The sequence below is a fragment of the Chiloscyllium punctatum genome, chromosome 42 (assembly GCF_047496795.1).
Source record: "Chiloscyllium punctatum isolate Juve2018m chromosome 42, sChiPun1.3, whole genome shotgun sequence".
Classification (NCBI taxonomy): domain Eukaryota; kingdom Metazoa; phylum Chordata; class Chondrichthyes; order Orectolobiformes; family Hemiscylliidae; genus Chiloscyllium; species Chiloscyllium punctatum.
In genome coordinates this window covers 54,246,084-54,318,172 of record NC_092780.1, presented here as the reverse complement: position 1 = coordinate 54,318,172, position 72,089 = coordinate 54,246,084, and the positions used below count along the sequence as shown (strand labels likewise).

At 46.3% G+C, this 72,089-nt stretch overlaps 1 protein-coding gene across 1 annotated transcript; it reads left to right on the top strand.

Annotated features, from left to right (window-relative positions):
- The first annotated feature begins 23,333 nt into the window (after nucleotides 1-23,333).
- Nucleotides 23,334-65,109, top strand: LOC140465571 (probable G-protein coupled receptor 139). The gene is made up of 3 exons (XM_072561114.1): nucleotides 23,334-23,400; nucleotides 24,715-25,556; nucleotides 64,813-65,109. Exons 1-3 carry the CDS (start codon nucleotides 23,334-23,336, stop codon nucleotides 65,107-65,109), a joined length of 1,206 nt encoding a protein of 401 aa, XP_072417215.1.
- Nucleotides 65,110-72,089: the final 6,980 nt, after the last annotated feature.

Sequence of the window (72,089 nt, the reverse complement as noted above, 5' to 3'; positions counted from 1 at the left end):
ATGCTGCCTAACGTAAGTATCATTCCTATTGTCCAATAACTGACAGCGAGGTAAAAATAATGACTGCAGATGGTGGAAACCAGATTCTGGATTAGTGGTGCTGGAAGAGCACAGCAGTTCAGGCAGCATCCAAGGAGCTTTGAAATCGACGTTTTGGGCAAAAGCCTTTTATTCCTGATGAAGGGCTTTTGCCCGAAATGTCGATTTTGAAGCTACTTGGATGCTGCCTGAACAGCTGTGCTCTTCCAGCACCACTAATCCAATAACTGATAGCCCCTGCCATTTTCTTCTGACAGACTGTCCCTTTCAACAGTACCCAAAACTGAATATTTATTCAGGATTAGTGGTGCTGGAAGAGCACTGCAGTTCAGGCAGCATCCGAGGAGCAGTAAAATCGACGTTTCGGGTAAAAGCCCTTCATCAGGAATACAGGCAGTGAGCCTGAAGCGTGGAGAGATAAGCTAGAGGAGGGTGGGGATAGGGAGAAAGTAGCATAGAGTACAATAGGTGAGTGGGGGAAGGGATGAAGGTAATAGGTCGGTGGGGGGTGGGGGAGTGGAGGGTGGAGTGGATAGGTGGAAAAGAAGATAGGCAGGTAGGACAAGTCATGGGGACAGTGGGGAGGGAAATATATCTCTGGTGGTGGGGTCTTTTTGGAAGTGGTGGAAATGTCGGCGGATGACTTGGTTTATGCGAAGGTTAGTAGGGTGGAAGGTCAGCACCAGGGGCGTTCTGTCCTTGTTACGGTTGGAGGGGTGAGGTCTGAGGGCGGAGGTGCGGGATGTGGACGAGATGCGTTGGAGGGCATCTTTAACCATGTGTGAAGGGAAATTGCGGTCTCTAAAGAAGGAGGCCATCTGGTGTGTTCTGAGCTGGAAGTTTGGAACTGCAGTGAGGTGGGGGAAGGGGAAATGAGGAAACAGTTGAAGTCCACATTGATGTCCTGGGGTTGAAGTGCTCCGAGGCAGAAGATGAGGCATTCTTCCTCCCTGGTGTCTGGTGGTGAGGGAGCAGCGGTGAAGGAGGCCCAGGACCTCCATGTCCTCGGCAGAGTGGGAGGGGGAGTTGAAATGTTGGGCCACAGGGCGGTGTGGTTGATTGGTGTGGGTGTCCCGAAGATGTTCCCTAAAGCGCTCTGCTAGGAGGCGTCCAGTCTCCCCAATGTAGAGGAGACCGCATCGGGAGCAATGGATACAAAAAAGATATTGGTGGATGTGCAGGTAAAACTTTGATGGATGTGGAAGGTTCCTTTAGGGCCTTGGATAGAGGTGAGGGAGGAGGTGTGGGCGCAGGTTTTACAGTTCCTGCGGTGGCAGGGGAAGGTGACAGGATGGGAGGGTGGGTCGTAGGGGGGTGTGGACCTGACCAGGTAGTCACGGAGGGAACGGTCTTTGCGGAAGGCAGAAAGGGGTGGGGAGGGAAATATATCTCTGGTGGTGGGGTCTGTTTGGAGGTGGCGGAAATGTCGGCGGATGATTTGGTTTATGCGAAGGTTGGTAGGGTGGAAGGTGAGCACCAGGGGCGTTCTGTCCTTGTTACGGTTGGAGGGGTGGGGTCTGAGGGCGGAGGTGCGGGATGTGGACGAGATGCGTTGGAGGGCATCTTTAACCATGTGGGAAGGGAAATTGCGGTTCTAAAGAAGGAGGCCATCTGGTGTGTTCTGTGGTGGAACTGGTCCTCCTGGGAGCAGATACGGTGGAGGCGGAGGAATTGGGAATACGAGATGGCATTTTTGCAAGAGGTAGGGTGGGAATAGGTGTAATCCAGGTAGCTGTGGGAGTCGGTGGGTTTATAAAAAATGTCAGTGTCTAGTCAGTCATCGTTAATGGAGATGGAGAGGTCCAGGAAGGGGAGGGAGGTGTCAGAGATGGTCCAGGTAAATTTAAGGTCAGGGTGGAATGTGTTGGTGAAGTTGATGAATTGCTCAACCTCCTCGCGGGAGCACGAGGTGGCGCCAATGCCTTCATCAATGTAGCGGAGGAAGAGGTGGGGAGTGATGCCGGTGTAATTATGGAAGATGGACTGTTCTTTATAGCCAACAAAGAGATTAGCATAGCTGGGCCCCATACGTGTGCCCATGGCTACCCCTTTGGTCTGGAGGAAGTGGGAGGATTCGAAGGAGAAATTGTTAAGTGTGAGGACCAGTCCAGCCAAACAAATGAGTGTTGATGGAAGGGTACTGTTGGGGACGTCAGGAGATGAAGAAACGGAGAGTTTGGAGGCCCTGGTCATGGCGGATGGAGGTGTAGAGGGATTAGATATCCATGGTGAAGATGAGGCGTTAGTGGCCGGGGAAACGGAAGTCTTGGAGGAGGTGGAGGGTGTGGGTGGTGTCTCGAATGTATGTGGGGAGTTCCTGGACTAGGGGGGAAAGGACAGTGTCGAGGTAGGTAGAGATGAGTTCAATGGGGCAGGAGCATGCTGAGGCAATGAGTCAGCCAGGGTGGTCAGGCTTGTGGATTTTGGGAAGGAGGTAGAACCGGGCAGTGCGGGGTTCCCGGACTATGAGGTTGGAAGCTGTGGATGGGAGATCTCCTGAGGTGATGAGGTTCTGTGTGGTCTGGGAGATGATGGTTTGGTGATGGGGGGTGGGATCATGGTCGAGAGGGCGGTAGGAAGAGGTGTCCTCGAGTTGGCGTCTGGCTTCAGCGGTGTAGAGATCAGTGCGCCAGACTACCACTGCGCCCCCTTTATCCGCTGGCTTGATGGTGAGGTCAGGATTGGAGCAGAGGGATTGGAGGGCTGCGCGTTGTGAGGGTGAGAGGTTGGAGTGGGGGAGGGGGGTCAGCAGGTTGAGGCGGTTAATGTCCCGGTGGCAGTTGGAAATGAAGAGGTCGAGGGTGGGTACTAGGCCAGCGCGGGGTGTCCAGGTGGATGCAGTGTGTTGGAGGTGGGCGAAGGGGTCCTCGGAAGGTGGGCGAGAATATTTATTCAGTCGAGGAATAGCCACCAATAACTTTTGAACTAACTGCATACTTTCCTGACAGTCACCCATCTGACTGACCCTACTGGGTAATTATTTTTGAAATCTATTAGCTATCTCACTCTGTGTCTCTTTCTGCTCACAGTAACGTTAAGCCTAAAAAAGCAACTTTCAAAATACCTTGTACATATAACAAACTCACTTTCGATACCTACAGAAAGTAATGTTAAAAGTGCAAAACAATTTAAAAAGAAAGCCGATCATTTCAATCTTTCATCAACCACTTTATATCATTAACTGAATTAAAATGACTCCTCTTCAATAAGTTTTTGAAACAAAATTCTTCTCCAGAGTTGAACACATGTCGGACCCTCCAAAATGAAAACACAATTCCATCTAAAAAAACGTACTCAGTTAATCAAAAAAAAACCTATTATAATGTGGAGAAAGAGCTGCAAATTTTTCTATAAATTCTGTGTTACGATCGAGCCCTCCACTATCACCTGATGAAGGAGCGTCGCTCCGAAAGCTAGTGTGCTTCCAATTAAACCTGTTGGACTATAACCTGGTGTTGTGTGATTTTTAACTTTGGAGAAAGAACCTCTTCTTAAAATGTGTATAGTCGTTTTTTTTGGACATTTCTCGGTGAAGCAACCAATGGTCAGCCAGTCACTGTAAGCCTTTGAAGAGCTGGGAAAGAGAAAGTCTGTTTGAAAACAAATCATAATTTTTTTTGATGTTTACATTTTAAAGAAACAAAATGAATAAAAATCTTATATTGTTGAAATATGACTATAATAAAACTATCATCAATCTGTAAGTAAGCCTGCAATCTCAGGAGCAACTGCAAGATCCATACTGTGCATCCAGCCATGTACAGCTCCAATATCATCTCCCTGCTCTTATAATCTATACCGTGACTGATAAAGGCAAGTGTCCTTTATGCCTTCTTAATAATCCTCTTCACCTGTCCTGGTCCTTTCTTGGGTCTGTGTACACACCCCCCAAGATCCCTCTGTTCCTCTGAGCTTCCTAGCATCCTGCTATTCATTGAGTATTCTCTTGTCTTGTTCCTTTTTCCAAAGTGCATCATTTTACATTTGCCAGAATGAAATTAGGCTAGCATGGTGGCTCAGTGGTTAGCACTGCTGCCACACAGCACCAGGGACCCCAGTTCAATTCCAGCCTTAGGTGACAGTCTGTGTGGAGTTTGCACATTCTCCCCATGGCCGCGTGGGTTTCCTCCAGCTGCCTCCCACAAGTGAAACATGAGCAGGTCGGGTGAATTAGCCAGAAGTTGCCCAAAGTGTTTGGTGCATAAATGTAGGGTAAGAGGGTAGGAGTATAGGTCTGGGTGGGTTACGCTTCGGAGGATCGGTCTGGTCTTGTTGGGCCAAACGGCCTGTTTCCACACTGTAGGGAATCTAATCTGAAGTGACACTGACCTCCCCATCTGACCAACTCCTCTGTATGTTCCTCTCTCCTCCCCACTGTCAACGACCCAGAGTCGAAGAGGGTGGTGCTGGAAAAGCACAGCCAGTCAGACAGCATCTGAGGGGCAGGAGGATTGAGGTTTCGGGCAGAAGTCCTTCATCAAGTACCCAGCCAAGCTCTGTGTCATTCACAAAGTGATTTGTTATTGTCACTCTCCTCCAATAGCGTACAGTCTCCTCTACATCATTAATGGGCATCACAAAATATACAAAAGGGTGACAAAATATTCAGCTTGTTGAATGACCTACACCCAGTGTTCTTACTCTGACTTCATCTAATATCTTCCTTCAGAGAGTTTCCCTTCTCTAAGGCCTGATTCAATATCACACAATGTTCCACTAAAGGCAATATCTTTGTAATGTGTGGAGTTTTTGAGTTATAAGCAGAGGTTTCTTATCAATTGAAGGTATAAAGAATGAAGAAAGTATTTATTCCGGATATCTGATCAACCAAATGATATCACTGAGACAGTGTTTCTGTAACAGTGACCAATAGAGTCGAATGGAACATGAACAGTTCAAGAATAAAACCCGGTAGCATCTTACACACAGGTTTGTGTAATATCAATAGTTACCATGACTTACCAGTGACACCCGTAATGGCAAGTATCACCTAGAATACTTTGTCAATAATCCCAAATGTTTCAAGCATTTTCGAAAGTATTTTACCCTTTGTGCTGCAGGCAATTCTCTCTTTAAACTCTGCGCTGTTGAATTCTCAAGGCCTTTAACTTATAGCCTTTGGGAGGGAGTCCCAACATGGGGATAGTAAGATTGCAACATCACTCAACTTCTGTAAAAAAAACAATATTGTGACACAATGTTCCATCCATATTGTGATAAATATATTTAACGCTGTGACTCATGTACCATCTCTATTCACAAGAATTCAGTTGTCGAAATGTGAAGATTTATTTGGCCAATAATTACGATATCCATTCGATCTACCCCGTCCCATCTGCAAACCTCACATTGTTTCACTGGACTGGACCCATTCAGTGATTATACCCCAAATGTGAGATGCCAAATTCCAAGGTGATGCAATTGCCCTCCAGGATGTGGTTAAACTGCGGATTGATGAGGAGAATTTATGATACTATTTCATGTGGAATGCAGCCAATAAAGAATTTGAAATGAATTCAAGTAACACCAATATATACACAGTCAAAATCAAATCTAGTATCTCAAGTCAATACACAAGGTTACAACGACACACACAGCAATAATAACACTGCCTCCAACTGATAGAGAAGCTGACACAGAGTCTGTAACAATTACTGGTCTTGTATCTGATGCAGAAATGGCAACCCATGTAGATTGACCACCCATTACAAACCTGTAAATGATAAACCAGTCACCACCCCTCCAACTGATACAGCCCAGTGACCTGCAGAACGAGAGGGAGAACAATAGTGGGAGGAAAGTTAATAGTGAGGGGTAGAGACTGACATTTCCTCAGTTGCAGATGGTGTTCTGGCTCTCTCTGAGGTCAGAGCCAAGGACATCACAACTGCAGGACGCTCTGTTGGCAGTGTCTGTAGTGTGTCGCAGGGTGATGGTCCTGGATGTAGGTTTGCTCGCTAAGCTGGAAGGTTCATTTCCAGACGTTTCATCACCCTACTAGGTAACACCTTCAGTGGGCCTTCGGGTGAAGCACTGTTGATGATTCCTGCTTTCTATTTGTATGTTTGGGTTTCTTTGGGTTGGTAGCCAATTGAGCCTGCTGGACCATTCAATATGATCACTCCTGATGATCCAAATCAATAGCCTGTTCCTGCTTGTTCCTACGTGGCTTTGATGGATTCACCCCCAAGTGTCATATCCAACTTCTTCCTGAAATCAAACAACATCTTGGCTTTGACACAGAGGGCAGACCGTGTATGGAATGAACTTTCTGTTGAAGGGGTGAGTGGGAGCACAGTTACAAGATTTAAAAGACACTTGGATAAGTACATGAACAGGAAGGGGTTTGGAGGGCTATGGGCCAGGAGCAGGCCGGTGGGACTAGTTTAATTTGGGATTATGGCCAACATGGACAAAATAGGAGGAAGGGTCTATTTCCATGTTCTAAGACTCTATGACTGCTTTCTGACATAGCAAATCTGAGTTAGTACATCTCCCAGGTATCTGTATGTGTGCATCTGTGTATACGTGTAGCTTGGCGTATGTGTTTTTGTGTGTGCATGTGTCTCTTTGGGTGAGGGTCTATGTGCTTATGTGTCTTTCGCTTTGGATGTGAATCTGTGTGCCTGTGTGTGTGTGCCTCTTTGGATGTGAATCTGTGTGCCTGTGCGTGTGTGTCTCTTTGGGTGTGAGTCTGTGTGCCTGTGTGTTTTTCTTTGGGTGTGAGTCAGTGTGCCTGTGTGTGTCTCTTTGGGTGTGTGCCTGTGTGCCTGTCTGTGTGCCTGTGTGTGTGTCTCTTTGGATGTGAGTCTGTGTTGCCTGTGAGTGTGTGTCTTTCGGTGTGGGTCTGTGTGCCTGTGTGTGTTTCTCTTTGGGTATGGGTCTTTTTGTCTGTGTGTTTCTTTTTGTGTGTGTGTCTGTGTGTCTGTGTGCCTGTGTGTGAGTCTGTATGACTGTGTGTGTGTGTGTGTGTGTGTGTGTGTGTGTGTGGTGTGCCTGTTTCTGTGCCTCTTAGATTGTGTGTCTGAGCATCTGTGTCAGTTTCTCTTTGAATGTGAATCTGTGTCCCTGTGTGTCTCTTTAGGTATGAGCCTAGGTGCCTATGTGTGTACCTCTTTGGGTGTGAATCTGCGTGCCTCTGTGTGTTTGTCTTTGTTTGTGAGTCTGTGTGCCTGTGTCTGTGTCTCTTTGGGTGTGTGTCAATGTGCCTGTATGTGTGTCTCTCAGGATGTGGGTCCGTGTGCCTGTGTGTGTGTCTCTTTGGGTATGAGTCCGTGTGCCTGTGTGTGTGTCTCTTTGGGTGTGGGTCTGCGTGCCTATGTGCGTGTCTCTTTGGGTGTGGGTCTCTGTGCCTGTGTGTGTATCTCTTTGGGTGTGGGTCTGTGTGCTTGTGTGTGTCTCTTTGGGTTTGAGCCTGTGTGTGTTTCTCTTTGGGTGTGAGTCTGTGTGCCTGTGTGTGTGTCTCTTTGGGTGTGGGTCTCTGTGCCTGTGTGTGTATCTCTTTGGGTGTGTGTCAGTGTGCCTGTGTGTGTGTCTCTTTGGGTGTGGGTCTCTGTGCCTGTGTGTGTATCTCTTTGGGTGTGTGTCAGTGTGCCTGTGTGTGTGTCTCTTTGAGTGTGGGTCTGTGTGCCTGTGTGTGTGTCTCTTTGGGTGTGGGTCTCTGTGCCTGTGTGTGTATCTCTTTGGGTGTGTGTCAGTGTGCCTGTGTGTGTGTCTCTTTGAGTGTGGGTCTGTGTGCCTGCGTGTGTGTCTCTTTGGGAGTGGGTCTGTGTGCCTGTGTATGTTTCTCTGTGGATGTGTGTCTGTGTGCCTGTGTGTGTTTCTCTTTGGGTGTGGGTCTGTGTGCCTGTGTGTGTTTCTCTTTGGGTGTGGGTCTGTGTGCCTGTGTGTGTTTCTCTTTGGGTGTGAGTCTGTGTGCCTGTGTGTGTGTCTCTTTGGGTGTGGGTCTCTGTGCCTGTGTGTGTATCTCTTTGGGTGTGTGTCAGTGTGCCTGTGTGTGTGTCTCTTTGAGTGTGGGTCTGTGTGCCTGCGTGTGTGTCTCTTTGGGAGTGGGTCTGTGTGCCTGTGTATGTTTCTCTGTGGATGTGTGTCTGTGTGCCTGTGTGTGTTTCTCTTTGGGTGTGGGTCTGTGCGCCTGTGTGTGTTTCTCTTTGGGTGTGGGTCTGTGTGCCTGTGTGTGTTTCTCTTTGGGTGTGGGTCTGTGTGTCTGTGTATGTGTCTCTTTGGGTGTGGGTCTGTGTGCCTGTGTGTGTTTCTCTTTGGGTGTGGGTCTGTGTGTCTGTGTATGTGTCTCTTTGGGTGTGGGTCTGTGTGCTTGTGTGTGTCTCTTTGGGTGTGGGTCTGTGTGTCTGTGTATGTGTCTCTTTGGGTGTGGGTCTGTGTGCTTGTGTGTGTCTCTTTGGGTGTGGGTCTGTGTGCCTGTGTGTGTCTCTTTGGGTGTGAGTCTGTGTGTCTGTGTGTGTTTCTCTTTGGGGTTACATAGAACATAACAAAGTCCAGCACAGAACAGGTCATTTGGCTCATGATGTTGTGCTGAGGATTCATCCCAATGCAAAATAAAATAACTTAAACTACGCATACCTCAATCACTGCTATCCATGTGCATGTTCAGCAGTCGCTTAAATATCCCTAATGACTCTGCTTCCACGACCACCACTGGTATCGCATTCAATGCATTCACAACTCTCTGCGTAAAGAAACTACCTATATCTTCCTCCTAACATCTTAAAACTATGACCCCTTGTACCAGTCAATCCTGCCCTGGGGAAAAATCTCTGGCTTTTGACTCTATCCACGCCTCTCATTACCTTGTATACCTCGATCAGGTCACCTCTCTTCCTCCTTCTCTACAGAGGGAAAAGTCTGAGCTTAGTCAAACTTTCAAGTTTGTGAGAAGATTTGTAGCTCAGGTACTCGTTGTTGGGGTTCTGTTCGCCGAGCTGGGAATTTGTGTTGCAGACGTTTCATCCCCTGTCTAGGGGACATCCTCAGTGCTTGGGAGCCTCCTGTGAAGCGCTTCTGTGATCTTTCCTCCGGCGTTTATAGTGGTTTGAATCTGCTGCTTCCCATTGTCAGTTCCAGCTGTCCGCTGCAGTGGCCGGTATATTGGGTCCAGGTCGATGTGTTTGTTGATTGAATCTGTGGATGAGTGCCATCCCTTTAGGAATTCCCTGACTGTTCTCTGTTTGGCTTGTCCTATAATAGTAGTGTTGTCCCAGTCGAACTCATGTTGCTTGTCATCTGTGTGTGTGGCTACTAAGGATAGCTGGTCATGTCGTTTCGTGGCTAGTTGATGTTCATGGATACAGATTGTGAGCTGTCTTCCTGTTTGTCCTATGTAGTGTTTTGTGCAGTCCTTGCATGGGATTTTGTATACTATGTTGGTTTTGCTCATTCTGGTTATTGGGTCCTTTGTCCTGGGGAGTTGTTGTCTGAGAGTGGTTGTGGGTTTGTGTGCTGTTATGAGTCCTAGTGGTCGCAGTAGTCTAGCTGTCAGTTCAGAAATGTTTTTGATGTATGGTAGTGTGGCTAGTCCTTTGGGTTGTGGCATGTCCTCGTTCTGTTGTCTTTCCCTTAGGCATCTGTTGATGAAATTACGGGTTTACCCGTTTTTGCGAATACATTGTATAGATGTTCTTCTTCCTCTTTTTGCAGTTCTGGTGTACTGCAGTGTGTTGTGGCACTTTTGAATAGTGTCTTGATGCAACTTCTTTTGTGTGTGTTGGGGTGGTTGCTTTCGTAGTTCAGGACTTGGTCTGTGTGTGTGGCTTTCCTGTAAACCTTTGTGGTGAATTCTCCATTCGGTGTTCTCTGTACCGTCATGTCTAGGAATGGGAGTTGGTTGTCCTTTTCTTTCTCTCCAGTGAATCGGATTCCTGTGAGTGTGGTGTTGATGATCTGGTGTGTGTTCTCTATTTCTGTGTTTTTAATGATTACAAAGGTGTCATCCACATATCTGACCCAGAGTTTGGGTTTAATTTGCAGTAAGACTATTTGTTCTATCCTTTGCATGACAGCTTCTGCTATGAGTCCAGAGATGGGTGAGCCCATGGGTGTGCTGTTGATGTGTTCATATATTTGGTTGTTGAATGTGAAGTGTGTTGTGAGGCACAGGTCCAGGAGTTTGAGTATGTCGTCTTTGTTGATAGGTTCCCCGTCTTGTTGTCTGTTCTATATGTCCAGCAGGTTGGCTATTGTTTCTCTGGCTAGGGTTTTGTCAATAGAGGTGAACAGTGCCGTTACATCAAATGAGACCATAGTTTCTTCCTTGTCTATGTGTATATTTCTGATGATGTCCAAGAATTCCTGTGTCGATTGTATAGATTGTCTGGATCCGCTGATCAGGTGTTTCAGTTTCTGCTGTAGTTCTTTAGCCAGTTTGTGTGATGGTGTCCCTGGTAGTGATACGATGGGTCTGAGTGGGATGTCTGATTTGTGCACTTTCGGTAATCCATAGAATCTGAGGGTGTTGTTGCTTTCAGGTTTCATTCTCTGTAGATCAAACCTGGTTATCTGCCTGTTTTTTTGTAGGTTCCTCAGTGTGTTGTTTATTCTATTGGTGAGCTGTGGGGTGGGGTCAAATTTTCTCTTTTGGTAGGTGTTGGAATCTGCAGATAGTTGTTGTGCTTTTTGGATGTACTCTGCTTTGTCCAGGATGACCGTCATTCTGCCTTTGTCTGCTGGTAGTATGATTATGTTCTCATCGTTTCTTAGTGATTTTAGTGCTTCCCTCTCCTTGGTGTTGAGGTTATGTGTTTGTCTTTTCCTTGTTATCAGCGGTACGATACTTTGTCTCACTGTTTGTTGTGTCTCTTCTGTCAGTCCATTGTTCCTGAGTGTGCATTCTAGTGCTGCTAGGAAGTCTGCTGTCTTGGCGTCCCTGTGGTTGTAGTTGAGTCCCTTGGCCAGTATGGTTCTTTCCGTGTCTGTGAGCTGTCTGTGGGAGAGGTTTCTTACCCAGGTGTGTGTTGTGGTGTCCTCTCTGTTGTGTGTTAGTTTGGCCATTTTTTCTTTGAGTGCCGTTTTTTTGTGGTGTGTGGTCCTGTTCTGTCCTATGGTGATGGCCTGTTCTATGGTCCGGGTCCATTCCTGATTGGTGGTTTTTGAAATTAACGATCTTTGGCGTGCAATTTCTTGTCTGTATTTGTGAAGTCTGTTGTGAGCGTCTGTAATCATTACCTGGATCATCCTGAATCAGTTCTGTCTGGCTGTGTCCCTGGCTTGTGGATTGTTGACTGGTGGTCTGTATCTGACACATGGTGGAAGGATTCGATTCTTTCAGCATTCGTGCAGGAACCGGAGTTGTTCGTATGTGGCACTTAGGCGGTTGGCACAGGATTCCCATTTCCTGGCTTGCCTTAGCCTCTCTCGCCCGGAGGTGTTCAAGGTTTGGGAGAAGATTTGTAGCTCAGGTGCTCATTGTTGTGGTTCTGTTCGCCGAGCTAGGAATTTGTGTTGCAGACATTTCGTCCCCTGTCTCAGTGACATCCTCAGTGCTTGGGAGCCTGCTGTGAAGCGCTTCTGTAATCTTTCCTCCGGAAATTATAGTGGTTTGTCTCTGCCGCTTCTGGTTGTCAGTTCCAGCTGTCCGCTGCAGTGGACGGTATATTGGGTCCAGGTCGATATGTTTGTTGATAGAGGCATGGCACTCATCCACAGAGTCTAGGAATTACCTGACTGTTCTCTGTTTGGCTTGTCCTCTAATAGTAGTGTTGTTCCAGTCGAACTCATGTTGCCTGTCATCTGCGTGTGTGGCTACTAAGGATAGCTGGTCGTGTCGTTTTGTGGCTAGTTGGTGTTCATGGATGCGGATCGTTAGCTGTCTTCCTGTTTGTCCTATGTAGTGTTTTGTGCAGTCATTGCATGGGATTTTGTACACTACATTGGTTTTGCTCATGCTGGGTATCGGCTCCTTCGTCCTGGTGAGTTGTTGTCTGAGAGTGGCTGTTGGTTTGTGTGCTGTTATGAGTCCTAGTGGTCGCAGTAGTCTGGCTGTCAGTTCGGAAATGTTCTTGATGTGTGGTAGTGTGGCTAGTCCTTTGGGTTGTGGCATGTCCTCGTTCCGTTGTCTTTCCCTTAGGCATCTGTTGATGAAATTGCGGGGGTATCCGTTTTTGGCGAATACATTGTATAGATGTTCTTCTTCCTCTTTTTGCAGTTCTGGTGTACTGCAGTGTGTTGTGGCCCTTTTGAACAGTGTCTTAATGCAACTTCTTTTGTGTGTGTTGGGGTGGTTGCTTTCGTAGTTCAGGACTTGGTCTGTGTGTGTGTCTTTCCTGTATCCCTTTGTGGTGAATTCTCCGTTCGGTGTTCTCTGTATCATCACGTCTAGGAATGGGAGTTGGTTGCTCTATTCTTTCTCTCTAGTGAATCGGATTCCTGTGAGTGAGGCGTTGATGATCTGGTGTGTGTTCTCTATTTCTGTGTTTTTAATGATTACAAAGGTGTCGTCTACATATCTGAATCAGAGTTTGGGTTGAATTTGCGGTAAGACTGTTTGTTCTCATCTTTGCAATACAGCTTCTGAGGAGCTCCTGCAGAGATGACTTGGGAGTTCAGATGACCACCTTGAACAACCACAAGCATCTTCCTCTGCCAAGCACGGCTTCAACCACTTGCCTGATTTTACTCTCTAACCTGTTCATCCACAACTGTCAGGATGCCTTGATGCAAAACTCAGGCAAATTTCATTCAATGTAAAGAGCAGTCACTCTCTCCTCACCTCTGCAGTTCATCTCTTTTGTCCATGTAGGTACAGGGCACTTAAAAAGGTCAGGAGCAAAATGTATGTGTCTGAACCCACTCTCACCGTCATTGAAGAGGTTCGAGTTGAGTAGACACTCCTTGCTAGCACGGCTGATGACAGGACCATCAGTTGTGGATCAGTTCAGTGAATAACCAATAGGGCAACAATTAGTGGAGCTAGATATTATTCACTTTGTGGTGATAGGACAAAACCAGATTATTTGTCCCCCTTCCGCAGAAGTGTCTGGTCTAACTGTGCTGGATAAAGTGAGGCCTGCAGATGCTGGAGTACCAGAGTTTGAAAAATGTGGTGCTGGAAAAACACAGCAGGCCAGGCAGCATCATCCTGAAGAAGGTCTTATACCCGAAACGTCGTTTCTCCTGCTCCTCGGATGGTGCCTGGCCTGCTGTGTTTTTCCAGCACCACATTTTTTAACTGTTCTGGATGTTTGGTTCGAGATGCAGCTGGAAATGGAGCACACATCTTTAGTCCCATTGTCGAAATGGTATTACTGCGTATAGCATTTGGAAGATTATATGCCAACTGGCGTTTCCTAATTTCTCCTTCAGTGAATCGAATTGACTGAACGCAGGGAGATACAATCCTGGTGACCTCAGCAGAATGTAGAAGTGAACAAGTCACTACGCTGGTCCAGATCGAGGTGATTGCAAATTCTTCAGTGTGATCTTTTGTATTGATGTACAGTGTTCACAAAGTGACACAATTTTTGAATGCTTCCATGACAATAACTTGCCGCGTATTCTCTAAACTCTCCTCCAGCAACTTTTACCTTCTGCCCACCTTGAAGATCACTCAGTTCATTCTTCCCAATTCTGCAGGTATTCCCTTTTCTCCATCACACATTTCTGAATTTGAGTGTATACAGCTTTCTGCAAAGAAGACATTTAGGCTCTTCACAAACACGTTTAAATCTTTCTGAAAGAGATGAGTGCTCAAGACCTTTCCTTGTGAAACCATGTCGCTTCAGCAGAGTGTGACGACAGGAAGAGGGACTTCAAATTCATTGCATTTTCATCAATACACACAATGTTGTTTACCTTCTCACTGAGGTTAGGTATGAAGCAAATACTCCTCCCTGAATATATGATTGAATCCCTACAAGGTGGAAACTGACCATTTCTCCAAACAAGTCCACACCGGCCCTGCCAAGAGTTACCCAGCCGGATGCATTCCCCTCCCCCACTACTCTAGATTTACCCCTGACCCATGCACTGAACCTACACATCCCTGAATACTACAGGCAATTCAGCATGGCCAATTCACCAAACCTGCACATCCCTGAATACTACAGGCAATTCAGCATGGCCAATTCACCAAACCTGCACATCCCTGAATACTACAGGCAATTCAGCATGGCCACTTCACCGAACCTACACATCCCTGAATACTACAGGCAATTCAGCATGGCCAATTCACCGAACCTGCACATCCCTGAATACTACAGGCAATTCAGAATGGTCAATTCACCAAACCTGCACATCCCTGAATACTACCTGCAATTCAGCATGGCCAATTCACCAAACCTGAATGTCTCTTTAATACTACAGGCAATTCAGCATGGCCAATTCACTGAACCTACACATCCCTGAATACTACAGGCAATTCAGTATGGCCAATTCACCGAACCTGCACATCTCTGAATACTACAGGCAATTCAGCATGGCCAATTCACCAAACCTGCACATCCCTGAATACTACAGGCAATTCAGCATGGCCAATTCACCAAACCTGCACATCTCTGAATACTACAGACAATTCAGCATGGCCGCTTCACCAAACCTGCACATCCCTGAATACTACAGGCAATTCAGCATGGCCAATTCACTGAACCTACACATCCCTGAATACTACAGGCAATTCAGCATGGCCAATTCACCGAACCTACACATCCCTGAATACTACAGGCAATTCAGCATGGCCAATTCACCAAACCTGCACATCCCTGAATACTACAGGCAATTCAGCATGGCCAATTCACCAAACCTGCACATCCCTGAATACTACAGGCAATTCAGCATGGCCAATTCACCGAACCTGCACATCCCTGAATACTACAGGCAATTCAGCATGGCCACTTCACCAAACCTGCACATCCCTGAATACTACAGGCAATTCAGCACAGCCAATTCACTGAACCTACACGTTCCTGAATACTACAGGCAATTCAGTATGGTCAATTCACCAAACCTGCACATCCCTGAATACTACAGGCAATTCAGCATGGCCAATTCACCGAACCTGCACATCCCTGAATACTACAGGCAATTCAGAATGGTCAATTCACCAAACCTGCACATCCCTGAATACTACCTGCAATTCAGCATGGCCAATTCACCAAACCTGAATGTCTCTTTAATACTACAGGCAATTCAGCATGGCCAATTCACTGAACCTACACATCCCTGAATACTACAGGCAATTCAGTATGGCCAATTCACCGAACCTGCACATCTCTGAATACTACAGGCAATTCAGCATGGCCAATTCACCAAACCTGCACATCCCTGAATACTACAGGCAATTCAGCATGGCCAATTCACCGAACCTGCACATCTCTGAATACTACAGACAATTCAGCATGGCCGCTTCACCAAACCTGCACATCCCTGAATACTACAGGCAATTCAGCATGGCCAATTCACTGAACCTACACATCCCTGAATACTACAGGCAATTCAGCATGGCCAATTCACCAAACCTACACATCCCTGAATACTACAGGCAATTCAGCATGGCCAATTCACCGAACCTACATGTCTTTAGATTGTGGGAATAAACCCAGCCAGACACCCGCACAATGTGCAAACTCCACAGAAACAGTCCCCCGAGGCTGGAATCGGTCCTGGGTCCCCGAGCGCTGTGAGACACTAGTGTGAACCACTGAGACTCCGTGCCACCCACAAAGGTGAAGGGTTTGCTTGTTAGTGAGATGAAGAGTTTTCTCGAGATTGTCCCCATCTTTCATGACCAAGATACGTTCATGTACTTTGAGACCTCTTGTTTCAGGAGTATTTCCTCATGTTTCAATCTTTATCATTTTCCTTTTTGTTTTAATTTGTTGTTTCCAGTTCCAAAACAAAAATTAACCAAAACCTTCTTATTATTTTGAAAACGATTTTTAAAATATAACGTAAACGTTCTGTTTACTGCCTAACTAATTTTACCAAACGCTAATATTACATACTCAAGCTTTCACTCCAAGCTGAGTTTTTAACACCTTCTTCTGTCTTCATAAAACAGACTTTAAGACGAGGAAATTAATTTTCATTCCAACTGTGCTGATATTGTCACTTTCAGAGATTATTTTGTTCTTTTTTTTGAGCACAGGTATAAGGCAGAAGCACTGAGCTGATGACTGAAGCCATGATGTGGAGGTGCCAGTGTTGGCCTGGAGTGGACAACATTAAAAATCACACAACACCAGGTTATAGTTTGTGCTTCCAAATAAACCTGTTGGACTATCACCTGGTGCACTGTGATTGTTAACTCTGACAACTGAAGCCCACTTGAGTGAACAGCTGAGGAGGCCTTGGATTTTTTTAATGCAGCCTGAATGTGTGTGACCAGCTCTCACAGACCAGGAGCTCTGAGTATCATCAGAATTGATTGGGATCTCAACAGAGTTGGAAGCTTCAGTGAATGTCTCCTGGCTGCTCTTCCCTCTGAAATTTCTCTTGATGTTCCTTTTTCCCTCCTGAAGTGGAGAATTCCATGTGAGAATCTGTGTCTGAATTTTCCTTTTTTCCCCAAGCAGGTTTTTATAGGATGTTACTATATTGGCATCATTAATTATAAATGGTTACTGTATTCATTATTCTGTGAAGTTATGAGTTATGTTGCTCCAAATTTCTCTAACTTCACTTGTGTCTTAAAGAGTGTTTAAATAAATTGTATTTTGCTGAATGTTGAGTCCTTTAATCATTCACATTCCATCTCAAACAGATACTTTCGATTTGCCTTTAAAATAAGAACACTGTTGGGTATCTGCTGTCTGCTTCATATATTTTGAGGAGGTCTGGTCTGGGCCATAACATAACCTTCAGATTCACATTTGGCGATTGTTGCACAGCAAAAACAAACAAACATTCTCTCTGTGCAAAGCTCTGAGCATCAAATGGGCGGGTGTTGACCCATCACTAAATGTATCAATAATCCATTTGAAATCATCTTTGCGTTCCAAACTGTTTCAGGGAACAAGAGAGATTTCAGAGCTGAATTAGCAGAGAGGCTGTTATGTAACTGTAATATCTCTGTGTTAGTGACCCAGAGTGCCACTACATGATTCTGGACACACATTCACATTTTACTGGAGCATGTACATAGAACATAGAATGTTGCAGCGCAGTACAGGCCCTTCGGCCCTCTGTTTCGCCGACCTGTCAAACCAGTCTGAAGCCCATCTAACCACCACTATTCCATGTATGTCCAAATGCTTGTCCAATGACGACTTAAATGTATTTAAAGTTGGCGAATCTACTACCGTTGCAGGCAAAGCATTCCATACCCTTACTACTCTCTGTAGTGATTTAAAAACAATAATAATTTAATGAAGATGATTGGGAATTTAAAGCGGGACTAATGGCGACAGTGTAATTATTGTCGATAGTCAATAAAAATCCCTGGTGTCCTAATTGCCCTGAGGGACTGAGATGCCCCATTCTAATCTGGGGAATGCAGATCCCAAACAATGGGGTTGATGTCAACGCTGGGCAGTTCCAGTCAAGCGACCCATGTTCACCTCACCCGAAATTCACTGCCAGCTATTAATTATTGATATTAAACAATGTCGCACCAAGTCATCACTCAATTCATATTTGTTGCCCGATAAATTGCACCTTGGGGATTGATAAAAAGAAGAATTGTAAATGTGTGAATAATTTGTTGCTTATATTAAAAATGGTGAACAAAGTAGAACAACGACGGACAGATCAGATAAGGTGAGTTATGGATCTGGAATTAAGACTGACGGTCACCATCCCTTGGGGAGGGGAAAGGTTGGGGAGGAAGGAAACTCATGGTAATACCAAATGTTGTTCGGGACACTGTGTTGGTACAAGAAATAGAATTTTAAAAAGCTTGTTGATGACTTTTTGGGAGCCCTGGTGGAAATGAGATGGAACTATGTTTTGAACATGGAGGTGTTCATGGGAATAGTGTTCTGCTGCTTGAAGATAAAGGGAAGGTGTGAGGAAGGCAGGCCTAAACAGAGCAGATATTTCCAAGGACCTTGGAAACCATATGTTAGGGGCCCATCAATGTAATAAAGTGAAATTCTGCCTGATGCTTTGAGATGGAAAGTGATACTATCCGAGAAACGGAAATATGGGCGATCGAGTCTCTATAGGAAGAAGTCGATTGTATGAACTTCTCCGGTGTGTAGGAGAGCTAGGAACAGGAATGAACTTCAAAGTTATTTGAATATTTCAGCTCATTGTGAAAGAAACACAATCTCACAGACATCACCAGTGGTGGACACGACGTAGATAAAAACATAGGATGGCGAGACCAGGATAGAAACGATTTTACTGGAATGAAAGCGATTCATAATCTCTCCAAACTTCCCAGTTCTGGAGGCCACACTTGAGGAACGGCTGAAGGGTTTCAGACAGTGCACAGAAAACGGGTTGGGGGTGAGGACTGTATCAAGTTGATGGGTCGGATGTGGACAATGTTTTGCCCAGAGGGAGGCGGAACTTGAGAGGAAGTCTGATAAAGATCTTCAAATCATGGAATCTTCAAATATTCTAAATCAACAGAAAAACAAGACAAGGAGTCAAAATAAAATCACACCAATTTGGGGATTAAAGGAAGAAGCAAATAAATTTTTTCAGACGTTGTTTAAAATTTTTGTTTTCATCGGATGTGGCGTTATTGGCTGGGCCAACATGTCTTACCCAGTGGATGCGGGGGGCAGCATGGTAGCATAGTGGTTAGCACTGCTGCCTCATAGTGCCAGAGACCTGGGTTCAATTCCCGCCTCAGGCAACTGTGTGTGGAGTTTGCACATTCAGGGTTTCCTTCAGGTGCTCCAGTTTCTTCACACAGTCCAAAAATGTGCAAGTCAGGTGAATTGGCCATGCTAAATTGCCCATAGTGTTATGGGCAGGGGTAAATGTATGGGGAATGGGTCTGGGTGGATTGCTTTTTGGAGGGTCGGTGTGGAATTGATGGGCGTAAGGGCCTGTTTCCATATTGTAAGTGATCTGATCTAATCCAACCTAATCTAATCTAATCTAATCTAATCATTCTCCATTACCCAGAGGGCAGTCAATCACATAGTTATAGAACATAGAACATAGAAACATACAGCGCAGTACAGGCCCTTTGGCCCTCGATGTTGCGCCGATCCAAGCCCATCTAACCTACGCTAGCCCACTATCCTCCATATGCCTATCCAATGCCCGTTTAAATGCCCATAAAGAGGGAGAGTCCACCACTGCTACTGGCAGGGCATTCCATGAACTCACGACTCGCTGAGTAAAGAATCTACCCCTAAATTTAAAGCTATGCCCCCTCGTAATAGCTGACTCCATACGTGGAAAAGGTTCTCATGGTCAACCCTATCTAAACCCCTAATCATCTTGTACACCTCTATCAAGTCACCCCTAAACCTTCTTTTCTCCAATGAAAACAGCCCCAAGTGCCTCAGCCTTTCCTCATACGATCTTCCTACCATACCAGGCAACATCCTGGTAAACTTCCTCTGCACCCGTTCCAGTGCCTCCACATCCTTCCTATAGTATGACGACCAAAACTGCACACAATACTCCAGATGCAGCCGCACCAGAGTCTTATACAACTGCAGCATGACCTCAGGACTCCGGAACTCAATTCCTCTACCAATAAAAGCCAGTACGCCATATGCCTTCTTCACCGCACTATTAACCTGGGTGGCAACTTTCAGAGATCTGCGTACATGGACACCAAGACCCCTCTGCTCATCCACACTACCAAGTATCTGACCATTATCCTAGTACCCCATCTTTTTGTTACTCATACCAAAGTGAATCACCTCACACTTACCCACATTGAACTCCATTTGCCACCTTTCTGCCCAGCTCTGCAGCTTATCTATATCCTGCTGTAACCTGACATATCCTTCCTCACTGTCAACAACTCCACTGACTTTCGTATCATCCGCAAACTTGCTCACCCAACCTTCTAGCCCCTCCTCCAGGTCATTTATAAAAATGACAAACAGCAATGGTCCCAAAATAGATCCTTGCGGAACACCGCTAGTAACTGCACTCCAAGATGAACCTTTACCATCAACGACTACCCTCTGTCTTCTTCCAGCCAGCCAATTCCTAATCCAAACCTCCAACTCACCCTCAATGCCATACCTCCGTATTTTTTGCAGTAGCCTACCATGGGGTACCTTATCGAACGCCTTACTAAAATCCAGATACACCACATCTACCGCTTTACCCTCATCCACCTCCTTAGTCACCTTCTCAAAGAATTCAATAAGGTTTGTGAGGCGCGATCTGCCCTTCACAAAACCATGCTGACTATCCTTGATCACATTATTCTTATCCAGATGTTCATAAATCCTATCCCTTACAATTCTCTCTAAGACTTTGCCCACAGCAGATGTGAGGCTCACCGCCCTATAGTTACTAGGGTTATCCCTACTCGCCTTCTTGAACAAGGGAACCACATTTGCTATCTTCCAGTCTTCTGGCACTATTCCTGTAGACAATGAGGACACAAAAATCAAGGCCAATGGCTCTGCAATCTCCTCCCTTGCTTCCCAGAGAATCCTAGGATAAATGCCATCTGGCCCAGGGGGCTTATCTATTTTCACCCTTTCCAGAATTTCCAACACCTCTTCCCTACATACCTCAAAGCCGTCCATTCTAATTAATTGTGACTCAGTATTCACATCGGCAACAATGTCCTGTTCCTGAGTGAATACTGATGAAAAGTATTCATTCAGTGTCTCCCCAATCTCTTCAGCCTCCACACGCAACTTCCCATTACTATCCTTGACTGGACCTATTCCTACCCTATTCATTCTTTTATTCCTGACATACCTATAGAAAGCCTTTGGGTTTTCCCTAATCCTACTAACTAAGGACTTTTCATGTCCCCTCCTTGCTGCTCTTAGCTCTCTCTTCAGATCCTTCCTGGCTACCTCATAACTCTCAATCGCCCCAAATGAACCTTCACGCCTCATCTTTACAAAGGCCGCCCTCTTCTCTTTAACAAGGGATTCCAATTCCTTATTAAACCACGGCTCCCTCACACGACCCTTTCCTCCCTGCCTGACAGGTACATATTTATCAAGGAGACTCAATAGTTGCTCTTTGAACAAGCTCAGCATATCAATTCCGCCCTTGCATTGAAGCCTACTTTTCCAAGCCACTCATCCTAAGTTGTGCCTCACCGCATCATAATTTCCCTGCCCCCAGCTATAAATCTTGCCCTGCAGTGCACACTTATCCCTCTCCATTACTAGAGTAAAAGTCACTGAATTGTGATCACTGTCCCCAAAGTGCTCACCTACCTCCAATTCTAAAACCTGGCCTGGTTCGTTACCCAGAACCAAATCCAGTATGGCCTCATCTCTTGTTGTCCTGTCTACATATTGTGTCAGGAAACCCTTCTGCATACATTGGACAAACACTGACCCATCTAACGAACTCGAGCTATAGCTTTCCCAATCAATATCTAGAAAGTTAAAGTCCCCCATAACAACCACCCCTATTACTTTCACTCTTCTCCTGAATCATGCTCGCAATCCTTTCTTCTATGTCTCTAGGACTATAAGGAGGCCTGTAGAACACTCCTAACTGGGTTTTCCTATTCCTAACCTCAGCCCAAACTACCTCAGATGACGAGTCTTCATCCATCGTCCTTTCCACTGCTGTAATACTATCTTTGACAAGCAATGCCACACCTCCCCCTCTTTTACCCCCACCTCTGACCCTACTAAAACATTTAAACCCTGGAGCCTGCAACAGCCAATCCTGTCCATAATAGCCACAACATCGAAATCCTAGGTACCAACCCACGCTGCAAGTTCACCTACCTTATTTCGTATACTTCTTGCATTGAAGTATACACACTTCAAACCACTTTCCTGTTTACAGGCACCCTCTTTTGAGATTGATGGCATGTTCCTAACCTCCCTACACTCCAAGTCCTGCACCCTAAAGCTACAGTCTAGGTTCCTATGCCCCTGCAGAGTTAGTTTAAACCTCCCCCCCCAAGAGCACTAGCAAACCTCCCCGCAAGGATATTGGTGCCCCTCAGGTTCAGGTGTAGACCATCCTGTTTATAGAGGTCCCACCTTCCCCAGAAAGAACCCCAGTTATCCAGAAACCAGAATCCCTTCTTCCTGCACCATCCCTGTAGCCACGCATTTAACTGTTCTCTCTCCCTATTCCTCGACTCTCTATCATGTGGCACGGGTAACAAACCAGAGACAACAACTCTGTTTGTTCTAACCCTGAGCTTCCAACCTAGCTCCCTAAAAGCCTGCCTAACATCCTCAGCACTCCTCCTACCTATGTCATTGGTGCCAATGTGGACCACGATTTCGGGCTGCTCCCCCTCCCCCTTAAGGACCCGGAAAACATGATCAGAGATGTCACGTACCCTTGCACCTGGGAGGCAACATACCAAACGTGAGTCTCTCGCCCCCACAATACCGCCTATCTGTGCCTCAGTTATGGGACTGGAGTCACGTATAGCCGTAGACCAAGATGACACAGCACATTTCCTTCCCTAATGGACAATAATGATGTGGAGATGCTGATGTTGGACTGCTGTGGGGAAAGTCAGATGACCCCAGGTTCTAGTCGAACAGATTTATTCAGAATCTCCCGCTTTGGCAGCGCTGCTCCTACATCAGTTGAAGTGCTTCCTGTTGTGATTTGGAATAAATCTGTTGGATTATAACCTGGTGCCATGTGACTTTTGCCTTTGGACAGTAATGAAGAAGATGGGCTTTTCTGACATTCAGAACTTGTTTCCTGTTCAGTATTAGAACCTTAATCAATATTTAAATAAAAATATAGTTTCAAACCCCACGTTGATGCCATCCCTGTATTTAAATGCAGATTCCCATGAAAATATAAACTGGTTCTTTTGAGCAATAATCCAGTGATAATAACATTGTAAAGTCACCTCATGGCATCATCTGAAATGAAGGGGCTGATAACATTCTGAGTCCGGATTCAATCAGAAGCCAATTCATTGACAGATAGAGGTAACAATGTCCCACAGGTCAATGGGGACGAGGAAGGGGGCTGGTACTAATGAAGTTGTCCTTGCAGCGATTCGATAAACCTCATGAGAACATTGTGTTGCACCACCTCATCGCTAAACCTGTCCCATCAACAGGGAATTAAGGCAACAATCGCAAGCTGTTTGCTCAAATGAGGCGAAAACAGGTTGAGCAATGTTGAAACCTCAGTGTCCCAGTGGATAACTTTTAGGGCATAAGATACATGCTCTGGAAATGAAGGTAATTCAGTGATTTGCCCATCAGCACGAAGGGACAGAATAATTCATAACGAAAATGCATCAACCAATTCAGTTCGTCAGAAAAATATATTACCTGATGCTGGCGGTCATTGGGGTACCTGGTAAGTGTCTGTAAACCAGGAGGTTGCAGAATGATGTACATGAGGTAATTACTGTTCTGTGTGGAATTACTCAACAGCTCGAGCTGCTTCCGTGACCGTGGAAATAGCTCGATATTCTCGAGTGTCATCTGTCTCTTCATGTGGAGCTTGTTGTGCCATCTATATGGATGTAGTCAGGAATATCATTACACTAACGCTGTCATCGTGAATGACTTGTGGGAATTAATCTGTTGGCTCAACTGCCTGGATTTCAATTCTGTTCTCTGTTATAACATTTTATACTTTTTTGGGAAGTCATGCACGGTTAAATCAATGGTCCCTGTGTGAACCCATTCTTATTGGCCCCGTTGAGTATATTATCATTTTACCGAGTTCAGGCCCGAACGGGAATACAAACCTGACTGCACTGACCCTCTGGGTTTCTGAAGGACCGTTCGGTCCAGGATGCTTTTCAGGGCAGGGCAGAAACGGACATTTCTTCCAAGTCGTGTTATTGTTGGACTCACTGCTGCTGCCTGAGCTATTCCCCTCCCCAGGAAGCTGCCAATTTGGGGTCATGAGCAAGCTGATATAATGATTTAAATATTATGTAGTAAACATTTAGTATATCAGTTTTCCAGAGTTTGAGAGATTTCGCTTCCTTTATACAATTATTCATCTCGTTTACTGCACATGGCAGACACTCCATTTTCTCACAACTCTTTGAGTAAAGGATTTATTTGAATTCATTCGTGGATTTCTGAGCGACCGTCTTTTATTAGTGAAATTCAAACTGGGCGCCCACAATGTCGTCATTATGTTACCCCACATTCCATTTCTAAACACTTTGTTATTTATATTGTCTCTGTTGGTTCATGACTAATGTCTCTCATATGCGCTGAACGGAAACACGTCTAACAAAAATGTCCTAATTTCTGCAATCTCTCCGATATAATTTGAATATGCGACCAGACCAATTCCCATAACCCCACCATCCCAAACCTCTCAAAATATACTCCGGAGACAGCCCTGAGCCGAACTCTTATTGATCTGAATGTAAGTGTAAGGCGCTCTGTTCCAAATGTGGTTCAATCATTCGGCTTGAAGCAGAACACACATTTGTCTTATTTAACCATGTTATGAGGTCTAATGAAATCAAGAACAGACATAATTATAATTTTATTGAAATATTTAACAAAATAATCTATGACTTAACCGTAGCCGGGTCCTCACGCATTTTGTTTTAAATCTCGCCCTTGTAGTCTTGGCTTTAATCGGGAAACTGTCAGTGATATCACATCTCAGTTGTGGTGTGTTCTGCTTCTCTTTGTACAGTTAATGTGTTGGCAATCGTGGTTTTATCGCAGGGAAAGTGTGGTCTTTCTCCATGCATCACTTTGTACCTGGTTGCCATGGCAGCAGCGGATCTATTGGCAATAATCACTGATGTCATACTTCATCGAATCAATGACTATTATTTCCCATTAAATTTCCTGAGTATCACTCCTGTATGCAGTGTTCGTTATGTCTTGCTCCGTGCAGCTATCGACTGTTCTGTCTGGTTCACTGTCTCTTTCACCTTTGACCGATTTGGAGCCATTTGTTACCAGAAGTTGAAAACGAGATATTGTACCAAGAAAACTGCAGCCGTGGTTCTCTCAACAACAGGCACTCTGCTCTGTTTAAAAAATATTCCCATCTACTTCAGATTTAAACCTAAAGTGATAGTTGATAATGTACCGCTTTTCTGCTCTAATAAGCGAAGTTATTTTACTGACCCGAGATGGATTGGATTTCGGAGGTTTGAAAAGGTTTTAACCCCATTGATACCATTCGGGTTAATTCTGTTCCTCAACATTCTGACAGTCAAACACATTTTCAAGGTCAGTCGAATCCGAAAGGGCCTAAAGTGTCAAAACAAGGCCCTGGACCACAGTGACCCAGAGATGGGAAACAGAAGAAAGTCTGTGATTTTACTCTTCAGCATTTCGGGCAGTTTTATACTTCTTTGGTTAGTGTATATTTTATATATTTTTAATGTCTCTTCTTACCTAGATGAGTATTCCTTCTATATCTTTGAAAATGTTGCCTATATGCTGCGGAACCTTAGCTGCTGCACAAACACATTTATTTACGTGGTGACTCAGGCCAAGTTCAGAGAGCAATTAAAAAGTTCAGTAAAATATTTGGTGACGTCAATTGTTAAATTCTTTATAAAAAGGTGCAAACCGACAGTTTCGGTTTCTTCAGCAGATCAGGGGAAAACTGTCAAATAGAAATTCTGAAAGATGACAGCTGGAGGTACAACCCAATGTCAACAACACTGACCGTCCCAACTTCAGCTCAATCACATCGATTGTCTATTCTTCAAACCTACTCAGGGAAAAAATAATTAAACTCAGTACGGAATCAAATATCCCATTCATTGGAAATATTGACTCAAGTTATTATTCTCGTTTTCGCATTATCGCTACTTCTGTTATTATAAACATGTCTTATTATTAACAGTAGTTATGGTCGTGTTAGTGAGGATCGTGATGGCTGTGGATAAGGAAACATAATGTCTTAAATAATGTGAGCTGGGCAAATTACTCATGGGGTACACATCAAGGAGGATTCCCAGGTTCTTGGACAGTCAAACTGACAGTGGAGGAGATTTCTGTCCTCAAGAAATTCAGGGTTGAAACAGTGTCCCAGAGTTAGAATTCACAGAAGCCAATCAAACTGTGGGCTGTGTGGAAAAGAACAGTCCAGTGTTTTTAATCCAGTGTATAATCTAGAGCTATACAACAGCGTGCAAAAAGGAATAAGGTGAAATTATGTACCTGCTGTAATTACCTCACAACATACTGAAGCTATCCAGTCAGTGACAGCCAGTTACTTTATTGTTTCAACATTCTTGTCATGTGTGAGTCTGAGAGAATTGAATTGAATTTATTGTCCCATGTACTGAGGCACAGTGAAAAGCTTTGATTTACGAGCAATACAGGCAGATCACAGAGTTAAGTAGCATAGATGAGTAAATAATAGATAAACAGCAGCAAAAACAAAAACACAGGTACAGCTGAATGTTAAGAGTTTGTGAGTTCATTCAGTATTTGATCGAAGTAGGATAGAAACTGTTACGAAACCGGCTGGTGTGTGTGTTCAGGATTCTGTACCTTCTCCCTGATGGCAGAGGTTGTAGAAAAACATTGCCAGGGTGGGATGGATCTTTGAGAATGCTGGCGGCCTTTCCTTGACAGCGGGCCTGGTAGATGGATTCTATAGATGGGAGGTTGGCCTTTGTGATTGTCTGGGCCGGGTTCACCACTCTCTGTAACCATCTCCGATCTGGAATGGTACAGTTACCATAGTGATATACCCAGTCAAAATGCTCTTGCTAGCACACCTATAAAAATTGGCAAGGGTATTCACCATCATGCCAAATTTCCTCTGCTGCCTGAGGAACAAGAGACGTTAAATAGAACATGGAACAGTACAGCACAGAACAGGCCCTTCAGCCCACGATGTTGTGCCGACCATTGATCCTCATGTAAGGTAAACCTAATGTACGAATCCTCAAATGTCTGTGACCATATGCATGTCCAGCAGTCTCTTAAATATCCCCAATGACCTTGCTTCCACAACTGCTGGCAATGCATTCCATGCTCTTTCAACTCCCTGCGGAAAGAACCTGCTTCTGACATTCCCTCTATACTTTCCGCCAAACAGCTTAAAACTATGACCCCTCGTGTTAGTCATTTCTGCCCTGGGAAAAAGTCTGGCTATCGACTCTATCTATGCCTCTCATTATCTTGTACACCTCAATTAGGTCCCCTCTCTTCCTTTTTTTCCAATGAAAAAAGTCTGAGCTCAGTCAACCTCTCTTCATAAGATAAGTCCTCGATTCCAGGCAGCATCCTGGTAAACCTCCTCTGAACCCTCTCCAAAGCATCCACATCTCCCCTATAATAGGGCGACCAGAACTGGACACAGTATTCCAGGTGCGGTCTAACCAAAGTTTTATAGAGCTGCAACAAGATCTCATGGCTCTTAAACTCAATCCCCCTGTTAATGAAAGCCAAAACACCATATGCTTTCTTAACAACCCTGTCCACCTGGGTGGCCATTTTAAGGGATCTATGTACCTGCACCCCAAGATCCCACTGTTCCTCCACACTGCAAAGAATCCTGTCTTTAATCCTGTACTCAACTTTCAATTTCGACCTTCCAAAATGCATCACCTCGCATTTATCCAGGTTGAACTCCATCTGCCACCTCTCAGCCCATCTCTGCATCCTGTCAATGTCCCGCTGCAGCCTACAACAGCCCTCTATACTGTCAACAACACCTCCAACCTTTGTGTCATCTGCAAACTTACTAACCCATCCTTCAATCTCCTCATCCAAGTTATTAATAAAAATTACAAACAGTAGAGTCCCAAGGACAGAGCCCTGTTGAATACCACTCACCACTGACTTCCAGGCAGAATATTTTCCTTCTACTACCACTCGCTGTCTTCTGTCGACCAGCCAATTCTGTAACCAGACAGCTAAATTTCCCTGTATCCAATTCCTCCTGACCTTCTGAACGAGCCTACCATGGGGAACCTTATCAAATGCCTTGCGGAAGTCCATATACACCACATCCACAGCTCGACCCTCATCAACCTTTCTAGTCACATCCCCAAAGAACTCAAGACTTGTGAGGCATGACCTGCCCCTCACAAAGCCGTGTTGACTGCATTTAATCAGGCCATGCTTTTCCAGATGGTCATAAATCCTATCCTTCAGAATCCTTTCTAACACCTTGCAGACGACAGATGAGAGACTGACTGGTCTGTAATTGCCGGGGATTTCCCTATTTCCTTTCTTGAAGAGAGGAATTACATTTGCCTCTCTCCAGTCCTCAGGTACGACTCCAGTGGAGAGCGAGGATGAAAAGATCTTTGCAAGTGGTGAAGCAATCACATTTCTCACTTCCCAAAGCAGCCGAGGACAAATCTGGTCCTGGCCTGGTGACTTGTCAATCTTAATGTTTGACAAAATTTTCAGCACATCAGCTTCCTCAATCTCTATCCATTTCAGCATGCTTACCTGCTCCTCAATGGTTTCATTCACTACAAGGTCCTTTTTCTTTAGTATAAAGGCAGAAGCAAAAAACTCATTTATGGGTTCCCCTACCTCCTCAGACTCTATACACAAATTCCCTTTGCTATCCCCGATCGGCCCTACTCTTTCTTTGATCATTCTCTTATTCCTCACATAAGTGTAAAATGCCTTTGGATTCTCCCTAATCCTTCCTGCCAAGTCTTTTTGTGCCCCCTCCTGGCTCTACTCAGACCATTTTTGAGCTCCTTCCTCACCTGCCTGTAATCCTCCAGAGCTGAACAAGACCCTTGCTTCCTCCACCTTACATAAGCTGCCTTCTTTCTTTTGATGAGAAGCTCCACTGCTCTCGTCATCCAAGGTTCCTTTATCTTACCCCTTCTTGCCTGTCTGAGAGGGACATATTTATTCATCACTCGCAACAACTGTTCCTTAAACAGTCTCCACATGTCTATAGTGTCCTTTCCATGGAACAATTGCTCCCAGTCCATGCTTCCCAACTCACGTCTGATAGCATCATAGTTTCCTTTTCCCCAATTAAGTATCCTCTCATTGTGCTGGGCCTTTGTAACTAGTGTGTCCACATGAAAAGTCCAAGGAAGCTTGTTGTGGATGACCACTCCAAGGAGCTTGATACTCTCCACTCGTTCCACCTCTGTGCTGTTAATGTGTAGGATGGAATGAGGAACATCCTGCCAAAAGCCAATAATGAGTTCCTTGGTTTTGCTGGCATTGAGAGCTAGGTTGTTCTCAGTGCACCATTTTTCCAGGTCTTCCACCTTCCGTCTATAGTCTGTTTCGTCGCCATCTGAGATTCGACCGAATATGGTGGTGTCATCAGCGAACTTGTGAATAGTGTTAGTATTTGGTGATGCAGTCAAAGCTATACAGTGAGTACAATAGGGGGCCAAGTATACACCTCTGGGGGGCTCCAGTGTTGAGTGTTCGTGAGGATGAAATATTGTCCCCAATCTTCACGGATTGTGGCCTGTGGGTCAGGAAACTGAGGATCCAGTTGCAGAGAGTGGGGCTTAGTCTGAGTTCACTAAGTTTAGTAATCAGTCTGAAGGGGACAATAGTGTTGAAGGCTGGACTGTCGTCAATGAGTAGGATTCTTATGTAGCTGTTCTTGGTGTGAAGATGTTCTAGGCAGGAGTGAAGGGCAAATGATTATGGCATCTGACATGGATCTGTTGGTCTGAAAGGCAAATTGGAGTGGGTCAAGAGTAGTGGGGAGGCTGGAGTTGATTAATACCATGACCAGCCTTTCAAAGCACTTCTTGACCACTGAAGTTAGGGCCACTGGGCGGGAGTCATTGAGACAGGCTGCATGAGCCTTCTTAGGCACAGGGATGATGTTGTCCCTCTTGGAACAGGCAGGGAGAGTGGCCTGCTGCAGGAAGAGGTTGAAGATGTACATGAAGACCTCTGCGAGTTGATCTGCACATGCTCTAAGTGCACGGCCTGGCACTCCATCTGGTCCCATCGCTTTCCTTGGATTCACACAAAGGAAAACTGGTCTGACCTCTGATCCAGTGACTGTTGGGCTAGATTCGTCAGGACTTTTCTGAATAGGTATTACCTCTCTGCTGAAATTCTGCTCAAAGCGAGCACAGAAGGCATTGAGACGATCCGGGAGGGATGTGTCATTGTCTGCTATCTTGCACTGTCTCTTTTTCGAACCTGTGATGTCATTCAGTCCTTGCCATAGTTGCCGGGTGTCTGGGTCTCTAGTTTGGAGCGGTATTGGTCCTTGGCTGTCTTAATGGGTCTGTGAAGGTCATACTTGGATTCCTTATATTTAAGTGGATCTCCTGATCTGCTTGGACTCTTGTGAAAAACAGGATCTCACAAAGAAACTTAGATAATGTTACGATGTGTTACTCTAAATCCTCTGCGAAGGAAAACTAAAACATTCAGAAAAGCTCACCTCACCTCGCAATCTGTTAAATGTGAGAGTGAAGGAAAGAAAACCGCTTGATTTCCACAGCTTAAAGAAAATAACAGTTTATTTTTTCTAATTCTAACAGTGGACACTAAACAAAAACTTTCAACAAACCCAAGCTCCCTTTGTTCTTCAGTAATCACTGTCTGATCCCAACTCTATAAAAATACTACTGCAATAACACAATTCTTAAACATTAAATCAACTTAATCTCTCAAAATCCATCCAGTTCCTCTGCTGTCTTCCTTCTGTTCTGAATCTGCTGCTTCCTTCTGTCCATCCCAATCTGCTGTATTCCTCTGTCCTTCCAAATTTACTGCTTTCTCCCTGGGCTGTTGTCTTTGAGGTTTTTTCTCTTTTCCGACCAGTGCCTTTGTATAAAATTCCTTGGTCTCTGTCATAGATGGGGCCTTCTGGGAGATTTCGTTTGAAGCTTTGAGAGCCTGTTTCAGATGAAATGCACTCTCTGGTTTAATCAGCAGTTCACTCTCATTAATGTTCAAAATGTCCTTCCTTTCCACATCCCCAACATCGTACCCTCTCATTGGTCTGATGTCGTCAATACTATAAAATTTAAATTCAATTGGTTTTTTGCATCCTGGGCATAATTATTAATTGGTTAAATTCAAATTTGGTTACCTTAACATCAAAACACCTCCCCCCCCAAGTGGATTGATACATATTATCAATGTCGAGCTCTCTCTTCACCCATCACAGACACATGTACTGTTACAATCTCTTAGCTCATAAAGGGCAACTCTCTTTTAAAGTGACCACACACTCTTTCGACTTGGTAACAAGAAAAACAACACCATCACCCACAGGTCGATGATCAGTTTCCATCAGAATTTGGGTCTCAGTGCTCTCTGCTTTCACAGTTGGCAATATGTGGAGGTGTCGTTGTTAAGGAGAAAGTGAGGACTGCAGATCAGAGCTGAAAATGTGTTGCTGGAAAAGCGCAGCAGGTCAGGCAGGATCCAAGGAGCAGGAGAATCGATGTTTCAGGCATGAGCCCTTCTTCAGGAATGAGGAAAGTGTGTCCAGCAGGCTAAGATAAAAGGTAGGGAGGAGGGACTTGGGGGAGGGGTGTGGGAAATGCGATAGGTGGAAGGAAGTCAAGGTAAGGGTGATAGGCCAGAGTGGGGGCGGGGGCGGAGAGGTCAGGAAGAAGATTGCAGGTTAGGAAGGCAGTGCTGAGTTCGAGGGATTCGACTGAGACAAGGTGGGGGAGGGGAAATGAGAAAACTGGAGAAATCTGAGTTCATCCCTTGTGGTTGGAGGATTCCTAGGCGGAAGATGAGGCACTCTTCCTCCAACCGTCGTGTTGCTATGGTCTGGCGATGGAGGAGTCCAAGGACCTGCATGTCATTGGCGGAGTGGGAGGGGGAGTTGAAGTGTTCAGCCACGGGGCGGTTGGGTTGGTTGGTGCGGGTGTCCCAGAGGTGTTCTCTGAAACGTTCCGCAAGTAGGCGGCCTGTCTCCCCAATATAGAGGAGGCCACATTGGGTGCAGCGGATGCAATAAATGATGTGTGTGGAGGTGCAGGTGAATTTGTGGCGGATATGGAAGGATCCCTTGGGGCCTTGGAGGGAAGTAAGGGGGGAGGTGTGGCCGCAAGTTTTGCATTTCTTGCAGTTTTGGGGGAAGGTGCCGGGAGTGGAGGTTGGGTTGGTGGGGGGTGTGGATCTGACGAGGGAGTCACGGAGGGAGTGGTCTTTTCAGAATGCTGATAGGGGAGGGGAGGGAAATAAATCCCTGGTGGTGGGGTCCGTTTGGAGGTGGCGGAAATGATGGCGGATGATACGCTGCATATGGAGGTTGGTGGGGTGGTAGGTGAGGACCAGTGGGGTTCTGTCCTGGTGGTGGTTGGAGGGGCGGGGCTCAAGGGCAGAGGAGCGGGAAGTGGAGGAGATGCGGTGGAGGGCATCGTCAATCATGTCTGGGGAGAAATTGCGGTCTTTGAAGAAGGAGGCCATCTGGGTTGTTCGGTATTGGAACTGGTCCTCCTGGGAGCAGATGCGGCAGAGACGAAGGAATTGGGAATATGGAATGGCGTTTTTACAGGGGGCAGGGTGGGAGGAGGTGTAGTCTAGGTAGCTGTGGGAGTCGGTCGGTTTATAGTAAATGTCCGTGTTGATTCGGTCGCCCGAGATAGAAATGGAAAGGTCTAGGAAGAGGAGGGAGGAGTCTGAGATGGTCCAGGTGAATTTGAGGTCAGGGTGGAAGGTGTTGGTAAAGTGGATGAACTGTTCAACCTCCTCGTGGGAGCACGAGGTAACGCCGATACAGTCATCGATGTAGCGGAGGAAAAGGTGGGGGGTGGTGCCAGTGTAGCTGCAGAAGATGGACTGTTCCACATATCCTATGAAGAGGCAGGCATAGCTGGGGCCCATGTGGGTGACCATGGCTACTCCTTTGGTTTGGAGGAAGTGGGAGGATTGGAAAGAGAAGTTGCTCAGAGTGAGGACCTGTTCAGTCAGTCGAAGGAGGGTGTCAGTGGAAGGGTACTGGTTGGTACGGTGGGAAAGGAAGAAGCGGAGGGCTTTGAGTCCTTCGTGATGGGGGATGGAGGTGTACAGGGACTGGATGTCCATGGTGAAGATAAGGCATTGGGGACTGGGGAAGTGAAAATCATGGAGGAGGTGGAGGGCGTGGGTGGTGTCCCGAACATAGGTGTCGTTGTTAGCCCGGGATGGGAAAAGGCCAAAGTTACACAATATCAGCCGATAGTCCAATAGGTTTAATTGAAATCCCAAGTGTTTGAAGAGTTACCCTGTTGTCAGGTGCAGTGAGATGTAAGCACACAGGCACACCATTTATAACCAGAGAGATTAATGACCAGAGAGAACAAAAGATCAGACAAATGGGGTGAGTGATGTGTCGAGAGGCTGAATAATGGACATCTGCATTTGATCAAGGGCATCACGCCCTGTAAGAAAAATATCAACAGGTGGGTAACAAGCAGAAGGCTGACCGATGTACCCATTAAATGAGGTCGAGAGATAATTAACAAATAATGTGATGCTGGAGACGAGTAAGATAACTGGAATAACACAATAAGGAGGAGAGTCTCATGTGAATGTTTTAAGCAATGTGGTAAGTCATTCAAAACTGTACAAGTTAATTTACTCAGATTAAACAATTTATGAAGATACTGGCGTCAAAATAGACAGTAAGGAAGATTTTACAAATACAGAGCAGTCTGGTAGTATCATGTGTATCGCAACATAAACCCAGGACCACAGTTGAGGCTGTCTTCATGGGTACAGAATCTTAGCTGTCAGTCTCTGCTCAGCGATTCTATGTTGTTGTGTAAATCGAAGTTCTCAGCCGAGGGCTCAATTTCTGCCCCACGGACAAAGTGTCTGCCCCATTGGTCTCGTGTTAGACACAGAGGAATTCGTAAGGCAAATGAGGTTTAGGGAATTCTTCAACAACCCGAAAGATGTCAGCAGTGAGCCCAGTGAGGGAACCAATGAACCGGAACAGTTGGTGGAGAGATCCATAGTGCAGCCACTAAAGAAGAAAGAGTTGAATTGGACCCCTGCAGAAGGCCCTCTGCTCTAGGCTCACCATGTCTGCTCAATCAGCCCGGAGATGAGGGAAAGCCAGATTCATCACCTGCACTCACAAGGCAGTGCAGAATGTCACCGACGCATAACACAACGCCATTCATGCTCTCATGGCCAGACGCAACATTGTTATCAAACCAGCAGACAAAGGAGGAACCACCATCATATATAATAGAATGGATTACTCCACAGAAGCATACCGACCAGTGTACACCCAGGAACACACAGACAACTAGCTACTGAACCAACCAAAGAACACACCCATCAACTCAATGAGCTGATCAAGACCTTAGACCAAGATCTTCAGAGAATCCTCTACACTCTCGTCCTTCATACTTCTCACATCCTGAGACCTCTCCTGTCATTTGAAAATATACAAAGCCAACACACCTGGTCAGCCAGTTGGATCAGGCAATGGGACACTCTGTGAGACCCTTTCTGGTGATGCTGAGGCCATCATGAAACCCATTGTACGATGAACTTCCAGTTTCTGTCATGACACGATAGAGTTCCGAGAGAAATTCACCACCCACAGACCAGTGATACCAGGAACATTCCTCATCCTAATGGACGTTTCGGCACTCTGAACCTGCATCCCATACGGCAACGGCATTGCTGCAACAGCTCAGTACGCAACACCATTAACTGCTAATTTCCAGACCCATCCTACAACTCATCTGCTTCATCCTCGATCACAGCACCTTCACCATCGATAACCAGTTCTTTAACCAGACACACGGAACAGCCAATAGAGGTCGGATCTGCACCCCAGTATGCCAATATTTACAGGCACAAGTTCTAGTGAGAATTCTTGGCTGCACAGGACCTCCACACAACGCTGTCCACCAGCTACATCGATGACATTTTCTTCCTATGGACTGATGGTAAGGAATACCGAAAGGGCTACACAGTGATATCAGCAAGATTCATCACAACCATCAGACTGACCATGAAGTGCTCTTCACAACTGGGACTGTTTTTCGATGCCCGTATATCCAGAAAGGACAAACCCCTCAGGACTTCACTCGACCACAAGCCCATGGGGTTCTGCATTTCTCCAGCTTGTACCCTCAGGGTGTTAAAGAAGCAATTCCCTACAGACAGGCCATACACATGCATAGCATATGAACAGATGAGGAGAAACGTTGGATAAAGGTTTAAAGGGATACCCTCAGTACCATGAGACACAAAGCTCAACTCATTGATTGCCAGTTCCGACTTGCCAAAACGAAAATGACCTCCTCAGAAGACAGACACAGAATACATCACATCGAGTACCTTTCATCATCCAGTACATCCCCAGAGTGGAGAAGCTCCACCATGTGTATATCACAGCCTTCAACATGTCATCAATGACAACGAGCATCTTGTCAAAGCCATCCCTACACTGCCACTTCTCATCTTTAAACACCCACAAAACCTCAAACAGACTATCGTTCACCTCAAACTACCCAGCTTTCAGGAGAACATCGAACAAAACACCACACGACCCTGTCTTGGCAACCACTGCAAAACATGTCAGATCTTCAACATGGCTTGTACCATCACACGTGTTAACACCACCGCCACGTACACTGCAAGTACTCATGTGTCTCAGTCAATGCTGTCTATCTCTCACGTGTAGACAAGGTGCCCCTTCATCAAGTGGTTGTGTACTCTGAAAGCCAGTGCTTCCAATTAAACCTGTTGGACAAGAACCTGGTGTTGTGTGATTTTTAACTTTGTACACCCCAGTCCAACACCAGCATCTTCAAATCAAAGCAAGGGTACAGTATCCTTAAGAAAAGGAGCAGCTTTGTGACACATCCCCCTTAAAAAAAATCAATCTCCAAAAATCTGACAAAAAAACTGGATCGTAGCTGAAACACACAGACACACAATACTAACTACACCCCTGCAAACATACACAGGCACCTACAAATTCAGGCCGGGCCACACCCCCCCCACTGAACACCTCTGTGTCTCATTCGAGTCTCGATAACACATCAGCAATCCCGTTTTCGTGACCTGCCACCTGCACAATTGTCAAATGGAAAGGCTGCAACAACAAGCTCCATTGAAACAGTCTGAACTTCTCCACAAATGGCAATGGGTGATGATCAGTGAATACGATTATCTCAGATACATTGCTGATATAGACACTGAAATGTTATAATGGCAACACCAAGCTCAAAATCTCTTTATCCACCATTGAATATTTCTGTTGAACGTTCAACTTCCTGGAAAAATACCCAATGGGTCTTTCTATTCCCCATCGCCCTCCTGCAGGAGCACCGCACCGACACCCACATCACTGACATCGATAGGCACCTTCAAAGGCTTCACGTAAACAGGTGTGGCTAACACTGGGGCAGTGACTAACAGAATTGAGGCTGGCAAATGCCTGAAACTTACCCTTTATTTAACAACTCAGTGAATGGGTGATCTACACTGCTGCAATCCGATACAATCCACTCAAACCCAGGAATGGTCGTGCTGCAACTGTTGTCAATGCTGTGGGAAATTTCCCAATTACTTTTGTTTTCACATCCCGTGGGGCCATTTGTCCATGTCCAACAACATGGCCCAGGAAGGTGACATGGACTTTGGCAAATTCACCTTTCGCTCGGATTACCACCAAGCCTGCCTTCTGAAGTCAATCGAACAAGTCGAATAAAACTGTATATGTTCCTTCCATGAGTGACTAAAAATCACCAGGTCACCACGGCAGGTTGGTGTCGAGGAGAAATGGGCAGAAATGCACCAGATTGTGTTGCCGGAAGCATACAGACAGGAAGTGATACAGGTAGCATCAGGAGGCGGTCACCTAGGTGTGAGGAAGACTCAGGCTAAGGTCCAAAATTATTTCTATTTGCCTGGACTGCACAAGGATGTTAACAAATTTTGCCATAGCTGTCATTCTTGCCAAATGGTAGAGAAGCCACAGGCAGTAATAAAACCAGCAACTTTGTTGCTAATTCCTGCATTCGAAGAATTTTTGACATGGGTTATCATTGATTGTGTAGGTCCTCTTCCTAAAACTAAAAGTGGGAACCAGTGCTTTCTAACCATAATGGGTGTGTCCACCAGATTTCCGGAGGCAATTCCATTGTGGAGTATTTCGGCCAAAAGGGTAGGAGAGGAGTTAGCAGCTTTTTATTTACGGAGTATGGCTACCCAGAGAGATTCAGTCAGACCAAGAGTCTAATTTTACTATTAGCCTGTTTAAAGAAGTCATGGACAACTTAGACATACAGCACTTTAAATAAAGTGCATACCATCCTGAATCCCAGGGAGCTTTGGAAAGGTGGCTTCAGACCATGAAGACCATGTTAAGAGCATACTGTCAGCCAGGGCTCCCTGATTGGAACAGGTTAACATCCTCAATCAGGGAACTCCTATTCTATGAGATCCACCTGGCTGACCTTGTTACAATCACTCCACTCCCTAGAACCCAAATTAGGGTCTCAGTTTTCTATTATATTTATTAATGACTGACAGTAATCTCTCAGTCATCCTCTTCAAACAAAATTTGATTTTAAAGCTTACAAAAAGATATCAAAATATTCAGGTTTGAGATGAAGGCCAATGAACCTGGCGTTGTGTGATTTTTAATTTTGTACACACCAGTCCAACACCGGGACCTCCAATCATGTCCTGTTTGTGTCTGTGCTGGAGATTTCAATAAGCTATCCTGAATTACCCATCCATGAATTAAACACATTGATCAGGACTTTGGATCCAGTCCTTCAGAGTTCCCTACGTGCCCTCATCCCACGTATTTCTCATGTAGGTAACTTCTACTGCCTTCCAAAGGTACACAAAGCCAACACACCAGGACATCCCATCGTATCGGGCAATGGGACCCTGTGTGAGAATCTGTCCAGCTATGTTGAAGGCATCTTGAAACCCATTGTAAAGGAGATCCCTAGCTCCTGTCGTGACGCTACGGATTTCTTACAGAAACTCAGCATCCACGGACCAGTTGAACCGGGAACATTCCTCATCACAATGGACATTTCCGCACTCTACACCAGCATCACCAACAAGGATGACATCACGGCAACAGCCTCAGTACTCAACACCAACAACTGCTCATCTCCGAGCACTATCCTCAAACTCATCCACTTTATCCTCGATCACAACGTCTTCACCTTTGACAACCAGGTCTTCATCCAGACATATGGAACAGTCATGGGAACCAAATTTGCACCCCAATATGCCAATATCTTCATGCACAGGTTCGAACAAGCCTTCTTCTCTACGCAGAATCTCCAACCAACATTGTACACCAGGTACATTGATGACATTTCCTTCCTCTGGGCCCATGGTGAGGAGTCACTGATAAAACTACACAGTGACATCAACAAGTTTCATCCCACCATCAAACTCACCGTGGACTACTCTCGACTATCTGTCTCATTCTTGGACACATGCATCTCCATCAAGGATGGACACCTCAGCACCACACTCTGCCGCAAACCCATAGACAACCTCACAATGCTACACTTCTCCAGCTTCCACCCAAAACATATTAAAAACAGCCATTCCCTATGGACAAGCCCTACGCATACACTTTTCCAGCAACACATTTTCAGCTCTGATTGCCAGCATCTGCAGTCCTCACTTTCTCCTCTTATTCAAATGAACAATTCATAGATAAATTATAAAGAAGTAATTGTTTTAACTAAACACAAGATACAGCAGAAATGTAAATAGAAAAGCCTTACGTTACCAACCCACCAGAGAGCCCTTTGTTTTGGTTCGAGGGGGAGGGCAGGTGGGAGACACGGCACGTTTAGTGTCTCAGGTTCAGCCGCTGCCCAAATATATTCCCAGCAGCCCCTTGGTGCTTGCAGCCACCTCTCGCTCTGCTGCTGTCTATAAAATAAAGGCTGCTCACGCTCAAGGTCAGTCCTTGAAGAGGGAAATTGACCTTCCCAGCAGCCCCCACCTCACCCTCTGCTTTCAAACTGACCAATCTCCCCTGGCAACAGCAGAATTGGGGAGTGGGGGAGGGGGAGAGGAGCCAGGAACGTAAGTGACTGATTTAAAAACTTACCTCGAGTGTAGGGGCCCTGCACCTTTGTTTAGCAGCAGGAAGAGCAGGAGTGACGATTCAGGGCTGACGGGAAGGTGAATCATTGATTTAAAAACTTACCTCGTGAATAGGTGGAGCGCACGGTGAGCAGGAGCAGACTCGGGATTGCTGGGTAAGTGAAGGAACATATTTGGGTGGTTACTTTAACCAAAACACTACTCAGGTATTGTCTCCCACTCATCCTCATCCTCCAATCAAATATAGATTTCTGTGTGCCAGGTTGGTAAGATAACTTTAGTTTTCTTTATTTTTCAGTTGGAATGTTGGGAATTGAGAATCGTGGGAATGGAGGTGAGGGCAGTTAAATGTTCCTCCTGAGAATGTGGGAGGTAAGGGACACCACTCGTGTCCTTACTGACTTCATCTGTGGGAAGTGCACCCAACTCCAGCTCCTTGAGAACTGTGTAAGGGAACTGGAGCTGGAGCTGGATGAACTTGGGATCATTCGGGAGGTGGAGGGGGTTATTGAGAGGAGTTACAGGGAGGTAGTCACACCTCAGGTACAAGGAGGTGGTAGATGGGTTACAGTCAGGGGACAGAAAGGGAACCAGCAGGCAGTGCAGGGATCCCCTGAGGCTGTTCCCCTCAATAACAAGGAAACCATTTTGGATACTGTTGGGGGGGGGGGGCGCGGGGAAATGACTTACCAGGGGTAAGCAATGGGGCACAGGTCTCAGGCAGAGTCTGTCCGTGTTGCTCAGAGAAACAGGGAAAGGAGCAGAGCATTAGTCATTGGGAACACCTTAGTTAGGGAAACAGATAAAGGTTGTGGGGGAACAAGAGAGACTCACGGTTGGTGTGTACCCTCCCAGGTGCCAATGTCTCAGATTGGGTTTTCAGGATCCTTGAGGGGGAGGGGGATGGGGATGGGGAGGGGGAGCAGCCCCAAGTCATGGCCCACATTGGCACCAACAACGTAAGTAGGAAAAAGGATGGGGATGTAATGCGGAAATTCAGGAGCTAAGCTGGAAGATTAAAGCTGGTTTGTTGTCTGTGCCACATGCTTGAGGGGGGTGAGGAATAGGGAGAGAGAGGAGTTGAACACGTGGCAACAGGGATGATGCAGGAGGGAGGGATTCAGATTCCTGGATAGTTGGGGCTCATTCTGGGGTAGGAGGGACCTCTACAAACAGGATGGTCCACACCTGAAACAAAGGGGTGACAATATCCTGGGGGGAAATTTGTCAATGTTGTCGAGGAGAATACTGAGATACAGGAAACTAAACGAGACAAGATTGAGGTTCACAAGGAGGAGGGGTTAGCAATTCTGGAAATAATGAAAATAATTGCGTTAACTGCGTGGCTCCAGGGATGGTGCAGGGAGGGAGGGATTTCGGTACTTGGATAACTGGGGTTCTTTCTGGGGAAGGTGGGACCTCTATAAACAGGATGGTCTGCACCTGAACCTGAGGGGCACCAGTATCCTTGGGAGGAGGTTTGCTAGTGCTCTTGGGGGGGGTGGGGTTTAAACTAACTCTGCAGGGGCATGGGAACCCAGACTATAGCTTTAGGGTGCAGGACCTGGAGTGTAGGGAGGTTAGGAATATGGCATCAATCTTAAAGGAGGGTGCCTGTAAACGGAAGAGTGGCTTGAAGTGTGTATACTTTAATGCCAGAAGTATACGAAATAAGGTAGGTGAACTTGCAGCGTGGGTTGGTACCTGGGACTTCGATGTTGTGGCTATTACGGAGACATGGCTAGATCAGGGACAGGATTGGCTGTTGCAGGTTCCAGGGTTTAAATGTTTTAGTAGGGTCAGAGGTGGGGGTAAAAGAGGGGTGGGTGTGGCTTTGCTTGTCAAAGATAGTATTACAGCGGTGGAAAGGAAGATGGACGAAGATTTGCCATCTGAGGTAGTTTGGGTTGAGGTTAGGAATAGGAGAGGTGAGGTCACCCTGTTAGGAGTCTTTTACAGGCCTCCTAATAGTCCTAGAATCGTTGAAGAAAGGATTGCGAAGATGATTCAGGAGAAGAGTGACAGTAATAGGGTGGTTGTTATGGGGGACTTTAACTTTCCTGATATTGATTGGGAAAGCTGTAGCTCAAGTTCGTTAGATGGGTCAGTGTTTGTCCAATGTGTGCAGGAGAGTTTCCTGACACAATATGTAGATAAGCCAACAAGAGGTGAGGCCATACTGGATTTGGTTCTGGGTAACGAACCAGGCCAGGTATTAGAACTAGAGGTAGGTGAGCACTTTGGGGACAGTGACCACAATTCGGTGATTTTTACTCTAGTGATGGAGAGGGATAAGTGTGTACTGCAGGACAAGAGTTATAGCTGGGGGCAGGGAAATTATGATGCGGTGAGGCATGACTTAGGATGTGTGGATTGGAAAAGTAGATTCCAAGGCAAGAGCGTAATTGATATGTGGAACTTGTTCAAGGAGCAACTATTGAGTGTCCTTGATAAGTACGTATCTATCAGGCAGGGAGGAAAGGGTAGTGTGAGGGAGCCGTGGTTTAATAAGGAATTGGAATCCCTTGTTAAATGGAAGAGGGCGGCCTTTGTAAAGATGAGGCGTGAAGGTTCAATAGGGGCGATTGAGAGTTAAGGTAGCCCGGAAGGACCTGAAGAGAGAGCTAAGAGCAGCAAGGAGGGGACATGAAAGGTCCTTAGTTGGTAGGATTAGGGAAAACCCTAAGGCTTTCTATAGGTATGTTAGGAATAAAAGAATGACTAGGGTAGGAATAGGTCCAATCAAGGATAGTAATGGGAAGTTGCGTGTGGAGGCTGAAGAGATTGGGGAGGCATTGAATGAATACTTTTCGTCAGTATTCACTCAGGAACAGGACATTGTTTTCGATATGAATACTGAGGCACGAATAAGTAGAATGGATGGCTTTGAGATATGTAGAGAAGAGGTGTTGGAAATTCTGGCAAGGGTGAAAATAGATAAGTCCCTGGGTCTGATGGCATTTATCCTAGGATTCTCTGGGAAGCAAGGGAGGAGATTGCAGAGCCATTGGCCTTGATTTTTGTGTCCTCTTTGTCTACAGGAGTAGTGCCAGAGGACTGGAGGCTAGCAAACGTGGTTCCCTTGTTCAAGAAGGGGAGTAGGGATAATCCTAATAACTATAGGCCAGTGAGTCTCACTTCTGTTGTGGGCAAAGTCTTAGAGAGAATTGTAAGGGATAGGATTTATGCACATCTGGATAAGAATAATGTGATCAAGGATAGTCAGCATGGTTTTGTGAAGGGCATGTCGTGCCTCACAAACCTTATTGAATTCTTTGAGAAGGTGACTAAGGAGGTAGATGAGGGGAAAGCGGTAGATGTGGTATATATGGATTTTAGTAAGGCATTTGATAAGGTCCCCCATGGTAGGCTACTGCAGAAAATACAGAGATATGGCATTGAGGGTGAGTTGGAGGTTTGGATTAGGAATTGGCTGGCTGGAAGAAGACAGAGGGTAGTAGTTGATGGCAAAGGTTCATCTTGGAGTGCCGTCACTAGCGGTGTTCCGCAAGGATCTGTTTTGGGACCATTGCTGTTTGTCATTTTTATAAATGACCTGGAGGAAGGGTTAGAAGGTTGGGTGAGCAAGTTTGCGGATGATACGAAAGTCAGAGGAGTTGTAGACAGTGAGGAAGGATGTGGCAGGTTACAGCGGGATATAGAGAAGCTGCAGAGCTGGGCAGAAAGGTGGCAAATGGAGTTCAATGTGGGTAAGTGTGAGGTGATTCACTTTGGTAAGAGTAACAAAAAGATGGGGTACTGGGCTAATGGTCGGATACTTGGTAGTGTGGAAGAGCAGAGGGATCTTGGTGTCCATGTACACATATCTCTGAAAGTTGCCACCCAGGTAAATAGTGCAGTGAAGAAGGCATATGGCGTACTGGCTTTTATTGGTAGAGGAATTGAGTTCCGGAGTCCTGAGGTCATGCTGCAGTTGTATAAGACTCTGGTGCGGCCGCATCTGGAGTATTGTGTGCAGTTTTGGTCGCCATACTATAGGAAGGATGTGGAGGCACTGGAACGGGTGCAGAGGAAGTTTACCAGGATGTTGCCTGGTATGGTAGGAAGATCCTATGAGGAAAGGCTGAGGCACTTGGGGTTGTTTTCATTGGAGAAAAGAAGGTTTAGGGGTGACTTGATAGAGGTGTACAAGATGATTAGGGGGTTAGATAGGGTTGACAGTGAGAACCTTTTTCCACGTATGGAGTCAGCTATTACAAGGGGGCATAGCTTTAAATTAAGGGGGGGTAGATATAGGACTGATGTTAGGGGTAGGTTCTTCACTCAGCGAGTCGTAAGTTCATGGAATGCCCTGCCAGTAGCTGTGGTGGACTCTCCCTCTTTATGGGTATTTAAGCGGGCATTGGATAGGTATATGGAGGATAGTGGGTTAGTGTAGGTTAGGTGGGCTTGGATCGGCGCAACATCGAGGGCCGAAGGGCCTGTACTGCGCTGTATTCTTCTATGTTCTATGTTCTATGTTCTATGTTCTAATTAAGTCCCTTGGTTTGGATGGGATTTATCCTCGGATTCTCTGGGAAGCCAGCAAACAGATTATACAGCCTTTGGCTTTGATTTTTATGTCAAACTTGTTTACTGGAATAGTGCCAGAAGACTGGAAGGTAGCAAGTGTGGTTCCCCCTGTTCAAGGAGGGGAGTAGAGACAACCCTGGGAATTATAGACCAGTGAGCATTACTTCCGTTGTGGGTAAAGTGGTGGAAAAGTTATAAGAGATAGGATTTTTAATCATCTAGAGAGCAATAAGTTGATTAGGGACAGTCAACATGGCCTTGTGAAGGGTAGGTTGTCCCTCACAAACGTATGAAGTTATTTGAGAATGTGACCTTACAGGTGGATGAGAGTAAAGCGGTTGACTTGGTGTACATGGATTTCAGTAAAGCGTTTGATAACATTCCCCATGGGAGGCTACTGCACAAAATACTGAGGCATAGGATTGAGGGTGATCCAGTGGTTTCAATCAGAAATTGGTCAGTTGAAAGAAGATAGAGGATAGTGATTGATGGAAAATGTTCATGTTGGGGATCAGTGACTATTAGTGTACCGCAAGGATCTGTTTTGGAGCCACTGCTGTTTGTCAGTTTGATAAATGACCTAGATGAGGGTTTAGAAGGATGGGTTAGTAAATGTGTGGATGACACTAAGGTCGGTAGAGTTGTGGATAGTGCGGAAGGATGTTGTACATTACAGAGAGACATAGATAAGCTGCAGAGCTGGGCTGAGAGGGGGCAAATTATGTTTAATGCAGAAAAGTGTGAGCTGTTTCACTTTGGAAGGAGCAACAGGAATAAAGAGCACTGGGCTAATGGTAAGATTCTTGGTCATGCAGATGAGCAGAGAGACCTCAGTGTCCCATGTATGTAGATTCCTGAAAGTTGCCACCCACATTGATAGGGTTGTATACAAAGTATAGAGTGGTTTTATTGACCGAGAGATTGGGTTTTGGAGCCTGGAGGTCATGGTGCAGCTGGTAAAAATTCTGGTGTGGCTGCAATTGGAGAATTGCATACAGTTCGGGTCACCGTGTTATCAGAACGATGAGGAAACTTTGGGAAGGGTGCAGAGGACATTTACCAGGATGTTGCCTGGTCTGGAGGGAAGATCTTATGAGGAAATGCTGAGGGACTTGAGGCTGTTTTTGTGAGTGATAAGGTTAAGAGGTGACTTAATAGCGGCATGCAAGATAATCAGAAGGTTCGATAAGGTGGATAGTGAGAGCCTTTTTCCTCGGATGGTGATGGCTAGTGGGAGGGGAGATAGCTTTAAACTGAGGGGTGATAGAGAAAGGACAGATGTCAGAGGGAGGTTCTTTACTCGGAGAGCAGTCAGGGCATGAAATGCCTGGCCTACAACAGGAAAAGACTTGAGAACTTTAAGGGCGTTTACATGGTCATTGGATAAATATTTGGATGAAAATGGAATAGTGTCGGTTAGATAGGCCTCAGATCAGTTCCACAGGTCGGTGCAACATCGAGGGCTGAAGGGCCTGTACTGTGCTGTAATGTTCCATATTCTCCGTTCCATGTTTAAAGTCCCTGAAGATATTACCCAGCTCATTTCGATGGGGAGGCAGGGAGTGTACTGGTCCAAGGATAGTGTCAGTGTGCTCAGAAGGCCATTGGGCTAGAGACTGTCGGCTGCAGTTGGCTCCTCCTCCTGCATCCACAGGACTCCAGCCCTCTGTCCATCCCCCAGCGTTTACACTCATGGGCCCCTTCCAGACGACACACTCAGGGTGCCATGAGGGGTTTCCGGTCCAGCTGCCTTGATCCAGCTATCTTCTTCTCCCCTCAAAGACCCAATAACAGAAATTGATGCTCAGGGGAGGCGTGGTAAGGTTTCAGTTGACTCAGGCATGACTATTTTATCTGTCCACCCCGTGTGTCTCCACTGTCAGTATACCCGGAATTCACATTGTGGAATCGTTCTCCCAACCTGCTCCCATTCAGATAGGTCAGCTCCAGGTCCAGGAGACATTTGTCATTGCCAAGAATCCAGCTGTTTCCCTGGTGGGTCACCAAGTCCTGTCTAAACTTGGTGCTTCGATCCACTGGTCTGATCAGGGCCTGTTCTTGGAGCTCCCTGATCACTCTGTGGTGTAGGCCCTGAGTTTGCTGTTGCAGTGCTCTCACCCTGTCACACAGGCACTGTTGTAGTGCTGGCAACTACAGAACAACCCCATGAACCTCTCCTGTACCCCCTGATAGTGGATTTAGAAGGAAGCACCAATCCCTGTTTCAGCTTTATCCATCATCGTCTCCTGACACCCCGCTCTCCTGTAATTACCCATCGCACAGACCTTTTTACCCACTCTCTAGTCCCTGATTGATATGCAAGCCTCATGACCCCCTTGGTTAGGCCAGTCAGGTCACTAGAGTAGAATGGGTGAGTTTATTTCAGTCCTGTGGACCTAGATGCTTCCGTCCAGCTTGATACTGTCCAATCAGCTTTGTTCACATTGGGTCCCACCTTGGTGCCCCATGTCACTGTCTCTATTAAGTCCACGCATCAACCTGAGGAAATTGGTGCTATGATCCAATCCTTGTCTTGCAGTGAATCTCTTCGGGAGACCCATTGTGGGAACTCTCAGATTCCTGTATTTCCTGATGAGGCCAGTTGGGTCTGTCTATTGGCCAGTAATTTCACTCCAGTATTAGCCTCACTCGCCCCATGACTATGTGTCCCACCGGTCCTCGCATCCACACCCCCCCCACACCCCGTCCCTGAGGGCACTCCATAAAAATCATGTGGAGTTGGTGGTTACTTCTCCACTGCACCGTGTTCCTGTCCGTCCTGGTGCGGCCCTCCCTTGAGGACGTCACTAGAGACTGTCCCCTGATGCTGTATATACTCATCCCTCTCTATCGTTCAAGTAAGCATAATCGAATTGTGGTCACCATCACCAAAGTGCTAACCTACCTTCAAATCTAACACCTGACTGGGTTCATTACCCAGTATCAAATCCAGTGTGGCCTCGCCCCTTGTTGGTCTGTTTACATACTGGGTCAAGAAACCTTCCTGAACAAATTGGACAAAAACTGACCCATCTAAAGTACTCAAACTATAGTATTTCCAGAGCTGAAAATGTGTTGCTGGAAAAGCACAGCAGGTCAGCCAGCATCCAAGAAGCAGGAGAATCAACATTTCGGGCATGAGCCCTTCTTCAGGAGGGTCCACGGTTATCGGGAACAACACCGTTTCTGCCGTCGCCGCAGCAACTTCCACCCCCAGTGACATCACTCACCTGCACAATGACCACACCGATCTCCATCACCACACCTAACCCCGCCCCGCGCCGATCTCCGTCACCACACCTAACCCCGCCCCACGCCGATCTCCGTCACCACTCCTAACCCCGCCCCCCACGCCGATCTCTGTCACCACTCCTAACCGCGCCCCCACACCGATCTCCATCACATCACCTAACCCCGCCCCCGCGCCGATCTCCGTCACCACACCTAACCCCGCCCCCACACCGATCTCTGTCACCACACCTAACCCCGCCCCCACGCCGATCTCCATCATTCTCCTGCTCCTTGGAAGCTGCGCTTTTCCAGCAACACATTTTCAGCTCCGATCTCCAGCATCTGCAGTCCTCACTTTCTCCTATAGTATTTCCAGTCAATATTTGGAAAGTTAAAATCTCCCATAACAACTACTATGTTACCCTCAGTCCTATCCAGAACCAGTTTTATAATCCTTGCCTCTACATCTTTGGAACTATTCAGACACCCATAGAAAACTCCACTAGGGTGACCTCTCCTGTTTCTAACCTCAGCCTGTACGACCTCAATAGTGGAGTCCTCATCAAACATCCTCTCTGCAACAGTAATACTGGTCTTGACTAACAATGTCACACCACCCCCTCTTTTACCATCTTCTCTACTCTTACCCAAACATCTAAACCCCAGAACCTGCAACAACCATTCCTGTCCCTGCTCTATCCATGTCTGTGAAATGGCCACAACATTGAAATACCAAGTACCAACCCATGCTGCAAGTTCACCCACCTTATCCCAGATGCTCCTGGTGTTGAAGTAGACACACGTCAAACCACCTTCCTGCCTGTTGGTACACTCTTGTGACCTTGAAACCTTATTTCTGACCTCACTGCTCTCAACCTCTTGGACACTGGAACTACAATTTCGATTCCCATCCCCCTGCTGAATTAGTTTAAACTATCCGGTTCACAAAGCAGACTAGTTTAAAACTAATCGGAAAAGTCCTGCATGATACCATCCCCATGAATTGGTATCTAAGGTGGTGAATTTAGCAAGAACCCAACTGCCCGAATGGTGCTCCCCCTCCCCCCAAATTCAAACACTATGCTTCCCAGTGTCCCATCGATATTGTGGTTCTGTTCGCCGAGCTGGGAATTTGTGTTGCAGACGTTTTGTCCCCTGTCTATGTGACATCCTCAGTGCTTGGGAGCCTCCTGTGAAGCACATGATTGCTATTGGCAGCACCGCGTGCCAAATGCATTAGCCAAATAAGGACTCAACTATCCGTTTCTACGCAAACGGAAGAGACCATAATTGTTACTCCAGTACGACTGCCCTCAGGCAGGCATGAGGGAGACAGTGAAAGTGCCGAGAAATGTCATGATCGAATTAAAGGATTCATAGAGAAGGCCCCTCTAGAATCTAGTTCTTTTAATAGTTGGACAATTTTTAATTCTAATTTTAAAGGGTTCTTTAATTTTAGTCAGAATCAGAATCAGAGAGCAATAGAGAGAGAAATGTTACCAAGAAAGATGAAATAGAAATATTAATAGAGTACCTGATAAATAATTTCATTTGTAAATTTTGTAACAACATTTATAATACAACAGGACTGTTTAGAAAACTCTTAAATCAGTGTCAGGGGATAAAAGCACAAAGAGTTAAGTGTAGTCAATGCGGCTGGGAGGGTAGTTACCACTCAGTCACTTGTCACTATCCCAAATGTAACAGTAATGAAAGTAGGAATGAAGTAGATAACCTATTCCAATGTAAATCTAAGTGGCCAAATTTCATAACAGATTAGTGAGAGTAATAAATCATAAAAAGGATTTAATTGTTAAGCATCAGGATATTAGACAAAGAGATAATACAAGATTAAACAATGCTAAGAGAAGATATAGTAGGAAAGAAGGAAAATTAAAGAGATTCAGGTTTTATACAAAAATAAAAGACAGTACCGAGCTAGAACTATGATGGGAGCTCCATCCAAATGTCAATGCCCACTCAGCAAGGAGGAGCTAGAAGATCATTTTTAAAATAGATTGTCTATTCCTAATGATAAAAGTTACTTAAGAGACTTTGCCAAGTATAAAGGTCAACTTGTGGGGTCTGTGAGATATTCTGACCAGCCCAGTCACGGTGGAAGACGTCAATCAGGCCTTAAAGGTGATGGATGTTAAAACCACGGCCGGGTAGGATCAATGACACTCAGATGGGATTAAAATATTTAACAAAGATAATACGGTAATCCCCAGAATTTATACAATCTGACTTAAAATAGGCAGTATCCCAGATGTATTAAAGATAAGCAGAACTGTATTAATCCCTAAAGTCAATGATGAGGTCGGTTTAAAGGATATTAATAGTTACAGACCCATCACAATAGGCCCAATTTTGCTGAGAATTTTTACTAAAATTATAGCAAATAGGTTAAGTAATAAATTTAAATAAACGGCAAGCAAGGTTTTTTTGGCAGGGGTCGCAGGTTGTGAAGAAAACATCAAAATACTTGAGAACATTATCAATGGAGCTAAGGAAAAGAAAATTGACTTAGCTGTGGTATTTGTCGACCTGGCCAAAGCCTTGATACTTTTGGGCACAAATTGATAATTAACGCCCTTAAAAGAATTCAAATTCCTCCAGATTTTATTAAATTAATAAGTTTATACAATAATTTTACTAGAATTGAAGGTTTTAATTCCAAAAAATCTTTGATCAAAGTTTTAAAAGGAGTTAAACAGGATGACTCCTTGTCACGGATTCTTTTTAATAAAGTTACGGACTCCCTCATAAACACTATTGAAAATGGTTAAAAAGGAATATCTTTAGGTCAGGATAGGGAGAGTTATTATTGTGTAACCCTAGCGTTTGTGATGATACAGCATTTATCAGCCAATCCTACGAAGGAATGGCTTACAATTTAAAACTGACATAGATTTTGCAATAATACTGGCATGGAGGTTAACGTAAGAAAAACTAAAGGATTTTACTTTGCTTCTAAAAATAAAACATTTATTTATAATAATAGGGCCAACTGGAAATTTAGTGAGGGAGAGATACAGTTTATAGATCCTGGAAGTGCCGATAAATACCTAGGTGCAAAAATTGATCCGTGGATTGGGATAAGCCAATCGCATTGGGAAGACCTGCTCGGAGACTGGATCGATAATCTTAAAAGATCTCTTAATACCCGTACAGAAATTGGAACTCTTGAAAGTATATTTTATCCCTAGACTTTATTATTATTAATTTTATCAGAAGCATCACTAATTTATCTTAATAGACTTGATAATATAATTGAAAGTGCGGTTAAAGAATTATTACATCTCCCACAATCTATCGCAGATGGGTTTTTATATACTAGGACGCGAGGGAGGCCTTGCGCTGAATAAACTATCTACAGTTATTCCAATTGCCATTTTAAAGGAAATACGAAAAGTTATACAGATCATGCCTCATTTTCATTCGAGGGTTCTCGTATAAATGACAAAATTTAGTAAATTGAAACGTTAAAGGAAATCTGGAATCCAAATATAAATGGGCAATTGGAAGAAATGGTTCTTACTGATGAGGAGAACAATGGTATCGAAGAGTTTAGTAACAAGAACTATACCAACTGGAGGAATATAGAACATCAGAAATGGATGGCCTTGCCCTGTCAAGGGGGGGACACCCTTCACTTCAAGAACAATACCAGCTCCAATAATTGGTTGACAAAAATTCAGCATACGAAGACATCCAAAGTAATAAACTCTTTTTTATTACAAACACATTTATATCCTACAAGGGTGTCGTTAACCTATGGAGGGCCATTTGACATCAATTGTCACTATTGTAATGAGACCTCAGCCACAATCGCGCACATTTCAGGATAGTGTCCCTACGTAAAATGTGAGAATTAAGAGACAATAGAATAGCGCAAGAATTAACAAAGTTTGTTAAGATGAGAGAATGGGTAACATATATGGAACCACGCACGAAAGACAAAAATGGGAAATTATGGATCCCGGAATTAGTCTTTAAAAAGGAAAATCACATTTTGATGGTAGACGTAACAATCAGAATGAACATGTAACCTAACTCACATGAACAGGCTTGGGAGGAAAAGAAAGAAAAATATAAACATCTAGAGAGTGAAACTATTGCCCTCACGAAAGGAACAAGAGTATCCTTTTATGGATTCATGACGGGATCCCGAGGAAAATGGTTTGAGAAGAACAATGAACTAATGAAAGACCTTGGGGATCGAGAAATTTAAAACCTTTGTTCAAAACATCACGAATCTAGTTTTATCTTTAACGCTTGAGCTTTTAAGGATTTTTATTGACTCATAGGATTCTGTATTTGACATAATTTAACAACATTAGAATATTTAAATGTTTAATTTTAGATTAATTTTAATTGGGGTCATAGGTTAAATTTTATTTAGTGTTTAACATTTTAATGTTTTAATAATAAAAGTAAATTATTTTAATTCACTAATTAAGGGTGGTGGGTAATACAGGTGTAATTTAATTAAAGTGCACTAAACACACAACAAATGATGAGCGGGAATATAACCGCACGGTTGAAAAGCCCAGCTCATTCCTCGCTTTAATCAGTGATTCTGGTTTACAATATTTTATCCCGTTCCCTTTAAGATCATCTGGCTGTGGTTAGCTCGATAGGGGTACACCTACATCAACAAGCGACGATAAAACTCGGAAAGGACACGATCCATTCACATGGTGAGTATGAAATTAGCCGGGCTGGAAGGAGATTCCCAAACGAGAAACCAGATGATGAGGGGAATTGGAAGGTGACAGCATGGAACAGAACTGGACCCTGTGCAGCAAACATGGACAGTGGGGGATAGACAGGGACAGGGTCCATCCTGGAGCAGCAATGAACAGATTGAATCATTATTTAAGGGAAAGAAACACTCCAAATGATCAGACTGCCAACTGAGGCAACTGACCAGAGTCTGGCTCAACGGAGACTGTAAAGGGACTCCTGGGAAAGCATTAGGGATGGTGTTAGGATTCCTAATAATGACACACGACAGAATTAGACTAAAGGTGCCTGAGGCAGTAAACACAGGCATGATTCATGAGGATCTATGGATCGGAGATGACAACATCCTACACAGTACGCAGTAGAGAAGAACAGGAGGTTCATAGGCACCACTTTGGACAAAGAGCACCAAACTAATCCTGTGATAACAGGCCTGTACCCAATTTATTCAAACTCACACACGCTGCGTGGCTTCAAGACAAACATCATCTTGAATTGCCCCAGAAAGGTTCGCAATCTGGACACCAACATAACTGTGGGGGGGCCTACAGGGGAGGGGGGGATACTGCCCCAACCTCCCCTCGCCCTTATCACTATGGGACAGCCCAATGCAATGTCAGCACCACCACCACCCTCTGTATTAGGCCCCACATCCCTGCCAAACTCAGCTGATAAATAGACACAAAAGGGACAGGGTGGAATTCCATGGGAGTGAGAAACTCCAGCAAACGGTGGAGGAATACCCAGTGAAGTATAATCCCGGTCTCCTGCCCCTGCCAGAGGAGTCACAGCAGATTCAAGCCCGGTTGGACACAGCCCATAGAACCATCACCAAGGCGATACAGCAGGCCCATGATACCAATGAACAGGTAAAGGAGACTCGAGTAATGACTTGGTGGGAGGATTTCTGGGACTGGGGCTCCAACATACAAATCCATCCCTGTGTCTGCCTTCCTGACAGTGATAACCGTGTGTGTTACTGACTCTGGTGAGCCCAGTGTACATCACCAGTCCTCACTGTTACATTTACCCAGTGGAAGAACAAACTGTCAAACTGAATTTGGAGACCTCTGTCCACTTCCGGTCTCCCCCAGCCTATTGAAACCTTGTCGATATTTGATTAAACCCAATTAAAATCAGTCTTCGTTACCATTGTGCATACAATGTTCTGTAATATTTGTTTTCTTAGCGAATTTTGAGATTTAAAACATTTGCTCGATATTCCCATTTTCCATTTTCCAATGTATAAAGTATTCCCCGGTTTTATAACGTTTCTTCACTTTCAAGTTCCCAGTTCTGAAATTTTTTGTTAGAAATTGGTTTGATTTTAGAACTTGTTTGGCTTTGCCATTTCATTTGTTGTTTGATCAGGCGAGTGAATCTTAGCCACCCTTGTGCACGAATACGGTTTGAATTTCTTTTATTGTTAATGACTTTATGAATTTATGTGGCCATTGTAGTTTCCTCTTGTTTTGTATTTGCTCATGTTTCTGATACCTTATTTATTCCAGTTTCTGATCTGAGTTCCATGTACCTTTCTCATGCCATCTGTAACACTCCAGTTGGTTATGTATATATTGTGCTTTATTAGAGTCTGAATGGTTGTAGACCCACCGGACAGAGATTGGTCTTCTATTTTGTGATCCATCATACCTTCGTTCAGGATCAAGAGGAGGGACTGTGGTGGGAGAGTCTGTCCAAAATCATTGATTTCTGATGAACTTCAACATTTTTTTTTTCCATTTGAAGCATCGATGAGAATTATTTTATTGCCTTCGGGCAGCAGGCTTGGTGATAAACTCGGTGAAGAGTGAATTCACAAAAGCACAAGTCACATTCCTGGGCCATGTGATCGAACACACACATCGCCCATGGGATGTGAAAACAAAGGTTTTTGGGGAGCTTTAAATTCCAAAGAGAGAAGTACCATGATTCCTGCGACTGTCTGATTGTTAAAATACCGTACAACCTTCTGATGACAATGTGGCTGCTTCATTGACGGACTTGAAGTGCATAAACTTTCAGTGGATGAAGACAGACAGGCAGAAGGTATTTGACATCCTGAAAGCTGTGCTCACCACTGCCTCAGTGTCAGGCACAAAGTCATTCAAGGTGGCTATCAATGAGAGTGATGTGGGTGTCGGTGCTGTCTTCTTGCAAGACGACAATAAGATAGATTTATGGAAAAAATGCAATCAAATTGAATTATCAAAATAAATATTCCACGATTGAGGAGACCTTGAGCTTAGAGTTGGTGTTGCAACATTTCAACATTTTCATTGTCAGTAAGGTGTTAGAGATAATTGTATACACACTGATCATAATTTATCCCGAAAACTTTCAAGGGTTAAGGGCAAAAATTCCAGATTGTTTAAATGGAGCTTATTATTGCAGCCAGTTTGAAGATTATACACATGGCAGGACAAGAGAACATAAATACTGATGTATTGCTGCAGCTTTGAGAGAGATGGAGGTGTTCAGTACCAGGAGAAAACTGACAAAATGGTCTGTAATGGTGAATGTCCGCACAGTTGTAGTCAGGGTGTATTTATTGTGGTCTACTAACAGCCTAAAGCTGAAGGCTTTCAACAAATGAAGCCATCTTTGTGAATGGATGAGGTTTTTTTGTTTAAAAAGTGGTGAGGTGTGACAATAAATAACTTGAGGTCTAGGTTGGTTTTACAAAGTTTGGAACAATAGAAGCAGCCTGAATGGGTGGGGTCAAGCTCCCCCACAGCCAGGATTGTTAAGTTCAGTTCCTCCGTCGCAGTTGTTGTTGGGGTCTTGAAGCTGAGCTTGGAAGCTGCAGTTCATCTTTCCATCGCCCAATGCTTTTTTTTTCCTCCTGGACTGGGAGCATTGTACATGAGATCATCTCTTTTACTGAATTTGCCTGTCACAAGTATGTGATGTTACTATATTGGAACAGTTACAGTTTATTAATTAAAATTATAGTGTTAAGTTTTGCAATGGAATTATGTACTCCACTTTCTGGTTTCTTTTGTTACATTTGAACAATGGAGAATGAATAAAGTTTGTTTTGCTTCAAGTCTGGCAGGTTGGCCATTTGGGGGCTAGTGTATCTTCACAATGTATGTTCGAGGGGTTTGGTCTGGTTCCTAACAGCGGTGTAAGAACTGTATGACTCAACTGCCTTTGCAAAAGGATGTGTTTATGGGATGCTGCCATTGCAGCCGCCTTTAACTGCTCAAGTGAAATAAAACAGACAGGCAGGAGGCTGGAAGAACACATCGAGCCAGGTAGTGTCTGGGGGAGTCTAAGTTTCAGGGGGTAACCCTTCTTGGGAGAGAACTTCTTCAAAGTGGGCATACTTTGAAGAGACTTCACAGTGGAACAAACTTGGTTAGACACTAAAAAGACTGCAGATACTGGAAATAAAACCCGTCAGGAAGGGAGGCTGGAAATATGGGCACAGCAACTGGAATAAACAGGGCATCAAAACTGGCCAAAATACAAAGCATGCTGGGAATACGTGAACCAAGACAAAAGACAATTCAGCCTCAGAAAAGTCATTACAAGATCTCAGCCCAGACAATTGCCAACTAGAGGCATCAGAACACATGAGGATGTGTGAAAGGGCAATTCAGCCCTTCCTGATGAACAAACACTCGACAGACCAGCTACCAGTATCTGGGAAGGAGCTTCAGTTTCTAAAGAATAAGATCGTTCAAAATAAATACTTAACAGTCTGAAGGTGAACTCTAAACCTTTGTTCAAATAAAGTTGTGACCTGGTTCCCTGTCTGTAGACTGGTGCAGTGTAGCCCCTTCCGAGCACACCCCATGGTGCCTGGGGAAGTTAATACTGTGTACATTGGTTAAGGTGTCCACAGGGTCTTTGAGACCTCCCCCCGTTCCAGATAACATTTTGGCTTCAGTACAACGTGACCCTTTACGTCCTTTTAACCTGAACTGCCTTCCTTGCCGGTATCTTGCACGTTCAGCCTGAGCTGGTCTTGAAGAGAGCAGCTGCCCCCCGTGAAGGCCAGGGTATAAACTGAACATGAGAAACACTGGCACTGACCACCCATGGAGCCTTAAACTGGGACAGGCAAAGCACGGGCCGGGGGACTTCACCGGATCCTCATTTTCCTTTTAACCGGATTGATTAAAGGACGACATAAATCTGTTAAAATGACAAGGGATCCCAATGGCACAAACAGCAGGACACCCTGAAGCAATATCTGTGTGAAATGGCCCAAAGGGGCAGCATGTGCCAGGGAGTCAGCCTGGCGTTGGGGTGAAGGTTCCCTGGTCCAGGAGCTGTGGGGAGAAGCCCATTGGGAAGTGGGGAAAAAAGCTATAAAGCTTATCCCAGTGATTGCTGCTGCCTGCAGCTGGGACAGACTCCCCAGGGGAAGGCAGCATGGGATCCAGGCATTCCTGAAATCAACTCCACTCTAGAACAGAGCAGAATGACAGGCTCAAGCTCTTCAACAAAGCAACAAGACTGAAAGTGACAGGAAAGCTTGATCCATGTGGAACAGTTCCAGCCACCATTTGGAAATGTTTATTCTAGTGAGGGGAGGGTCACTGGGGACCAGGAGACAGCCTTACTCTACATTGACAGATTGAAACAACATTACAGTCAGCTCCAAGGGACTGTACCGGTCTCCTCCAGGTCTGTAACATGGAGCGATACACATCTGACCCTAACACAGAACAAAGTCCCAGGAACAAATCCAGGCCCCAGGAGAAACCAGTCTCAGCCCAGAACGGGCTAAACGGGCACCTTTGGGGTTCTACCTCCCCATGGAGATAAGTGAGAGGTTCAACACTGACCCAGCCTCACCTGATCCACCTCTGCCCCACAGACAGGGAGCCCCAACATCTTTCCCCAGGGTGACTATGCCCCCAGCACCCACCCCCTGACCCATGTACCCAGAAGGAAAGACCCATGTCTGTTATTTGATGAAAACAGGTCTCCAGGCCGTCACACACTGATTGGACACTGAGGGTCACATGCCTCAGGCCAGCAGGCCACTCAGACCCACCCTGAGAACCAGCAAATCAGGAGGGACACCCTTGACACCAGGAACGGAGGTCCTCCTGCCATCAGGCAAGATGAGGCAGACCCATCGAGGCCCTAGACAAATGCAGCCAACCAGGCGAACACTCCAGCAGCTTTGCCTGGAGAATCTGTCCAATATGTCTGTGATTTCAGGGATATGACCCACACCACACTAACCCACAAAGGCAGAAGCTGGGTCCACAGCTTTGTCTCCCATTACCTCAGAGAGGGGGAGGGAGGGGTCTGTGGAATTATGGGTCATCCACAAATTGATCGCTGTAGGAGGGAGGGACTTGACAACCGCCATCCAGGAAAGTAAGTGTAAGTGTGGTCCAGGCTTCCTACCGCTCACCCCTCCAACTGGCAGGAATGGGAGAAGGGGCAGGAATATACCACAAAGCCCCTGATATAGACCTCACCTGCCTCCACCCACCCCCTTCCTCTGGACCTACCCCATGCTGTTGAATTGGAGACTTTGCCCACGACTGTAGGGCACTCCAAACCCAGTCATGGTCACAAGGAAGTTGGCAGCACCCCTCTGAACCCAGGGCTCCCCCCTGGAAAGAGCTGTGTGGGTGACAGTCACAGTGACTGCCCACCCCCCACCCCGTGTAGTGATTGGGACCAGGTGAATCTGGTGGACTCCTGGCTGACCAGGATTACCCGGGGATTGAGAATCTCCTCAGTTCAGGAACCTGACTCGGAGCTGGCTGGTCACAGCCAGTGTACTCTGTCCAAGTAAATCAAGGGGGACATGGTGACAGGGTCTGGGGGCTCAGGTCCCAGATTGGGATGGAGTTGGATCGATTCAACCAGACTTGGGGATTACTGACTGAGACCTTAAAATAAATCTTCGGTGGAAAGAAACGGTTAGTTTTGGTTACTTGTGGTTGGTCAAATCAAAAGCTGGGGAAAATGGCTTTTAACATTGCAAAAACGTTCTGGGTTTGAACAGACTTCCCAAATTTGCCGAGGAAGTTTAGAAAGATGGAAATAAAGAGAAACTTTCAGGATTAGCAGACAGGCTATTATTTCCAAATTACCAAAATTCAACAATAAAGACGTCAAAGCCTTTTTGAATTATTTTGAATAACCGGTGAGGCAGATGACTGGGCCAGAGACTGTGGGGGTAATGGTCGTTCCCCCCCAATGGTAGTTGGTAGGTGGGGCGAGTGAGGTGTTTGCAGTGCTGTCAGGTGGGGGTGTGAAGAGATTGTGAAGATGGTAAACAGGCTCTCGAGTGGCTACAAATGGATTTCAGAAACAGAGGCAGCAGGTCAGCAACAAAGGAACCAGGTCAGATATGTATCCGGTTTGAAAGAACTAAACATAACAATGTCCATAGGTAGGGGAGGGCATTAAAGATAGAAAAGAGACACAGGGATCGGAGAGAAATTATTCTGGAATTTAAAAACTCACTTCCAGAGACGGTAAGAACTCTGAGGATCAGAAAATTCAAACATCGGCGCAGTCATTTCTGTGGCCATGGGAGATCCTGCTGTCGAAGACTGGGCCCAGCATGCACAAAGAATGCAATATTTTTTCTGGGCAACTGACACTGGGGCAGGTGAAAAGCAATGAGCAATCCTTCGGAATGCTTGCAGACCCACAGCATTTTCAGTCACAAGGGGTTTAAATGTTCCCAGAGTCACCAGATACCAGAACCTTCCGAGAATTACAGTTGCTTAAGGAATATTACGACCACAAACCATCTCTACTCCTAAGATGCCATTGGTTTTCTTCAGCTGTTGGAGGACCGGGGAATCAGTCGAGATCTTTGACGAGGTTGAGACGACTGGCAGAGGCATGTGGTTTTGGGTTAATACTGAAGGAGATGCTGAGAGACCGATCTGAGGCATGGGAGACAAGGGGGTGGAGCCAGCTTTCCCACTGTTAGTCAGTACGTGGGGATGTGGGATTAATGACATAACCACACAGAAGGATCTACCGGCTGAAGCCCAACTGGACTTCAAACAGCTACTACACCTGGCTTTGTCATTAGAAACTGCAGTAAGTGCATCATGGGAGCTGTCGGGCCATCCCAATGGAAGGGGACACTCACCTGTCAGACTGAGCTTGGGCAGCACCATTTGAGTGTAGTCAATCCGCCTCAAGCTGGGCATGTCCTGAACAGAGGGCCCGAAGGCCAGACCTCAGCAGGACCTCACAAAAAAGCCCAGCCTCGGCCAAATGGCTGAAGAGTCCTTCAGGATCTGGCTCAGACAGCCATTGTAGTTGCTGCTGGTGTGTGGACTCAAGACAGCAAAGGGTCCCACAAGGTCTGACCTGAGTAACAAACTTGTAGGCTGGTACCCAGGAGAGTGCCCACCTTGCAAAGCCCCCTCCACGTGGGTTGGGATAATTCAATGGCTAAGCAACATCCAAATCAGATGGCATTAAAAACACTGTTTGGGTAAATGGTCTCCCAGTTCCCATGGAAGGGTCCGTTCTGGTATAAAACATCCTGGACACCCTTGCGGTCACTCCTGACAATATCCGACTGTGGGCACAAAGATCCTGTCCTGGTGAAACAAACAGCTGGTGGGAATGGGGGAAGGAGAAGGGCCATCACAACCAGGATTGAAACCTTTCCGATCCCAGCAAGACCAGATCACCGTCGAGGACGGCAGATTACTATGTGGAGCAAGTGGGATTGTCCGAGTAAAGGTCATCACCAGATACTGACTGAACCCCACCAGGGTCATCCAGGGGTTTCCAAGATGAAGATACAAACAAGGAATTATGTCTGGTGGCCGGGATTGGATGCTAACAGCTGCATTGGTGGGCAGTGCCCAGAGTGCCAAGGATAAAAATTACCACCAGCTGAGCTCCCACATTTGTGGGAATGGCTCGGTTACACATCGACTATGCAGGTCCTTCCATGAGCACAATGGGCGTTGACAATGACCAGGAACTAAGTAGTTGGACGCGCTGAATGTTTATTCAGCGAACTCCGTGATGAGAATGATGGAGAAGCTGTAAGCATTGCTCACGATACAGAGAGTCCGGGAAGTATCAGTCATAGACCATGGAGCATCATTGACATCAGGAAATTCTCACATTATGGGAAAATGCCATTTTCCTCATAAGGACAGCTCCATGGCAACCATCGTCCAATGATCTGGTGGAAAGACTGTTCCAAATCTTGAAGGCAGGCTTAAAGCAGCAGCCTACTGCGTCACGTGATACCAAACAGTCCTGGTTCCTGATCGATTCTGGGCCCAGCCCAGACACAACAACAGGATAGTTCCAGCAGAGTTGGTGATGGGGAGCAGACACTGCACCAGGTTAAACCTGATATTTCCCCAAACTGGGGGAGGGTTGTTGGGGTGAAACAGCAGCAGGATCACCAATGCCAGCCACATGCCTCCTCGAAGCGAGGGAGACCATTTCATTGAGGGGATGATGTTTGGTGTCAGAACCATGGAAACGGCTCTGTACGGGTACGAGGTGAGGTCGACGTGAGGTCAGGTCCCGTGACTTACAAAGTTTGGGGAAAGTGAGGCAGTCCTGAACCAACACGTGGGTCACCTGAAAGCTGTTCCCTCACAAACAGGGCAGGAGCAAAACATACTAGGCCCCTGTCAACAACCAGAAGGCCTGTCAGAAACCATGGGCTCTCCCCTCTGGCTGGTGTCGAGGAAACCTCAGGGGCCAAGATGGATGCAGCCTCGATACCATTACCGCTGGAAGGAGGAGGAACCTCTCGAGATGCTCCAGATACAAGGAGAGGAACTACAGTCCGGTACGGGCCGTGTCAGAGTCTGCATCAGAGGGACCGGAGCTGGGGTGGACACGTCACAGGAAAAAGGTACAAGAGGAGCTGACCCAGTCCCCTGGGGAGGGTGAGGTGCTTTATGTCCTACAAGGTCCTTGATTGGGGTCTTCAAGCCCAGGCCAATCAGGAGGCCCTGGTTAACAAAAATAACTAGGAGATAAATAAGCACTACCGCGGTTAGGCAGTAGTGTGGGGGATGAAAAAAAAACAAAAAAAAAAAGAGGAAAAAAAATTTAACAAAAAAAAAGGGGAAAAAAAAAAAAAAAAAAAAAACAACAAGGAGATGAGGGCGGTGCTTGTCACTGGCCACTCGGGTGTCTTTCCTATCTTCCTGGTGGTGGAAATTGAATAAAGATTCGTGCACTTTGTGTCTTTTCACTGTGTCTCACACCTGCACACACACACCATGGGTGCTGGGGAATAAAAATAAGCACTACCGCACTTAGGCGGTAGTGTGGGGGTTAAAAATAAAAAAATAAAAAAAAAAATAAAAAAAAAAAAAATAACCAGAAGAGTTTCCCGGGTGTCCTTGGAGAAGGAGCACGCGGGTGTCCACTGACACCCTGGAGTTGTGACTGGCCACTTGTGTGTTTCCTTCCCTGCTGGAGAGATTGGACCATCTTGTGACTGTGCAAGGACTGTTCCTGTTGCTGCTTGGGGCCTGCCTCCCTGCTGCTGCCTGGGGCTTGCCTTGGGGCCCCTCCCCAGGACTTCCACCACCACTACCACTGCTGCTAGAAAAAAAAAAGAAAAAATAACTAGGAGATGAGGGCGGTGCTTGTCACTGGCCACTCGGGTGTTTTTCCTATCTTCCTGGTGGTGGAAATTGAATAAAGATTCGTATACTTTGTGTCCTTCACTGTGTTTTACACCTGCGCACACACCATGGGTGCTGGGGAATAAAAACAAGTGTGGGGGTAAAAAAAAAAAGGGAAAAAAAAAAGAAAAAAAAAAAAGAACTGGCGTCCGGTCTCCCTCCTCAGCACAGATTACAAAATCTTCGCCAGGATGTTGTCATCTCGCCTGGCTTCCGTGCTGGCCCACATGATTCACCCGGACCAGTCCTACACGGTCCCGGGCCGGAGGATACACGACAACGTCCACCTGGTCCGGGACCTGATCCATTTCTGTCGACGGGCTGGTCTGCCGAGCGCCTTCCTGTCTCTCGACCAGGAGAAGGCGTTCGACAGGGTCGATCACGAGTACCTGCTCGGGACTCTGCGGGCGTTCGGGTTCGGGACGCGGTTCGTCGCCCGGATCCGACTTTTGTACGCCGCCGCAGAGTGTCTGGTTAAAGTTAACGGGTCCCTGACGGCGCCCCTTCGCTTCGGGAGAGGAGTGCGTCAAGGCTGCCCCCTGTCCGGCCAGCTGTATTCCCTGTGCGTGGAGCCTTTCCTGCGCCTCTTGCGGAGGAGGTTGTCGGGGCTGGTTCTGCGCGGCGCGGGCACGGGGGTGGTCCTCTCGGCCTACGCCGACGACGTGCTCCTCACTTTCACCGACCCGGCTGACCTGGGGAGGATGCGCGAGTGCCAGGCCGTGTACTCGGCGGCGTCTTCCGCCAGGATCAACTGGGCCAAGTGTTCCGGACTACTGGTCGGCCCGTGGCGGGTGGACTCTCTGCCGGAGGAGTTACGGGGGTTCAGCTGGAGTACCACCCATCTCCTCTACCTGGGGGTCTACCTCAGCCCGGCTGAGGAATCCTGGCCGGCCAACTGGCAGGAGCTGGAGGCCAAAGTCTCGGCTCGCCTAGGCCGCTGGACAGGACTGCTCCGAGTGCTATCTTACAGGAGTCGAGTGCTGGTCATAAACCAGCTGGTGGCCGCCATGCTGTGGTACCGGCTGGTCACTTTGGTCCCTCCTCCTGGCTTTGTCGCTGACATCCAGAGAACGTTGGTCGACTTCTTCTGGGACAAAAAGATGCACTGGGTCGCCGCGCAGGTCCTGAGTCTCCCTATCGAGGAGGGCGGTCAGTCGCTGGTGTGCGTCCGCACCCAGGTCACGACGTTCCGCCTTCAGACCTTACGGCGATACCTTTACGTCGAGCCTCCTCCTAGGTGGTGCGCCCTGGCGACGTATTTTTTCCGCCAGGTGCGTAACCTCAACTACGACACGCAGCTCCTGTTCGTCGACCGTGACGGTTTGGAGGTCGCCCTCAAGGTGCTGCCTGTCTTTTACCAGGACCTGATCACTGTCTGGAACATGGTCGAATCGCGTCGCGCCTACCCTCCGGCTGGAGTAGCGGCTGTCGTCAGGGAGCCGTTGCTCAGGAATCCGCACCTCCGTACTCGCGGGTTCGAGTGGCTGTCGGAGGGGAGGGCCGTGGCGGCGAGGGCGACCAGGGTCGGGGACGTGCTGGGTGCCGGGGGCCTGGGCTGGACGCTGCCGCAGGACATAGCGAGCAGGGCAGCGGTAGACGTCCGGTACGTGGCCACCGCCATCCGACGCCTTAAAACGGCGGTGCTCGGACCCGACGTAGTGCACCGGTTGGAGGACGCTCAGGTGTGCGGTGGGATCCCGTCCGCGCTCACCCCGGCCCGGACGGAATTTCACATTGGCCCCAAGGTCCCGTACTTCCCGCGGGAGCCTGTGCCCCACAACCTGAGCCGCCTCCGGAATTTTAATTTTGTCCCCTTAAGGGATATAAAAAGGAGGGCCCTGTATCGACTGCTGCTGCACACCGTCCACCTCTTCTCCCTCATCCACCGTCCGGACACGCCTTGGCGTGCCCATTTGCCACCGGGCGGTGGGGATCCCCAGTGGAGGGCTCTCTACGCGGGAGTCCTCCCCCTTTCTCACGGGGATCTGGAGTGGAGGGTGCTGCACGCAGCAGTCCCCTGCAACCGCAGATTGCGGTGGTTCACGGACTCCCAGCCCAACTGCTTGTTCTGTGGCGCTGTGGAGTCCGTGGACCATGTATATATTGGGTGTGGGCGTCTGCACTCCCTTTTTGATTTTCTTAAAAACCTTCTCCTCTGTTTCTGGCTGCACTTCAGTCCCACGCTCCTGATCTTCGGGCACCCGGTACGGAGGAGGGAGGGCAGGTCCGAGGACCTCCTCGTGGGTCTGCTCCTGGGCCTGGCCAAACTGGCCATCAACAGGTCCAGGCAGCGGGCCGTGGAGGGGGTCGTTAGGGCCGACTGCCTGCCCCTCTTCCGGGGTTACGTTAGGGCCCGGGTGTCCTTGGAGAAGGAGCACGCGGTGTCCACCGACACCCTGGAGTCGTTCAGGGAGAGGTGGGCGCCGCAGGCAGTGGAGTGCATCATTTCCCCCTCCGTTTTGATTTAATCCCTGCACTGTTTGACTCCACATTACCCTGTGTTGAGAAGATCTCTGCTTGGTTACTGTGATTTTTGGGGTAAGCCCGATTCATGAACTGGCTGGTTTACAAAGCCAGTTTTGTAAACTCTGTTTTTAAAAATCGAGGACTGATTTCTAAACTGCCTGATCCACACAGCCAGTGTTTCAGGTGTAACTCAGGCCTCATTAGGGGATTGTTGTGGCACTGGCTGGTTACAGCCTGTCTTACTCTGTCCTTTTCTCAAAGTAAAAGAGAAAAATGTGATTGTGTGGCAGGGCTTAGCCCTTGCCCTCTAGTTTTCTTGGTTTTTTTGTTTGTTTTTCACTTTTCTTTTTGGTGTTTGGACTGAGCCCTTGTGAGAAAATACATCTGAGCAGAGGAGCTGTTCCTGTGGGGAGGCCTAGCCCTGGGACTGGGCCTCAAGACTGAACACGTGTGTGTGTTGGGAGGTGAGTACTTGCTGTATCCTGGAGTTTGGGGGAAGACCTTTCCTTCAGGAGTGGACCACACCCTGTGAGTTAACTGCACCTTTACAGTATATTATGTTCCTGTAAGTGGGCCCAGTTCTCCAAGGCTGGGCCAGGACTCCATGGAGACTGAACACCTGTGTGCTGTGGGATGTGCATTTGCTGCCTTCAGGAGTGGACCCCATTTCTGACAAGGTATTCTATACTGGAACAGTCTCCGATCCTAGGAATGGACTCTGTACCAGGAAGGACTCCTGTTTGGTGGTTGATAATTGACTCATGTTGCCTGTTGTGTTTAGCACCTGCACTGTCTTGTGTCCATGAGTCTAGTCGGCCTCATTGAGAGCCGGAAGGTTCATAGGTCACCCCGAGAGCTGGAGGGTGGGTAGGCTGTTGTGTGAACCTGAAAGTTCACAGAAAAATAACCCAGGGGGAAAAAATAACCAAGGGACTGACCTGCACAGAATGTGCGCGCTGGGGAAAATAAACACTACCGCAGTTAAACAGGAGGGTCAGAGGTTCTGTTCTCTGAGCTGGCTCTGAGGAAGCTGGACCAGTGTGTGAGAGAGAAGGGAAGGACTCTGCTCTTTCAAGAGAAGAGGAGACTGATTTTTGTTGTTGGCTCCTTTGCAGTAAGGAGGAGTTTATTTTGTGGGTGGGTGGTTGTTTTCTGGCTTTTTCTCTTTTTTTGCTTATTTGAAGCAGTACTCAGCTGCACAGGCAGCTATTACTATCATTGCTGCTACTAGTTTGGGCCTGCTCCCACTAATGGGGCCTGGACCTTGCCTGGGCCTCACCCACGCCCAGGCCTGCATCTACTGCATTTCATTGGGGCCCCTTTCTGCTGCTGCTGGCTGGGTCCCACCTGCACCCAGGCCTACTTCTGCTGCTGGCTGGGATCTATCTGTTCCTGAGACTGCTGCTGATACCTGGGCCACAGACACACCCAGGCCTACCTACATTGTTGCTGCCTCGCCCCAAATCCTCTGCTGTCACTAGGGCCCACTGGGACTCTGGACTGCCTGTACGACTGCCTCAGCCTCCTAGTCTCAAGATTACCATTGCCTGAGGCTCACACAGAGGAAGAAAACCTAGGATCACACAGCAAAACTCATGGAGAGACCAAGCACAGCAGGCCCCAGCCGTACCTACACCAGGATAGCCGCTGCCTTAGACCAGCCCCAGCTACAACCCCGACCACCTTCAGCACCTCACCAAACGCCCCGTTGTCAAGGCCTACCCACCACCTGGACATGACGATTGAGGCCTGCAGTAAGGCCATGGTTAGTGTGAGTCGGCCCACTGGCCATAGTTGCTGTAGCCAGGATGTACGGGAAGGCAGTATTCTTCCTAAAGAAAGAGTGGGTGGCCCACCTGGCTATGGAGAGGGGGCTCACTGTGGGCAGGACACAGCTGCCCATCGACCCTCTGGGCTGTAACCTCCGAAGGGTCATGATTTCCAACTTCCTGCTCTTCATTCCCAGTGAGCAGCTTCTTCCCCACCTCACCACCTTGGGGGAGATGCGGTCAGGTGTCCAACCGCTCCTGCTCTGTCTCAAAGACCCTGCCCTCCAGCACACTTACTCCTTCCGACACCAGGTGTTCATTTGCCTGGCCCGGGAGGAGGTCAGAGAGGGCTCGTTTACCCTCCTCCATGAGGGTGCAGCCTACTGTGTCTTGTGGACAGCAGATGGCATGCGGAGCCACTTGTGCCATGAGGTAGGGCACAAAACTGCCCCACCCAGAAGGCTGCCCAGCCCACACCAACGGCTAGGGGTGGCACTGCCGCCCCCACTCCCTCTCCCCCAAAGTCAACACCACAAGCCCCAGCAGTGGGAACTAAGCCAGAGGCTTTCAATCCCTCAGCCTCGAGCGGGGAGAGGGGGGTGGGGGTGAGTGAGTGTCCGGTTGGACAGAAGATGCTAAAGACGACCCAACGTGCCAGGCCCACACACGGAGACCACCCTGTCACCTTCCCCCAAAACAGACCCTTGATCTGTCCCACCCTGGCACGACAATGCTCCTGTGGCTGTGCCAGTGTCACCCTAGCACAGGAACCCTGACCCCCACCCGGCCCCAAAAAATCAGTGCCTGATCCCTGACCCCAGGCCCAACCCCTACCACGTTACAGAATCGCCTGGTCATGGGCCTGGGTGGGGGGTTGGGGAAGAGAAGATGGGATGGGCGGAGGGAGGAGGTCCCTGAGCCCAGTCCCTGCCAGGGAGTGGAGTGCATTGTTCTGTGGAGTCTGTGGACTGTGTATATATTGGGAGTGGAGTGTATTATTTCACCCTCCAACTGTATTGTGATTTAATCCCTGCCCTCCCCTTACTGTTTGGTCACCCAGCTTTGCCCTTTGATGTGAAGGGCACTGCTCGTCACTGGCCACACGGGTGTTTCCTTTCTTCCTGCTGGTGGTGGAATATAAATTAAATGTACACACTTGTTGATCTTCATTGTGTCTGACACCTGCACACAGATGACAAGAAAAATGAGTCAGCCACATTGCTCTGGATCTGGAGTCACATGTCAGACAGAAACGCTGGAGATCACAGGGGGGTCAGGCAGCATCCATGGAGAGACAGTAAGCTCACAGTTCGAGTCTGGATGGCTCTTCATCAGAGCTGAAGTGAAGTGTGGAGGGGACAGTCATGATGCTGCAGTTTGGGGGAGGGGGGGGGTGGGGGGGTATGCCAGGAGTGGGGGTAATGGGTATAAGGTGCTGCTGGGGAAAAGATGTTGATCGTTCAGCTTCTGTGATCGGAAAGTGAGACCGACAGATCAATGGTGTGTCTTCTGCCAGCCTGGAAAGGACAGTAAGTGGGATGGGGGAGGGGAGGAGATGATCAGCGAGAGGCAAGGTAAGGTTCACAATTTTTAACAAAGGTGTTGAACTTCATATGAAGACCAGAAGATGAATGAGATAACCCCAGGAACTGGCCAATGGGTTGAACAGTCTCCTGTTCCAGTGGATTCCTCTACACATCAGTCTTATTCCAGGTAAAATATCAATGCGTTCCAACTCTTCACTGAACACACACCAACATGCTCTAACACCATCCCACCACCCACCCAAATCCTGCTCCCCCTCCCCTCCCCCCATTTAGTTTGCTTACAGCCAGTTTGAGACATTCCAACATTAAGTCAATTCACGTTCCTTTCACTGAGCAGTTGTAATCGGGCTGTGACCCACAGCGAGAGCCTTTGCTGAAATGTTAACATGTCTCTTGACTATCTTCATTCATTTAAAAATCAGAGATTTCATTCATTGGCTGAGATCTTCATATTTTAGTGAGATGTGTGTCAGAGAGAGTCTGGGCGGAGTTAGAAATTGGAACAAACAGAATGAGCATTAAGCTCAGGCTGGAGCCACACAGGCCTGTTCTGCCATTCACCAGGATAATGGCTGATCTGGTCACTCCACACTGCCATCATTACAAACCAACTCTTCATGATCAAAAACCTACCTCCACCTTCAAACAAAGACTCTGCTTCCCTTGTTTGATAAAGGCAGCTCCAGACCAATCTTCTGAACAACAACATTCTCATCTGTCTTCAGTTGATGACTGTTTTCAAACAAACAGCAAATTCTGGTTTGAGATTGTCCCAAACGAGAACAGCCTTTCCACATCCACAATGTCTTCCATTTCAGTTCAGCTTCCACTTACTTTCAACTCCCGTGGACACTAAACCCTCACCTCGTTTGGATTTGGGGTTGTAATTGTGACGGGCAGTTGGTATTCAGGAGTTTGAAGAACTGCCTGAATAAGGCATGACACTGGGACACATCCATTATACGTTAGAAACTGTCCACAGAAACCAAAGTTGGAAATTCTAGAAGTTATTGAAACCCTCCAAGATGAAACTTGTTGCAGTGCCGTGTGAGGGGAGAGATTTGAAGAGCTTGCCAGACCAATTGGATAGTAATCAGTGCAGGAAGTAGATGCAGTTCATCAATTTGACAGCCATTTTGAAGAGAAGGTGGACAAGCAGGAGGCTGGAGGAACACAGTAAGCCAGGGAGCATCAGGAGGGGGAAAGAGGTCAGTGATTCAGGTAGGAGCCTTCTTCATTTTGAAGGGGAAGTCAATTAGATAGAGGCAAGGGGAGGGCAGGGTGGAGGGGAAGATGCTGATACAATGGCAGCGTCACTGGACTCTCAATCCAGCAGGCTCAGCGACTGCTCTGGGAACATGGGTTCAAATACTGTGTCCTGGCAGGCCAATGGATTTTCAGCTGACCAGTCTGGAATGTAAAGCTGGCCTGAGGACTGAGGACAGAGACAATAATTGTTGTACAAGCCGTTAGTTTACACACAGCTTTCCAGGGAAAACAATCTGCTGTCTCTACCTGGTCTAGTAGGTATGTGACTCCAGATCAAGAGCAACATGGCTGACTCTGAACAGACTTCAACAGTGAACTGAGCAGCTTATTGGACAAGGGATATTAGGGGTGATAACACACACACACACACGTGTTCTCAATAATACCCACATCCCAGAAAAAGCAAACATTATTGATTACAAGAAATTAATTTGAAATTCAATCAAATCCTTCCACTGGGAAAGGCATTACATGGAGAGTGTTATAAAGTGGAATTGGTCTACAGACACAGTCACAAAACCCCATCCTGCACGGTCACTACTGAAGACCCCAATGGCCCTGAATTAAGTACTTGGCCTCTCTCCACTCACTTTGAAGTCAGTCCCACTGGAGAGCTGACGACAGGATTTTAAACATGGTCACACTTGGTAGTCAGTGTGTGTCTAATATTGTGATAGCTTAGAGGATACTATATTCAGAAAGCCGTCTGCTTTGTATAACACGGGAGTGTTCCATCAGTTTAATGAAATGAAGAGCAATGTTCCACTTGTATCTCCATTACATTGAAGCACCTCACATTTATCTAAGTTAAAATGCATCAGCCACTCTTCAGCCCATTGTCCCATCTTATCAAGATTCCATTGTAATCTGAGGTCGCCTTCTTCGCTGTCCACTACACCTCCAATTTTGGTGTCATCTGCTAACCCATGTGGACTCTAGGCACTGTCATTGGACAGTGCTATTAAATAAATAATGGGAGATTTAGTCAGTCAATCTTCCAAGTTCCAGATGGACAGATACCTGGCCACACCCTGTAAGCTCACTTGTGCTGGGGGATTGTGACAAATATTAACCACACCAGAAAAATGACAACCATCTCAACACTAACTGACCGCTGGAGACCCCCAGATTTGTGTCTGTTGCTGATACCAGGTTGAAAGCCCATCGGGTCAGTGAATAGATCAGAGAGGGACATTAACCTCCAATAAAGGCTCATGATGTGATTGAAGTCTAATGGAGGTATTACTTCCACTGATCACCTGATGGAGCCAGTGAGTAGAGGAAATGGATGATCATTCGTGGGGTGGATCCCAGAACAGCAGCAGGACCCAATGGTATTGGGTTAAAGGAGAGAGTCCATTCATATGGATGATAGTACACGTCTGCCCAGGCTGGTTTCATTGTGGCTCCAAACTGGTGTGGTACCAGAAATGCTAGAGAATGGGAGGACAGTGCTTATCCCCAAGACCACCAATAACTGGCGACCAGTAACTATAGGGCCACTTCGGCTTCGTATATTTACAAAACGTATTGCAAAACGACTCAGCGAAGCAGTTGTACTTCCCCTGAGACAGAAGGTTTCCTTGGGACAACCCTGGGTTGCAGTCTCAATGCTTTCACCGTCAGTAACGTTATTAATGGGACAAAGGGAAATGGGAGAGATTGGGCAGCTTTCATGGACTGAGCTCAGGCCTTTGATTTGATCGGGCACAAATTACTTTTAAATCATTACAGAGTAGCTGGAGTATTTCATACAATGATAAATCTTTGGACAAATAATATGACAGTGATGGAGACATTAATTTTGTGTTTATAAAGATAGCTTGTGGTGCTAAGTAAGGTGATCCTTTGTCCCTTATTGCTTAATATCGCTATGGATTGTTTTAGTACATTGGGAGGGAAGTCAGGTGTTTTTATGAATTTTAAAGATGATCTTATCCACTGTGTGCCCCTGGCATTTGCTGATCATACACCACTTTAGTGAAACTCACTCAGGTAGGGGGTGTAATTTGAAGATTGTCCAACACTTGTGAGAATGCCAGACTGTCAATAAACAAAAACTGGAGGGTTCCATTCCTTTCATAAAATGAGACCTTACACATACAGGTCAAAAGGAACTGGAAGATTGACAAGAATCAGATCCAATCCATTGTCCTGGGGGAATTGACAAAATATTTTAACACAAACATATCCATGAATTGGCACTGGGTGGGGTCAAGTCAGACAATAAGTTGCAAGAATGGACAAAGAATCTTACCATCAGCCTTATGCCTGACAAAGAATTGACATTCAGAAAAAAATACTTAGATAATCCAGAGGACGTATTACTATCTGGTTTTCAAAAGGAAGTATCTCAATGTTTTACAAGGATTACGCTCTTATTCCAAGATTTCAGAAAGAAATTTTACATTTGCCACATTTTACCACCAATGGGGTTTTATACACACATTGGAGGGGCAGAGGATTGGAGATTCCTAAATTGGAAATACAAATCTCACAATCATGAAGAAAACATGAAAAACCAACTGATAATGTAATCCACATTTCCTTTCAGTACAGCAAAGAAAGCAATACCAATGTTCTAAGGATGCTGGCAAAATGAAAGGTTCCTCAAGAAATATGACCAGAAGATGGTGTAGATGAGGTAGAACACGATATTGGTGAGCCTATTTAGTAATAGCTGTAGACAATGGAGGCAAGTGAGATACTTCAAGGACAATGGAATCTCCAACGTGTGGAGAAAGACAGCAATCATTAGGAAGACCTCCAGATTTATATCCACTGGACAACCCTTAGCCATGAAAGATATATCCAAAGACAGGCTCGTCAGATGTTCTACCCCATATCAAACACTTCCACATACCCCCAGCTGGTGCCCTGCAGTTACAAATGAGAATGAAAATGGCATTAAAAGATATTGGAGAAATTATATAAACAGGTCAGTAAATACGGTTGGAAAATATGTAGAAGCTCGGATAAGAACGGAGGATGGAAGTCGGACATTATGTTCCAGGAAAGGTTTGGTGGTCATTGTCGATGTCACGGGTGTGTTGGAGAAGGTGTGCGATGAAAGTGTGGACGAACAAATCTTCCCACACAGCCAATGGGATTAACAAGGGGGGTGACTCCATCTTTTTATGGGTTTGTGATGGGTCCTGGAGAAAAGTGGGTGAAGACAAAAAGTTAAAAGTTTTGAATCCCCAAGTGATTCACCAGTTTAAAGTTTTCTGCCAGCATGCATCTCAATTGATTAGATCTTTGACTCTTGAACTTTTGCAGATCTTTAATGATAGTTAATAATTTGTGTGGTGATTTGTTGATATTAATAAAAATGATTGTAATTTAGTTCACTCGTCAGGGTGATGAGTAATTGGTGTCTTCTCAATTTCACACAACACAAATGACAGCTTTAGGTAGGAGAATTAACCGAGCAGCTTATTGGACCCAACTCAACGTCCCTCACTTGGCCAATTGTCAAGTCAGTTATTATTTTGCCGTCTCTAACATCGAGCTGGCTTCACGATAGAAGTATCCAGAAAAGGTGTTGATGGGCAACAGTAAAACTCAATGATGGCACTATTTTGTCGTGTTTTAGTACAGAAAGAGGGGAGTGAAGCAGGGAGATTTCTCTCCAACAGTGTTGGATCCCTTGCTTTGCAGCCTTGGAGGAAGCTGATCATGGAGTGATACCTTTCCATGAGGATTAGATTAACTGCTCCACTTTGACCTTCAACAATAAAGCACTAAAGCAACTCAGCAGGGGATAACCAGAAACCTGGAAACAGGTCAATGTTGAGATTGTACTGGCTTGGTCATTAAACATTAAAGACCAAGGAGTTCATTTGACCCCATGTGGATAAAACATTTCTGGATGAG

Bases quoted from the DNA above. Each gene is read 5' to 3' on its own strand.
- LOC140465571 (XM_072561114.1), top strand. From the start codon at position 23,334: ATGCATCAACCAATTCAGTTCGTCAGAAAAATATATTACCTGATGCTG. The intron at 23,401-24,714 runs GTAAGTGTCTGT...CTCTTTGTACAG, and splicing joins GGCGGTCATTGGGGTACCTG to TTAATGTGTTGGCAATCGTG. The intron at 25,557-64,812 runs GTAAAATATTTG...GCTTATTTGAAG, and splicing joins GAGAGCAATTAAAAAGTTCA to CAGTACTCAGCTGCACAGGC.